The sequence below is a fragment of the Cryptomeria japonica genome, unplaced genomic scaffold (assembly GCF_030272615.1).
Source record: "Cryptomeria japonica unplaced genomic scaffold, Sugi_1.0 HiC_scaffold_44, whole genome shotgun sequence".
Lineage (NCBI taxonomy): Eukaryota > Viridiplantae > Streptophyta > Pinopsida > Cupressales > Cupressaceae > Cryptomeria > Cryptomeria japonica.
The window spans coordinates 655467-727555 of NW_026728866.1; the positions used below are offsets into that span (position 1 = coordinate 655467).

The 72089-nt window shown below is 33.6% G+C and overlaps 2 protein-coding genes across 2 annotated transcripts; both read right to left on the minus strand.

The window, feature by feature from the left end:
• Positions 1 to 3506: 3506 nt before the first annotated feature.
• On the minus strand, positions 3507 to 10545 carry LOC131033951 ((R)-mandelonitrile lyase-like). The gene is made up of 5 exons (XM_059215014.1): positions 10379 to 10545; positions 5343 to 5494; positions 4622 to 5254; positions 3647 to 4472; positions 3507 to 3549 (listed from the first exon to the last, which is right to left on the minus strand). The coding sequence occupies exons 1-5, from the start codon at positions 10543 to 10545 to the stop codon at positions 3507 to 3509; spliced, it is 1821 nt and encodes a 606-aa protein (XP_059070997.1).
• A 27662-nt stretch (positions 10546 to 38207) lies between these two features.
• Positions 38208 to 45246, minus strand: LOC131862540 (protein HOTHEAD-like). Its single transcript, XM_059215015.1, has 6 exons — positions 45080 to 45246; positions 42113 to 42132; positions 40044 to 40064; positions 39323 to 39955; positions 38348 to 39173; positions 38208 to 38250 (listed from the first exon to the last, which is right to left on the minus strand). The coding sequence occupies exons 1-6, from the start codon at positions 45244 to 45246 to the stop codon at positions 38208 to 38210; spliced, it is 1710 nt and encodes a 569-aa protein (XP_059070998.1).
• Between the last annotated feature and the right edge of the window lie 26843 nt (positions 45247 to 72089).

Genomic DNA, 72089 nt, shown 5'->3' on the forward strand with positions numbered 1-72089 from the left:
AGTCAAGGTGCCATACAATCATTCCCTGGTGAACTTGGAGGGATCATAAGTTTCTTCAATGGAAGAAATCTTATCATTGTAACACTCTAGTAAAGTCCTCATAATATTTTCCATCATATCCTTATCATCGAAGGTGTCGCTAAGATCTTTGATGTCATTCACTACACCGTCAACATTTTGAAAATAACTTGTTATGTCTTCACCTTCTTTCATCCTTAAGTTCTCATATCTGCCTTTAGCAGTATGCATGTTAGCTAGTTTATCTCTGTAATTTCCTTCATAGCCATGTTTTTCAATCATTTCCAAAATTCATAAGCACTATCGAATGGAACAACCTTCACCAATTTAGTTTAGATAGAGCATTAAAGATAGCATACATTTCTTGTTCATTTTCTTCAGAGGCTTCAATTTCACTTTCTAGGAACCAAAGTCTTGATACCAATTGTGATGCAACGATGCAGGATATGGGATACTCAATGATGATAAAAAATAAAATTTATAAATTCTTGAAACATAAAATATAAAGTTTAAGAACTCTTGAAACCACAACATAAGAAGAAAATGTTAAAAAATATTTAGCAGGCTTTCGAGTATGTTGACCCCTTGTATTTTCTTTTATTTTGTTGTTGGCTAGATATTAATTTGCATATAGTTCTCTCCTAGTGTTGGTTTCTTTTTTGTTAAGGATTTTGAGGTCCCTTCAAGACCCATTTTACTCTAATAAAAAATATAGGAATAAAATATAATTTTTTTCACTTAATTTTTGGGGTTTAGATATTTGGGATACCTCATGTCATTGGGAATGAGAATTGACAATGTCTAGTAGCTTGCCAAAAAATTGAAATGGTGAGAAAGGATGTAGAAAATGGGGAAACAATTCTTAGTGGTCAAAGAAATTGTAGAAGGTTAAATCTGAAATCCCATAGACAAGAATTGATTATGGATAATGAATTTAAAAGTAAGGATTCCAAAAAATAAAGAAAACAATTCTATTAAATTGAAAATTTGGCACAAAATATATGAAGACAAGAGAAACTCGCATCAGTTTTCATTCAATGGGTGAAAGGAAAGAATTTACTCTATATAAAACATAGTCTAAAAATTACAATACAAAGCAACCATATTTTACTAATAAGGGTTCAAGGATCAAGAGGGCTCGGGCAGTTTTGGAAAAAATAGTCTAAAGGTTCAAATTCTACAAAATTGAAGAATTAGGAAGTTGAAAGAAATGACTTGGAAAAGGAAAAATAACTTAGAAAATTTTAAAACTTTATGGATAACCAGATGTAGGTACTAGTAAAATAAAGAAACACATTCAAATCTAAAGACACACATAGAATCTCGTCCAAGGCTATAAATTGACTAAATCACTCATACTTTAAATATTATTTCTCTTCCCTATTTCTTTTGAAAATAAAACAATATAGAATTAAATATTTGAAGGAAAAGAAATTGTCAAGATTTTGCATGAGATATATTTAAGGGCAATGTTAATAAATCTTTGGCTTCTAATGGTATTTTTCATTTTATTTCATTTGTGTTTCCTCTTAGTACAAAGGACTATCATTCACATGTAGGGCTACCTTAAGTATATTTCCTTTTATCACAAAGTGTGTAATGGAATCATTTTATTTGACATGTACACTAGATTAAATGTCTGCTTATTTAAACATAATGTAATATTCAATGTTTGTTTTATTTTATAAGCATACATTCAATTTGGGATTCTGTTGAGGCACATATTTATCATATAAATATGCTCAGGTCTAGAACTTAGCAAATTTGAACATATTTTATCCCTATCCGTGGCATTAAGAAATGAAGAAACTATTGTAAACGACCTACCTCTATCAAAGACAAGTTGGATGAAAGAGTCAATCTCCATCAAACTAAATCCATCTATAATATAGTTTCTAGTGTATTTTTTTCTGGATTCGATTGTGTGTATATTTTTCCATCAACGTTTCGAATCACACTCCGTGATTCATCATCAGGATGAAAAGAATTCCCAAGATGTGAAAGATGATGAATCACGGAGTGTGATTCGAAACGTTGATGGAAAAATATACACACAACCGAATCCAGAAAAAAATACACTAGAAATGCGAAATGGATTGTGGAAATCTCATAGCTTTAATATAATATAGTTGCCAAAAAAATAATTTTTTTTGCATGGACTTGTAACCTTATAAACTATTCCCAAGAGGAAAATATTAAATTTACTATGTGGAACACCATTGCGATCCAATTATAAGTATAGGGATCCTCTTCCTTGAAAACGTGTTTCTCCTTTTTTTGTGACGTTCCATTGACCCATATATATATATCTGTGCGTGTGTGCGTGTGTGTAATTAAGCATTCAAATTTTATTCTAAAATTTCTTAAAAAATATATCATGTTAATATTTATAAAAATAAAAATTATAAACATAACTTACGTTAAAATTTCTTCATTATTTTAAGTTAATTTGAAATTTAAAATATAAATATCACTTTTAGCTTGTGAAGTTGGCAATTCCTTCATAAATGCATCTAGCGTAGATCTTTACTTTTACATGGACAAAGGAGGTTGATTTACCAAAAATATGAAATTTTAAATTCAAATTGGAAAGAGACAAGTTTACAATTATATACTTGCCTTGATATAGAATATAAGTTAGATCTAGGTAGAAAGAACCGAAATGGAGGTATATGTTTAGAGAAGTGAGATAACAATGTAGGTAAAATGAATTTAGTGGCGTGTCTATTGTTAATATATTATTTAATGCTAAGTTTATATAGATATTTGTGTTTACAAATAGGTCATGAGGCTAGTAAAATAAGCCCAAATTCACACACTATTGTGTCATTTGCGATTGGGTATTTGTATTAATAAATTTTTTCAAAATAGGCATAAAACTAAATGACAAATGGCATGGGTATGCAGAATTTGTGATCATACTATTGTACAATTCATTTTAGTTATGTTATGCACAAACATTTTGGCCAAGAAGTGATATTGTAATAATTTTATCCTTTTCACATGTTCATTTCTTAAATTTATTTAACATGATTTTCTTAAAAAATATACATCTCACCATAACGTATAATTAAACCAACAAAACAAAAAAAGAAGTACTATATAGTGTAAAAAATAAATACCAAATTAAACACTTCCACATTTACATCATCATATAACAATAAATTATAAGAAAAATTATGTATTCCTTTATTTATAAAACCTTGGAACATGTATTTTTGTTATAATATCAATTCAATTAAAAAAGAAAGTGCACTTTTGTATGAAAGTTAATCAAAGCTCAAATTAAATTTATTCTTGTAAATTTCATAACAATGTGCTATCTTGGAAAATATTTATGTTGATAGGAAATAAGAGGTAAAATTGAATTATTTACAATTTCACACTTTATCAAAAACATTACCATGTTTGGTATTATTTAGTTCTATGATAAATGAATGTGAGCACAACAAGCGTGCCAATTATTTCAGCATGGTCTTCTCATAGTTTTAAGAGATTGTGCGTTCTTGAAGGATATGAATTCCCATATACCTGCACATATTGCATGATCAAAATGTATTGTTAATGTTATATTTTGTGAGAATCGAAAAAGAAATAATGCAATAAAATTTTTAATAAAAATAAATACCTTCCAAGCATCATGGTTGTGGCTTGTGGGTTGGTACCAGGGGAATCCTTATAAATTGAGCCATCCACAACTCTGAGATTATCAACACCTTTCACCAGATATCTTTCATTAACCACTAAACCAGCTTGACAACCTCCATGATAATGGTTAAATGTCCCTAGTGCCTCTTTGCAAAGCTTCGCCAAGGCATCATCATTTGATTGATTCTTTGGTAATGCTCTTCCAAGGAATTGGAGTGTTTTGGAATTTCCACTATCAGTAAATGCAAACTCTTGGATAGAAGATGACATACTCAGATTAACCATTACTTTTATACCTTTCACACATCTTTGTAGATCAAGAGAGTGTGAATAGTAGTTGTAACGAACATAGGGGTTATCTCGAGGGTCTACGCTTTTAAGCCAAAGATCACCCCTTGATAAGGGAAATGCCAACTTAATATCAAGAACACCTAAATATTGTGTATTTGTACCATTATTCCGTTGGACAAGGCTACCACTTTCGATGTAATTTTGTGAATTGTCTAAAATGCCCGCTAATTGTGAATAAGAATCTTCAAGTGGTTTTGAGGATACTATAGTAAAGGCTGCACTAGGATTATCTTGAACTTGTTTACCTACAAAAGGTGAATCTAAAAGAGCAGGAATATTCATTTCTTTGAGTTGTCTTTTTGGACCAATTCCGCTTAAGAGGAGAAGTTGAGTGCTACCTATGCTTCCTGCTGACAAAATCACCTCACTATTGATTGACAATTGGTTAAGTGAAATTTGATAAATGAGACCATCATTATTGCTTCTGAACTCCACTCCGCTAGCCTTTGGCTTTCCTGCAATATAGATTGTTGATAATATTACATGCATACACATAGATAGATATATGAAATATATTTCTGAATATTTTGTAAAAGAATAAAAGGAATACTCATCAAAGTAAAGTAGGGTAGGGGAATTCTGAAAGCAAAATATGAATTGGTACCTGATCCGAAACTGAAGAGTATTCTGCTGGCAGTAGCATTGAGAAGAACTACAATATTTTCTGGATTTGCATACTGGAGTAGATCTGCGGCTGTATGTCTCTTTCCATTCTCGTCAAAGATTGAGCCACTGATCTTGGTGCCAACCAAATGATCGAAAGTGTGGCCGTTGTAAGGAAGAACTCCAGCTTGAAGAAGCCCATCCTTGGTAGCAGAATTCCAAGTAGAAAGCTTGTATTGTTGGAAGGCATTCAACCGTTCTACCCATTCATATGACTCATATACAAGTTTCTCATCCCACTTTATTTTCCGAATATATTCAGTGCTCGCCCTGCTGTAGACTCCACCGTTGATGGCTGATCCGCCTCCTAAAACTCTCGCCCGTACCAACTGCACTCCGTTTTCTGAGACAAACCCCTGCGCTACGTTGGGATTAGTTGTGGGAGACCCTCTGAAATCCTCCACATCGGGAATTCCGTAAGGAGAGTCTCCCCTCTCCAATACTAAAACAGAGTAGTGCTGTGAGAGAGTTGCTGCCAGGGGACATCCCGCTGTACCTCCTCCAACCACAATGTAATCATATGATCTTGAAGCTGCCTTTTGAGCATCTGCTGTCATAAACGAATATGGGTACTCTGCAGTTGCACACAGAATCGTCAATGTCAAAAACAATCCTATGCTAAGAAACAACTATATTGATTCCAAACAGAAGTTTTTACCCACCCGGATTAGATGTTGCTGCTTCTGAACAGAATTGATGTGTAAACATGAGCAGGCATGAAATCAGAAGAAATAATTTCTCCATACTGAATGTGATTAACCAGTCTAATTCTTCTTCGAATGAATGTTTTGTGATGTATTTGCAATCGTTGCACCTATTTATAGATATTGTCTTTGAAATAGAATAAGAACAGTTCACGCGTATCTATCCATATGGATAGTATCGAGAATTTACTATGCATATTTATCCAAATTTTATATTGTCCTTGGTGGTTTTGTCAAACAAATCCCGTGATTGAAAAGTTCAAATTAGAAAATGAAATAAATTTTGTCAACCAATTATTGTTGAATTATCATCCCTCCACTGTCTTCGGTTTAATTAAAACAATAAAATAATGGACCATCTTGCAAAAGAGTCTTTTACCAAGTCCAGTCAAGGGCAAGTGGAAATGTAACATGTCTGTCTTGCAGCCTTGACGGTTTCATTCGTAATTTTATACATATTAACATATGGTCAACGTCTATCTACGTTTATACATATTAACATACGGTCAGCCAGACTTGTTGCAACACATATTGAATGCTCCAATTGTGCAAGATTCTCTTTCTACAAGAATTGATAATGCAAAGAGTCACCCTCAATTAAGATGTTTGAAATTTGAAAGGATTTAGTCAACAAGAGACCTTGGAGAAGGGCATGTGCTTCTGCCATATTATTATAACCATCCAGGAATGGAAGTACTGAAGCTACAAGAATATTTCCTTTATGATCCCTAATTACACACCCACCACCTGCTTTGCGTGCATTGTGTTTGGTTGCCCCATTAAAGTTTAACTTTAACTTCCCTTTCAGAGGACGAATCCAATTGATTTTTAATCTATCTATTGTTCTTTTGGGGGGTTGGAAAGAGCTTCCCGTAAAAGGGAGATTAATGTGTTCCTAGGATTGAAGGATTTTTTAATCCCAATCTGAAAACGAAGAGTTGATTGATTTGGATTTTGCTACATATGCATTTACTACTTTTGAAATAGAAGTTTCAATTTTCTACAAGACCAGAGATAAGCTTGAAGGTTGCTATCTAAAGATCCTCTTGTTTCTTTCCCACTAGGTGATCATAGGAGGGATGAATTTCTAGATGCAAGAAAAAAATGATTGATGATAGAGTGAAGGCCAATTTGTGAATATATCCCAGAGATTCTCTGATAAGGGATAAATCCAATTCGTTTTATTAATGATGTGAGCCCAACGGGACTGTGCAAAGGAACATTGTAATAGAAGGTGATCCACATCCTCTTGAGCCTATCCACAAAGAACACACCAAAAAGGATCAACAATCCCAAGTTTGATTAATTTGTCTTTTGTTAGAATCCTCCAAGCAAAGCATCCATCTTTAGGAAGGTCAACTTCAATCCAGCAGAATGAAAATGACCTTTGAGGTTGTGCTTGCTGCTCTTGACTGATAAGGGAGTTGTAACCTATTTTTACAGCTTCAACTCAATCTCAATACTTGGAGAATATGAGTTACGATTTGCAATTCCAAAATGCTCCAAAAGATTGATGGCATATATAATTTGAATTGTAAAGATGCTAAAATCAAATTATCAAAACTCAACTCTGAGGAAATAATGTAGGAGGCCTAATTGGCTGGCAAACTAGATGTTCACACCTAATAACTTACAAAAATTGAGGCTACACCATATATAATTTTTCATTCAAGTTCTCATTCAAGAAGACAGTTTTCACATCAATTTGATACATATTCTAACTAGATTGAATAGTTATAGATGAGAATATTTTTTGGGACCTGTAATGTCCACACATAGGACAATTATGCGAGTTAATTTAACTTATTGATAATTTATAATTAAAATATAATCCTATTGTTGCTATATAAATAGTTATAAGGTGAGGTTGTCCGTATAACTGCGAGTGGTATCTTATCTTGTGAATGTTATAGATGGATTTTTTTTTATTGAGATAAACGGGTTTTACAGGGACCCGAAACCCAAAGTTAAAGAGCACAACAAACATAAGAAGTCGCTAACTAGTCTGTAACCAATGACATAACAACCACGGAAACAGTGGCCAAACCTACACAGCAAAAAAAAAAATAGAACAAGAAAAAACTTAAAGTTACTCACTCGACCAGAGATTACTTCATCTTCGAATTCTTTTGAGTCACTCTCTTATTGATGTCCTCGAGCTCATCCATGATGAACCTGGAGGTATTATTCTCCTGGTTCCTACTTCTAGTCCTTGTATAGGGACCTGTGTTGGTTTGAAGTCTCGTACCCGACAAGTTTGGTTCCTGGATTCTCTTCTTCTATTTGATGTCAGAGGATGGAATGCTTGTGTTGGACTAAGCTCTTTGATCCGCTATCATCGCATTTACCTTTTTAAGACCCCGAGCACTGTTATTCATGGCTTCCCTACTGATATCCACCAGGTTCTTCAGATTACCCTTAATTTCTTATAAGCTAATCTCCAACTGACCAATCCTTGATTCCTGATTTGTTTTCATGGTCTTTACATCTTCTGTGAGTTCTTGTGTCATTCAGAGAAGTTTATTCGTCTTGCTTTCCATTGGCATCTCAGTGAAATTGTTAATGATTTCTTTAATTCCATCCTTTAACAAATTAATGTCCTTACTGACCCAAAGAAAGCAATTCTCCCTTCTTTTGAGAGTGTTGTTAAGGAGAGTACCAAAATAAGAATCTTTTTGGGTATCCCCCTTTTCCCCCCGTTCAACGTTAATGGGGATTTCCAGCTTTATTTCCTTCTGCTTTCCCTTGGTTTCCCCAATTTTTCCAGTTTTAGACTTCTTCATATTTGGTGGCCCCGAATCTTGTATTTTGGGTTTTTATACTTACAGGTAGCCCTTCTGCGGTGTTTTTTTCTTCTGCTTCTTCCAGTGCTAGGTGTAATATTTCATTAGTGGCCCTCCTACTGAGAGGGATGACATATTAAATCATCTGAGACATTGAGTTCCCACCAGTCCATAGCCATACCAGACTCTTATTCGTCCATCTCCATATCTTACACATAATGAAAATCATTGTTTGACGAAGATTTGGGGGGTTTAATCGCTCGTGAGGGTTTAACCCCATGATCCTTTGCATATTCCATGATGAGCATGATTATCCCCTCATTGGTGCAGTAGCACCTAGGCCTTGAAAGGCCTCATTAAAGTTTTTATGTTTTGTTTTGTTTTCAATGTTGTGTTAAGGTTGTATAAGGTCCAAGGGACCATTTGAAGTCATTATAAATCATATTTTAAGGCACTAAGCCATTTTTGTTCAATGTAGGTCCCTATAAGGTCCTAAGAAGGTCAAATATGGTCAAAGAATAGAAAATGCTCAAGGAAAGGTTGAAAATGATGTAATAAGGCTTATTTATCCTATTCTACTGTGTCTACGCTGATACCAAGTAATTTAAAGTCCTTTGGTCAAGTTTTGTAAAGTTGTCAAAAAAAGTTGTTATGTTGACAAAAGTTGTCATTTCAAAAAATTGCAAAAGGTTTGTAAAGGGGAAGCCTAATGGTTATGATGGTTTGTGTTTTATTTATATCTATCAAAAGATGTTTTAAAAGGCTTATAAAACTAGGGATGGTCGAATCATGAGGGGTTGGTGTGTATTGAAAGAAGAAAATCAATAAAAGTTTGAGGTTTCCTGCAATTTTCTAAGTATTCTCAATGTGACAGTTTGATATCAGTTATTTTTTCTTCTTGGAAACTTATTAATTAGAATTTAAGATCACTTGAGAATGATATAGGGTTGAATCCACAGTATTTTTGTTTTGGTTTCATTTCTTTTCATTAAGTTTTGGAAGAGATATACAAATTTTTGTAAAAACTATTAAAAACTCTAGGTAGGGTAAACCATGACTTTGAAAATGTAATAAACCTCCTTTCCACATTGATCAAAGTATAATATTTGGTGGAATGGAGGAAAATAGAAATTATTTTCATTTTGTTTTGGTTTCAGGGTCTCAAGTTAAGGTTGGCATGTGCAAAATGATGTCAAAATCCTTATTTGACAATGGTACATACTGGTAAAACTCTAATTCCTGTGTGTTACAAATCTTTGTTATATTTTTTATGGAAGGATTATTTTTAAAATGTCACATTTATGGAAATAAAATTGATTCTACTTTCAGTTTTTTCAATTCTGATGGAATTTAATGTAAAAATGAGCAAGTTATGATCATTTTTGTGAAAGCAGCCTGTTCAGAAAATGGTTTACCAGATCTATAGTTAGAAAATGTGTTGGTATAGATATGTATCATCGAATAATGACCTGACACTTGGTGTATGGATATATTATGATGTTGTGAACAAAATTCCTTCTTACTAGAAAAATTCATCTCAAATGAGTCAATTTCTAAAAACCGCCATGTCTATGTGAGTTCTTGTCACTGCCACTACAAGAAGGTTGCGAAAAACTATTGTATGAATTTTTTATGTGATTGGTGACTATGTGTGGTCTCTTAATATCAAAATTATAATTCCAAAGTGTCCGAAGGTGTTGACGTGTAGAGTTTGGCATTGTGAGATGAGTTTATGGACAAGTTGCATCCTCATAGGGAAGTGGCTTGTGTGAGTAGGATATAAGGGTTTGGCAAAGTCTGAGTGTTTTTGAGTCTTAATTTGTCCTTAGACATGTGTAATTGGCCTAATGAAATGTATTCCGAGGATTGGATTGAGTTTGTGAAGTAGATGTTTACTTTTGGTGGTTTGTGTAGCCTATTGGTTTGAGAAAACCTATGTATTTGAGGTGTGTTTAGGTGAGTGTTGCTACAAAAGAAATTGATGTGTGTCTGAACCTGATATGGAGGGATGATTTTAGTCATGGACATGAGCCTTTGCATCACTCATGCAGAACAGGGATATCACCATTTTTGGCATGATTCACCAAGCTATTTTCAAGAGAAGATAACAGATAGAAAGACAAAGAAATTCTTTTGTTGTGCCCTAAATGGTTTAATATCATAAAGTGGTAAGAGATAATATTGGCATAGCGTCTATCAAGAGTAATGTACCTCATAATCACTGCGGCCATCTCCGCCCAAAGTAATTTCAGTTCCTTCCTATTATAGTCGCCGTCCTTCATATTTTTCACCCATTTCCTCTCGCTATCTTTGTCAAAGAAAGCCGCAATGGCTTCTTTCACTGCCTTCCTTTCTCTATAGAAATTGTTGCCTTCCATCTACAAAGAAGATATCTCCATGATGAAGGTTTCATCAATTCTAAACTCCACTCCAAACGTCGTGAGGATGCCTTTCTCTGAACCATTCACAAAATCCTCTGTCACTTTCGGATCATTGCCATGAAGCGTCTCAAGATATGAAACAAGGACCCCATCAGTAATCTCCATCCATAGCCCTCTGTTCTTTTCCCATTTCTCATAGGAGGTAGGTTCCATTATGTTCTTGTCACCTCCCATTAGAAAGTTATCTTTGCAACAATGGAAACCCAACCAAAGCCGAGCAATGAAAAACCAGATACAAAACAAGGATATAGAAAACTTGGTTTTGGAATTTGAACGAAAATCCCGTGAAAGATTTAATTCATTTGGCATTCTAAAATTATTAATGAGATATGATTGGCCAATGCATTCAGTGTCCTTTCTCGTCAGTTGGCACAATTGTATCAGGAAAGTTTCCTTTCCCATCCACCATCGCATGTCCACATAATCCACACCTATGTTAGCCAGGTGGTCCACTGGCCTATTACCTTCCCGATAAACATGGGAGATCATGAAATCATCAATTTTATTAATCATGATATGGCACTCTTGAATTAATTGATTTATGGTCGAGCTGGGCTCACTTTGCTCACTAACACACCTGATGATATTTAGAGAATCACTCTCGAGCCAGACTTTTTTGAACCCTTCTCTGATCACCATATGTAACCCAGTGTAAGAAGCTTTAGCTTCGATATAGTGGTTTGTCTAGGTGCCCAGTGGGATTGCCCCTACTGAAGCACCCCTACTGAAACAAGCCTACCATCATGGTCACAAGCAACTCCCCCTCAGCTAGCCGACCCAGGGTTACCTTTATCCACCCCATTGAATGTTATATATGTTGCAAGTAACTTCATAAAGACATTATTGTTAAGTCTATTCTTCACATATACGAGGTTAAAACCCAAACCTAGTAGTATGGAATCTATGAAGGAAAACATATAAGAAATACAGAACCTACAATACTTGCAAAATAATATCAAAAATAAGAAAATGAAAATAGACAAAATAATGATTTTTCATATGCAAAATTGTTACCCCGAATACTTATACATAAAATGAAGAGGGTAAGTGAAAAATGTTCCTTAGCCTAATCCTCTATGATATTTTGTGTATCTCAAAACAAAGATTCCATGCTCATTTTGGATACAATGTGTTTCTTTCTTGCTTCCCTCTCCGTCTCTCTTAGACATTTTCCATTTGCCTTCTTGATTAGGAATCTATCACCATTTTTTTGCCTCCTACGTTGAACACAAATTCTCCTTGTTGAATATCAATGATGTCTATTTCTTTAGCATTCGTTTTCCAATCTTTTCTCACCTTTTGTGCTGGTTTTTTCGTGTGTTCATAAGCTATTTCTTTCCTTTATTCTAAACCACTTTGATAACTCCATGAAAGGGTTTTCAACACAACTCTCCAATAAATCTCCACCTTCCTAAAAGCTTCATTAATCTTAACCACTATTCCATCTCCTTGGATTTTGTCTAAAAATATATTTTGATTTCAGACACATTTTGGGATTGAAGTCTACCTTACCATTCTCTTTTAATGGACTTAGGGTACATTTCTTTCCATTTTTTGCATTCTCTCATCATATATTTAACTTCCACATTGCGATACCCCTCACAAGATTTCCTTAAACACTACATACCTTCATTTAAGTGATACTTTTGGACATTGTATTTGAGTATCATACCTAAAGATTGGAATCTTGCCAGATTTGGATTCTAATTGTAATTGCAGGATAAGATAGCTAATTCATATGATCATATACACTTGAAACAACCTTTGATGAAATCTTACATAGTTAAAATGAGCTCTGCTACAATTCACTATTAGACAGATTATTCTTCTTAGAAAGTCCTTATACCCTCATCAAAAATTGATATGATGATGTGATTAGGAATGATACCTTATGATGGTGTTAAGAGAACAAGCATCGTGAAGGCCAAATGAAGGTTCAATTACCTAGATAATAATTTTGATGTTGAGTCTTGAACGCTTGAAGGAATGAGATAGTTAATTTTTATGATGATGATTGTAAATAGAATGAATCTATTATTATTTCACCTATGGACCTTACAAGACTTAGCAATCCTTGATGAGTAGGCTCATGTTTACACTGCAATGCGAATCATTAGGATGATTACAGTTAATTATGGAATTAGATTGTCATAATTATATACATGTTTCCAATACCATGAGGATTATTAAATTGTTATGCTTGTTTCACGAAATAATATTTAATCGATTTCGTGCATTTTCCGAATACGATGTAGAATATCAAGTACTTCTTTGATTGCTTTATAAAATTTTAGGCAACGATCTTGTGCATGATCAGTTATGATCACCACAGTTAATTTGGATGCTTGAATTTTGTACTTGGGGAAAGGATTGCACTATATTTATTGTTAATGTGAATGCAATGATTAAATTTGTGTTATTCTTATTTTGGATACATTAACAGTTTGTGTAGTGTGCAAAAATTTATTCCGTGGGCCATGGAATTCAAAGACTAACCGTAGACCCCATGTGAACATAGTAAGGAAAAGATGTTGTCGATTTGGAGGGGAAATACCTCATTTATGTTGTGGAAATATGTTCATAATGTGATACTTAAATGAATGTTATTAAGTTTCTCGTGAGATCAAGTGTGGTAAACTAGTGGGTCATGTCCTTGTAATGGTGAGATTTGCCTCTTTAAGATTGCCAAGGTGTAGATGTGTGAATCATCATGTGCCAAGTGTCTTAACAAGTGCAATTTTCTAGTCAACTAAAAATAACACCCCTTAATTTTGATGGATGTCCATACCTTGTTCTAAAGCTCCCATTTTGGCATAGGCTATGTTTCAAGTTTTACAAAGGAAATAAACGATGAAACAACAAACAAAGTAATAAGAGCCTAAAATTGTACACCATATACCAAAAAGAAGGAAGACTCAATATAAGAAATACTCAAGTTTCGTGTGCAAAAGAATAAGTCGAAAGAAAAGAAAGTTGTAGAGCATCAAATGGTGAAAATTCCACCATAACCACATGTTAATAAGTATGAATGGGTTATAAGGAAATGACAAAAACAAGAATAATATTAGGAACATGAATTGACGAAATAGATGATTTTGTTGGCCATATAAAGATGATCTATAAGATGAGACAACATATATTGTGTTAAAGGGGGCACCCAAATTGTTTTTTAATGGATTATAAGCATTATGAGCATCACTTAAGCTTATATCCATATATACCTATCACTTACATTTCCTTTCTACCTTTATATCTTTTTTATTTTTCCTATTTACTTTTTCATTTTAGACTTTTCTTACTTACCATAGGTTTATTGTGCTTTAATGCCCATGTCACTTTCTATATTTTTTCACACACTTGGTCTTCCCCAGTTGAGGTGTCTTAGGGGGATTGATTTTGGCTAAAAGGTTTCTTTGAATTTTTTCTTATTCACATATTTTTCCATATATTTAATTTGTAGACATTTCCCTCTTGCCTTTATCCACCAGCTAGGTTGGTCACACATTTTCACCTTAAAATTTTTATATCCACTCTTGGTTTTTACATATATTATCACTAAATTACCACTATATTTTATTATATTTCCTTATCATAGTTCATGTTTGCGTTGATTCACCTATATATTCTATGTATCCCATTTTACTACAAGGCCTACACCTTCCCATTATTGATTAGTTTGTAGGCTTTGACCCTATATTGTTAAATCATGTTTTTTAGAGCTTGAATACTAATCCCATGTTGATATCACTTATAAAGTCACTTAAATCGGTCCTACATCTCTATACCAAGATTATTTATAATTTACATTTTTATTCTAGATTGATACATTCAACTTGTAGAGTCACTTATTGACCCTACTTTATTATATCACTATTCTGTATAAGTGTATCCTTTATACCATTTGCATTCCACTTGACATATCTTTGGCATTAATCCATTCATTGGGGAAAAATCATACCTTCCCTCTAGTTTCATATTCAAGGTCACATCCTTACATTTAGGGGCATCATGTCTTCCTCTTTATTCCATTCTTGGATTTATATTCATACATTTTTCACATTGGAGACATCATGCATCTCACATGACATCTTTTACCATGGGTTCCTTACACATTAGGGGTATCACTCGGTCCCTTGCACATTACTTTGTTCCTACCTACATTAAATGTGTTAAGTACAAAAGGTTGTCAACCAGCTGCTGATACAATGTAGCGTCAATTGATGGACTAGTACAACTGGTAGACAACACAATACCTAACTGAAAATGGAGTAGGGATTGGCTTGCAATAAACCATCCAAAATCTTTGAAGAAAATCAAGAGCATACTTCTATTGAAAGGTAGAAATAGTTGCAGAAGATTGATGAACTTGGAGACCAAGGAAGTAATGCAATAGACAAAGGTCAGACATGTCAAAAAACTCCATCAAAGCTTGTTAAGTATCTTCAATCATGATAAGAGAACTCTATGTGAGAATCAAGTCATCCACATAGAGAACAAGAATGAGAAGTTTTACCCATGCCTTTGAATGTAAATTGTGGGATTAGAGTGACACCTAGTAAATCTGGAAGCAAGGAAGAAACTGTCTATCTTCACATACCAAGCTCTATTAGATTGTTTGAGACCATATAATGAATAATGTATTCTAGAAACAAGATAAGAATCCCTCACAAAGCCCAAAGACTCCTTTATACATGTCTCCCCCTGAAGATCACCATGTAGGAAAGTACTCTTCACCTCCAATTGATACACTAACCAACCCTAATATGCAACAATGAAAAGTTCATGATGAGTGGAATCCATCTTGGCTATAGGAGCAAAGGTCTCAAAATAATCAAAACCCTCAACCCGAGAAAATATAAGCTTACTTTTGAGATTAGAGTGACTGAAAAAGTTAAATTTATCCTTTATTTTATCTTATTAGACACCAAAGGGAAAACTTATAAGGGTTTGAAGATTAATTTTTTTAAATCTAACATACTAATAATTTCTAGCATATTTTGAGGCCAAATGAAGTATGTCATTAAAACGAAAAGGGCCAAAAATCCTTGTTATTATTAAATTTGTCTAATTTAGATAAAATTTTCTTGAAAGAAAAATATCTACTCCTAAGTTGCATCACTTCCTTTGTGAATTGTGCTTTATAGTCTGAGCAAAAAATATTTCGGGTTTACTTATGGTTTTTTTGAAGGCATGTTGTTTTCATTTCTCATTTGTTTTTACCTCTAAGATAACCACCTTAGTCAAGTATAATGCCAAAAGTGCAAGGTAGAAACTCGTTCCTATTTGTTGGCCTCTAACTCTTTATTGTCTAATGATGATTCTTACCCATATATTCTAGCTCAACATATATATCCCTAGGTCTAGGTCTTGTGTGCATTATTTAAAGTTGCAAGGTATACAATTTTGAGAGCCAATATATTTAAAATGGTCAACTTAGAAGAACTTAGCGCTTATACTCCAATAATTTCTCCAATTTATTTTTAAATAACACGTCCTAATGATAAACAAAAATTAAACTCAAGATAAATTAGTTCTCCAATGCACAGACTCAACTAATCTAAATTTGCCAATTATAAAAAAGATCAGATAACATACAAAATTGGTGTGCAAGGAATTATAAATTTATAAAAGAATCCTTAATTAACTTGTAAAATCTTGAATTATTTACACATAATAATTTTAAATTTAGTTACATAAAAAATTCTCTTCATCATTATATCTAAAAATAAAAATTATTATCCCTCCATTCAATTTAAAAGAAAAAAAAAACATTAATTGTTTTATACATTTTTATGATTATTTGATCATATAGATTTATTTACTTAGCCTAAATTAACTTAATGAAAGGGAAAGAGACAAAATATGGGAAGAAAATCTGGCGGCATGTTTACTACCTTCCTTTAATCCATATAATCTGCCATTTCATTGTGACTTCACTGCAAACCGTTATACTCTTTTGTTACTCAAATGATTTGTTTTGAGTTGCATTTTTTGACACAAATTATTCATCATCTGCATGAAGTGCAAATATTGTAAAAAGATGTCCAAAGGAAAGACATCAATAGCAATAGGGAAAAGGTGTCAAAACAAAGTTAAAACATGTGGATAAATGGTTGAGGGGATGGCTCTGACATGTGGATAATGTAGAATTTTGCAGCTATCCCTGCAAAATAAAATAGATCTAGCAGAAAAGAGAGAAGCAAAACTTGCAAGCAAAATAGAGAAGAAAATCAAAACTGAATGAATGCAATCATCTTCATTTACATTATTTGTATGAATTACAAATGATATATAGATCACGGGAGCAGAAATTATGCATGAGATGCATGAAATTTATGAAGATGTGAAAGACTTTAACTAAAATTACGAGGTAGATGCTAAGTTAGAACTCTTTAGTTAGCTTACATGCACAACTCGTATGTAACGTTTGTTCTCCGTAAATCACAGCTAGAACATAAAGTTTACTGTGCGCTAACCCCACGCCCACCCCCACCCCCTTAAGTCTAATTATAGATATTGTGTTTGAAATAAAAATAGAAAAGTTCACGCGTATCTATCCATATGGATAGTATCAAGAATTGACTATGCATATTTATCCAAATTTTATATTGTCCTTGGTGGTTTTGTCAACAAAATCCTGTATTCGAAAACTTCAAATAAATTTGTCGACCAATTATTGTTTAATTGTCATCGCTCCGCTATTTTCCGGTGAAGGCAAATTAAAATTTGGAAGGAAATAATATACTATAGCAAATTCAAGTGGTTTTCGGGATTCTATAGCAAATCTTGTATTTGTATTATCTTGAACATGTTTTTCTATTGAAGGTAAATTTAAAAGAATTGTAATATTCAATTTTTTAAGTCGTTTTTTTGGATTTAATTTACGTTAGAGGATAAATTATGGGCTACCTATACTTCTTGTCGGCAAAATCACCTCGCTATTGGTCTTCAATTGATTAAGTGACACTTGATAAGCTAGGGCATCATTAATTCTCGTGCACTCCATGCTAGTAGCCTTAATCTTTCTTGCAATATAGATTCTACATAGTATTATTTTTTACAAAGATAAATTTATGAAGATAAAAGATTCCACTGTGAAAATCGTCTGTAAAGTATAATGGATTTGACTTCTTACCTACCAATATTTATAAAAGATGGAATGAAATACTAACCTAAGTATTAACAAAAAAGAAGATGTTGAAAAAAATAATATAACAATTATTTTATTTAAATATCAAGAAAATTTAAACACCTAATTATCACTTTTGTTCACAAAAAACTAAATATTATCAATGATTTTTCAAATATTAAATTATTTGTAATTTAAATGAAATAAAGGACTTCTCCAAGGTGTGATACATTGCACTCAACTATCGATTAATCAAACAAAGAACCTTGATCATAATTTCTTTTTTATATATCATAATTTTAATAGCCAATTTTGTTTTATTTTTCACTATCTCCCAAAGTAATGATATGATTTCCTTTTTCAAATGTGACATACTTGAACAAGAAGAATAAGAAATCTCAATTACTATGTGTACACATTCCAAATCCACTTACAAATTTCCTAAAATTAATTATTCTCATTTTGGGAGCTAACTTCCTTTATTGGGTGGAAGAGTTAGTGCAAATGCCACCCTAGCTCCATAGACATCCGTAGGGAAAACAATCTATTTATTACACCCAAACTATATTATGTGTCAGAAATTAATTCCTTGCATGGGAAAATAATAGTTTGGAATGCATTCACATTATACAATAAGACTAGAGGTTTACTCACATAACATATAGCAATAGCTTTATCAATTTCATACAAAATATACAAAATAATCATTCAGCAGCAAAGCTTACATGCTACATTATATTCTGTTATTTTAAACAAAATTTTTATTTGGACAATTCATGGACTAAAATCACCATTTTACTTTTCTCTCTATATCTCTATGATATGAAAATACCTTTACAGTTAGAAAACAAATAACTTTTGCCCTTTTTTTTTCAGCATTTTTTAATGGTTTTTCAAATCATTTTTTTTCATATTTAATTCCCTTATTTTTTGATAAAATCTTATACTTTTAATTTGTCAACTCTTTCCCCAAAAATTCTTTTGGGCTATGGATCATGAAACAATGCTTTCCTATTCTTCCACGCAGCATCCATTTGTGTCCTCGATGACATGCCAACAAAGATCACAGTTATTCAATACGAATGGAGCCATATGAATAATTCATGCCAGTTATTTGAATTCGGTAAGTATTTTCGAGCATATGATATAGTTCACAATACCATTCATATTAATTTTACTAGCATTCCAAAAATCGTCTCTATTCAAACAGCCCATGACGATCTAATAAAAAAGTAATGAAATATAGCCAACTTAGTGACAGTACATTTAGCTGCTGCTTGCACAGTACCTGATATACTTCACAGTACCATTCATATTAATTTTACTAGCATTCCAAAAAATTTCTCTATTCAAACGGCCCATGACGATCTAATAAAAAAGTAATGAAATCTAGCCATCTTAGTGCCAGGACATTTAGCTGCTGCTTGCACAGTACCTGGGCGATGAATATGGGAGGAAAACTGCCTTGTTCTGATACTTCCCTTTGCAGTTACAATATGCTTTGGCAATTTCTCGGCTATAATGATTTCACTACAACCTTTTAAAGGAAATCTACTTAACTACATTATTTCATAAAATATAAACATATTTTAGTACCCTTAATGAATAAATAAAAAACAAGCTTGATTTGAAATTCAAGAAAGTGACCAGGACCAAGTGGTTTAGCCATTAAATTGGTGCTTTGCTTCTTAGAACAAAAAATAGAGAAATGTCTTCATAGTCCATTAGTTGTCCAATATAGTGACGGTGAATCTTAATATGTTTGGTTGAAGTAGAGGATTACTCAAAAATGTTAGTAATCTTTGATTATCATAGAGAATCAAAGTATGTCGAGGCAATTGTAAATCTATCACAGTTTTGTGTAATCAATGTTTTTTACAATTGGCACTTACAATTGTTTTGTTCAACTTTAATAGAGGATAAAGCTACTACTTGTCAGAGCTTACTTATCCAAGAAATCCCTCTTGAACCAAATGAAAAGGTTCAGCCAGTTGTTGACCATTGACCATACATCTTGCCTATTTACAGTTTGCCTACCCAGTCAAAACATTTTTTTATTCTTTGATAGAGTATGCCAAAGTCAAGAGTACTTTGGACATATTGCAAAACATCTTTTGAAAATATCCAATGAGAGTTTTATTTTTGACAAAGAATGGGAGAGATAGATAACAAGAAAGTAAAGATGTAGTCTAAATATACTCATCAGTTGTCTATAGTGCGATTCATTGATTGACAATGATTAATTAGAAGTTGACAACTTCAACTCAATCTCAATACTTGGAGAATATGAGTTACAATTTGCAATTCTAAAATGCTCCAAAAGATTGATGGCGTATATAATTTGAATTGTAAAGATGCTAAAATCAAATTGTCAAAACTCAACTCTTAGGAAATAATGTAGGAGGCCAAATTGACTGGTAAACTAGATGTTCACATCTAATAACTTAAAAAAATTGAGGCTACACTATATATAATTTTTCATCCAAGTTCTCATTCAAGAAGACATTGAGGCTACATCAATTTGATACATATTCTAACTAGATTGAATAGTTGTAGATGAGAAAATTTGTTGGCACTTGTAATGTCCACACATAGGACAATTATGCGAGTTAATTTAAATTATTGATAATTTATAATTAAAATATACTAATATTGTTGCTATATAAATAGTTATAAGGTGAGGTTGTCCCTATAACTATGAGTGGCATCTTATCTTGTGAATGTTATAGATGTATTTTTTTTGATTGAGATAAATGGGTTTTACAAGGACCCGAAACCCAAAGTTAAAGAGTACAACAAAAACAAGAAGTCTCTAACCAGTCTGTAACAAACGACATAACAACCATGAAAACAGTGGCCAAGCCCACACAACAGAAAACAAAACAGAACAAGAAAAAACCTAAAACTCACTAGACTAGAGATTACTTCATCTCCGAATTCTTTTGAATCACCCTCTTATTGATGTCCTCGAGCTCATCCATGATAAACCTGGATGTATTATTCTCCTGGTTCCTACTTCTAGTCCTTGTGTAGGGACCTCTGGTGGTTTGAAGTCTCGTACCCTGCAAGTTTGGTTCCTGGATTTTCTTCTTCTGTTTGATGACAGAGGAGGGAATGCTTGTGGTGGACTGAGCTCTTTGATCCGCTATCATCACATTTACCTTTTTAAGACCTCGAGCACTATTATTTATGACTTCCCTACTAATATCCACCAGGTTCTTCAGATTACCCTTAATTTCTTTCAAGATAATCTCCAATTGACCAATCTTTGATTCCTGATTTATTTTCATGGTCTTTACATCTTCTGTGAGTTCCTGTGTCATTCAGAGAAGTTTATCCGTCTTCCTTTCCATGGGTATCTCGGTGAAAGTATTAATGATATCTTTAATTCCATCCCTTAACAAATTAATCTCCTTACTGACCCAAAGAAAGCAATTCTCCTGGCTTTTGACAGCACTGCTAAGGAGAGTACAAAAATTAGAATCTTTTTGGGTACCCCCCATTCCCCTTGTTCAACGTCAATGGGGATTTCCAACTTTATTTCCTTCTACTTTCCCTTGGTTTCCCCAATTTTTCTAGTTTTAGACTTCTTCGTATTCGGCAGCCCCAAATCTTGTAATTTGGGGTTTGGGTTTTTATACTTACTGGCAGCCCATCTGGGGTGTTTTTTTCTTCTGTTTCTTCTAGTGCCAGGTGTAATATTTCATTGGGGGCCTTCCTCCTGAGAGGAACGGTATATCAAATCATCCGAGACATTGAGTTATCACCAGTCCATAGCCATACCAGAATCTTCTTCGTCCATCTTCGTATCTGACACATAATGAACAACATTATTGGAGGGAGATTTGGGGGGTTTAACTGGTCATGAGGGTTTAACCACAAGATCCTTATCATATTCCATGATGAGCATGATTAGCCCCTCATTGGTGCAGCAACACCTAGGCCTTGAAAGGCCTCATGAATTTTTTTATGTTTTTTTTTGTTTTCAATGTTGTGTTAAGGTTGTATAAGGTCCAAGGGACAATTTGAGGTCATTATAAATCATATTTTAAGGCATTAAGCCATTTCGTAAAAGGGAGATTACTGTGTTCCTAGGATTGAAGGATTTTTTAATCCCAATCTGAAAATGAAGAGTTGATTGATTTGGATTTTGCTACATATGCATTTACTACTTCTAAAATAGAAGTCTTAATTTTCTGCAAGACCCGAGATAAGCTTGAAGGTTCCTTTCTAAAGATCCTCTTGTTTGTTTCCCACTAAGTGATCATAGGAGGGATGAATTTCCAAATGAAAGAAAAAAATGATTGATGATAGAGTGAAGGCCAATTTGTGAATATATCCTAGAGATTCCCTGATAAGGGAGAAAACCAATTCAATTTATTAATGATGTGAGCCCGACAGGACTGTGCAAAGGAACATTGTAATAGAAGGTGATCCACACCCTCTTGAGCCTACCCACAAAGAACACACCAAAAAGGATCAACAATCCCAAGTTTGACTAATTTGTCATTTGTTAGAATCCTCCAAGCAAAGCATCCATCTTTAGGAAGGACAACTTCATTCCAGCAAAATGAAAATGACCTTTGAGGTTGTGCTTGCTGCTCTTGACTGATAAGGGAGTTGTAACCTATTTTTACAGGTTCAACTCAATCTCAATACTTGGAGAATATGAGTTACAATTTGCAATTCCAAAATGCTCCAAAAGATTGATGGTGTATATAATTTGAATTCTAAAGATGCTCAAATCAAATTATCAAAACTCAACTCTTAGGAAATAATGTAGGAGGCCTAATTGACTGGCAAACTAGATGTTCACATCTAATAACTTTAAAAAATTGAGGCTACACCATATATAATTTTTCATCCACATTCTCATTCAAGAAGACACTTTTCACATCAATTTGATACATATTCTAACTAGCTTGAATAGTTATAGATGAGAAATTTTTTTGGGACTTGTAATGTCCACACATAGGACAATTATGTGAGTTAATTTAACTTATTGACAATTTATAATTAAAATATAATCCTATTGTTGCTATATAAATAGTTATAAGGTGAGGTTGTCCCTATAACTACAAGTGGCATCTTATCTTGTGAATGTTATAGATGGATTTTTTTGATTGAGTAAATGGGTTTTATAGGAACCCAAAATACAAATTTAAAGAGCACAAAAAAATAAGAAGTCGCTAACCAGTTTTTAACCAATGACATAACAACCACAGAAATAGCGGCCAAGCCCACATAACAACACAAAAAAAATAGAACAAGAAAAAACCTAAAACTCACTCGACCAGAGATTACTTCATCTCTGATATCTTTTGATTCACCCTCTTATTGATGTCCTCGAGCTCATCCATGATGAACCTTGGAGGTATTATTCTCCTGGTTCCTGCTTCTAGTCCTTGTATAGGGACCTGTGGAGGTTTGACATCTCGTACCCTGCAAGTTTGGTTCCTGGATTCTCTTCTTCTGTTTGATGTAAAAGGATGGAATGCTTGTGTTGGACTAAGCTCTTTGATCCGCTATCATCTCATTTACCTTTTTAAGACCCCGAACACTGTTATTCATGGCTTCCCTGCTGATATCCACTAGGTTCTTCAGATTACCCTTAATTTCTTATAAGCTAATCTCCAACTGACTAGTCCTCAATTCCTGATCTGTTTTCATGGTCTTTACATCTTCTTTGTGTTCCTGTGTCATTCAGAGAAGTTTATCCATCTTTCTTTCCATGGGCGTCTCAGTGAAATTATTAATGATATCTTTAATTCCATCCTTTAACAAATTAATCTCCTTACTGACCAAAAGAACGAAATTCTCCTAGCCTTTGACAGCGATGCTAAGGAGAGTACCAAAATAAGAATATTTTGGGTATCCCCCTGTTCCCCCTGTTCAATGTTAATGGGGATTTCTAGCTTGATTTCCTTCTACTTTCCCTTGGTTTCCCAATTTTTCCAGTTTTAGACTTCTTCCTATTTGGTGGCACCGAATCTTGTAACTTGGGGTTTGGGTTTTTATACTTACTGGCAGCTCATCTAGGATGTTTTTTTGTTCTGCTTCTTCTAGTGCCAGGTGTAATATTTCATTGGGGGCCCTCATACTGAGAGGGACGGTATATTGAATCATCCGAGACATTGAGTTCCCACCAGTCCATAGCCATACCAGACTCTTCTTCATCCATCTCTGTATCCGACACATAATGAACATCATTGTTGGATGAAGATTTGGGGGGTTTAACTGCTCGTGAGGGTTTAACCCCATGATCCTTAGAATATTCCATGATGAGCATGATTAGCCCCTCATTGTTGCAGGAGCACCTAGGCCTTGAAAGGCCTCATGAAACTTTTTATGTTTTCTTTTGTTTTCAATGTTGTGCTAAGGTTGTATAAGGTCCAAGGGACCATTTGAAGTCATTATAAATCATATTGCAAGGCATTAAGCCATTTTTGTTCAATGTAGGTCCCTATAAGGTCCTAAGAAGGTCAAATGTGGTCAAAGAATAGAAAATGCTTAAGGAAAGGGTTGAAATGATGTAATAAGGCTTATTTATCTTATTCTAGTGTGTCTAAGATGATACCAAGTAATTTTAAGTCATTTGGTCAAGTTTTGCAAAGTTGTCAAAAAAAGTTGCTATGTCGACAAAAGTTGTCATTTCAAAAAATTACAAAAAGGTTGTAAAGGGGAAGCCTAATGGTTATGATGGTTTGTGTTTTATTTATAGCTATAAAAAGAGGTTTTAAAAGGCTTATAAAACAAGGGATGGTCAAATCATGAGGGGTTGGTGTGTATTGAAAGAAGAAAATCAATAAAACTTTGAGGTTTCCTGCAATTTTCTAAGTATTCTCAATGTGACAGTCTGATATCAGTTGTTTTTTCTTCTTGGAAACTTATTAATTAGCATTTGAGATCACTTGAGAATGATATAGGGGTGAATCCACAGTATTTTGGTTTTGGTTTCATTTCTTTTCATTAAGTTTTGGAAGAGATATACCAAATTTTGTAAAAACTGTTAAAAACCCTAGGTAGGGTAAACCATGACTTTGAAAATGTAATAAACCTCCATTTCACGTTGATCAAAGGATAATATTTGGTGGAATGGAGGAAAATAGCAATTATTTTCATTTTTTTTTGGTTTCAGGGTCTCAGGTTAAGGTTGGCACGTGCAAAATGATGTCAAAATGCTTAATTGACAATGGTACAGTTTGCTAAAAATCTGATTCCTGTGTGTTACAGAGATTTGTAATATTTTTTATGGAAGGATTATTTTTAAAATGTCACATGTATGGAAATAAAATTGAGTCTACTTTCAGTTTTTTCAATTCTGATGGAATTTAATATAAAAAAGAGCAAGTTATGATCATTTTTGTGAAGGCAGCCTGTTCAGAAAATGGTTTATCAGATCTGTAGTTAGAAAATGTGTTGGTACAACTATGTATGGTAGAATAAGGACTTGAAACTTTGTGTATGGATATATTATGATGTTGTGAACAAAATTCCTTCGTATCAGAAAAATTCATCTTATGATTTTAGGGGTCAAATGAGTCAATTTCTAAAAACTGCCATGTCTATGTGAGTTCCGGTCACTACTGCTATGAGAATGTTGCAAAAAACTATTATATGATTTTTTTATGTTCTTGGTGGCCATGTGTCATCTTTTAATGTGAAAATTATAATTCCAAAGTGTCTAAAGGTATTGACTTGTAGAGTTTGGCATTGTGAGATGAGTTTATGGACAAGCTGCATCCTCATAGGGAAGTGGTTTGTGTGAGTAGGATATAAGGGGTTGGCGAGGTCTGGGTGTTTTTGAGTCTCAATTTGTCCTTAGACATATGTAATTAGCCTAATGAAATGTATTCCGAGGATTGGATTGAGTTTGTGAAGTTGATGTTTACTTTTGGTGGTTTGTGTAGCCTAGTGGTTTGAGAAAACCTATGTGTTTGAGGTGTGTTTAGGTGAGTGTTGCTACAAAAGAAATTTATATGTGTTTGAACCTGATATGAAGGGATGATTCTAGTCATGGACACGAGCCTTTGCATCACTCATGCAGAACAGGGTTATCACCATTTTTGGCATGATTCGCCAAGCTATTTTCAAGAGAAGATAATAGATAGAAAGACAAAGAAATTCCTTTGTTGTGCCCTAAATGGTTTAATATAATAAAGTGGTAAGAGAAAATGATGGCATAACATCCATCAAGTGTAATGCACCTCATAATCACTGCGACCATCTCCGCCCAAAGTAATTTCAGGTCCTTCCTTTTATAGTCGCCGTCCTTCATATTTTTCATCCATTTCCTCTCGCTATCTTTGTCAAAGAAAGCCACAATGGCTTCTTTTGCCGCCTTCATTTCTCTATAGAAATTGTTGCCTTCCATCTGCAAAGAAGATATCTCTGCAACAAAGGTTTCATCATTTCTAAACTCCACTCCAAACATCGTGAGGATGCCTTTCTCCAAACCATTCACAAAATCCTCTGTCACTTTCAGATCATTGCCATGAAGCCTCTCAAGATATGAAACAAGGACCGCATCAGTAATCTCCATCAATAGCCCTCTATTCTTTTCCCATTTCTCATAGGAGGTAGGTTCCATTATGTTCTTGTCACCTCCCATTAGAAAGTTATCTTTGCAAGAATGGAATCATTATGAGATTTGCCTCTTTAAGATTACCAAGGTGTAGATGTCTGAATCATCATGTGTCAAGTGTCTTAGCAAGTGCAATTTATTTGAGTGTGTAATGTGTAATTGATTGTATAACTACCTTTTCCAAAGAATTAAGCCATCTCTTTAATCTCAACAAGCAAAGTGTGCCTTGGATAGTGGAGCTTATGCCAACTCTTTGTAATGTGAACTCGTAGGTTATTTTTGGGGAGAATTTTGAAGGGGAAAATGGAATATGGGATGTATAGTTTTTCTACTTTTAATGGGTTGGGGACCTAACCAAGGATAGAAACTACCTTCTTAGACATGATAGCTCCTTTCAAAACTAACTTTTTGCATAGTGGCAAAAGTTGCATCTTTGTATGGGTAGCACCACATCTATTGCAAGAAGTTGTGCGGTAGAGTAACCGATCAAATATCTCCCTTCACTTTCATAAGTAATAGACCCTAAGAACAACCTTATTTCTCCTAAAAAATCCTAGTTTAGGAAAGTTATAGCTCTTGGGGAAAGGAAATGTAAAAAAAATGAGCAGGTGACATTTGTCACCTTCCACTACTAATGTGGAATTCAAAGAAAGGGGAAAAGGGAGTTAAGAAGAGGTTGGAGGGAGAGAGGAGGCTTATGATTTTGGTTTTTAATTTTGAAAGTATACTTGCTTGGGGGGTGCTGGAGAAAGAGGAGGAGATTGTAACATGATTATTTTTAAAATGTCACATGTATGGAAATAAAATTGAGTCTACTTTCAGTTTTTTCAATTCTGATGGAATTTATTATAAAAAAGAGCAAGTTATGATCATTTTTGTGAAGGCAGCCTGTTCAGAAAATGGTTTATCAGATCTGTAGTTAGAAAATGTGTTGGTACAACTATGTATGGTAGAATAAGGAATTGAAACTTTGTGTATGGATATATTATGATGTTGTGAACAAAATTCCTTCGTATCAGAAAAATTCATCTTATGATTTTAGGGGTCAAATGAGTCAATTTCTAAAAACTGCCATGTCTATGTGAGTTCCGGTCACTACTGCTATGAGAATGTTGCAAAAAACTATTATATGATTTTTTTATGTTCTTTGTGGCCATGTGTCATCTTTTAATGTCAAAATTATAATTCCAAAGTGTCTAAAGGTATTGACTTGTAGAGTTTGGCATTGTGAGATGAGTTTATGGACAAGCTGCATCCTCATAGGGAAGTGGTTTGTGTGAGTAGGATATAAGGGGTTGGCGAGGTCTATGTGTTTTTGAGTCTCAATTTGTCCTTAGACATATGTAATTAGCCTAATGAAATGTATTCCGAGGATTGGATTGAGTTTGTGGAGTTGATGTTTACTTTTGGTGGTTTGTGTAGCCTAGTGGTTTGAGAAAACCTATGTGTTTGAGGTGTGTTTAGGTGAGTGTTGCTACAAAAGAAATTTATATGTGTTTGAACCTGATATGAAGGGATGATTCTAGTCATGGACACGAGCCTTTGCATCACTCATGCAGAACAGGGTTATCACCATTTTTGGCATGATTCGCCAAGCTATTTTCAAGAGAAGATAATAGATAGAAAGACAAAGAAATTCCTTTGTTGAGCCCTAAATGGTTTAATATAATAAAGTGGTAAGAGAAAATGCTGGCATAACATCCATCAAGTGTAATGCACCTCATAATCACTGCGGCCATCTCCGCCCAAAGTAATTTCAGGTCCTTCCTTTTATAGTCGCCGTCCTTCATATTTTTCATCCATTTCCTCTCGCTATGTTTGTCAAAGAAAGCCACAATGGCTTCTTTTGCCGCCTTCATTTCTCTATAGAAATTGTTTCCTTCCATCTGCAAAGAAGATATCTCCGCAACAAAGGTTTCATCATTTCTAAACTCCACTCCAAACATCGTGAGGATGCCTTTCTCCAAACCATTCACAAAATCCTCTGTCACTTTCAGATCATTGCCATGAAGCCTCTCAAGATATGAAACAAGGACCACATCAGTAATCTCCATCCATAGCCCTCTATTCTTTTCCCATTTCTCATAGGAGGTAGGTTCCATTATGTTCTTGTCACCTCCCATTAGAAAGTTATCTTTGCAACAATGGAATCATTATGAGATTTGCCTCTTTAAGATTACCAAGGTGTAGATGTCTGAATCATCATGTGCCAAGTGTCTTAACAAGTGCAATTTCTTTGAGTGTGTAATGTGTAATTGATTGTATAACTACCTTTTCCAAAGAATTAAGCCATCTCTTTAATCTCAACAAGCAAAGTGTGCCTTGGATAGTGGAGCTTATGCCAACTCTTTGTAATGTGAACTCGTAGGTTATTTTTGGGGAGAATTTTGAAGGGGAAAATGGAATATGGGATGTATAGTTTTTCTACTTTTAATGGGTTGGGGACCTAACCAAGGATAGAAACTACCTTCTTAGAAATGATAGCTCCTTTCAAAACTAACTTTTTGCATAGTGGCAAAAGTTGCATCTTTGTATGGGTAGCACCACATCTATTGCAAGAAGTTGTGGGGTAGAGTGACCGATCAAATATCTCCCTTCACTTTCATAAGCAATAGACCCTAAGAACAACCTTATTTCTCCAAAAAAATCCCAGTTTAGGAAAGTTACAGCTCTTGGGGAAAGGAAATGTAAAAAGAATGAGCAGGTGACATTTGTCACCTTCCACTACTAATGTGGAATTCAAAGAAAGGGGAAAAGGGAGTTAAGAAGAGGTTGGAGGGAGAGAGGAGGCTTATGATTTTGGTTTTTAATTTTGAAGGTATACTTACTTGGGGGGTGTTGGAGAAAGAGGAGGAGATTGTAAAAAGTTAGAGGGCCTTATTTTTGCACATTGAATACTAATAGTTGGAGGTAGGTGGCCATAACTCCTTGTTAATTTAATGTTGTAGATATATGACAATGTGTAAATCCCTGTTAATTTAATGTTGTAGATATACAACAATGCACAATTTTTTAGTGAGAATACATCAAATGTGTTCTTGTGTTATCTCATGCATTGTGAATGTGTTAATGTTTAATGAGCATGTGTATGTGTGTTTTTACATTATCCCATGCATTGCAAATGTTGGTGTTGTGTTTTCGAGGGTGTGAAGGAAATGGTCACCCTTGGGAGGGAAGAGCAACCTTGAGGCTTAGAGAGGAGCGACCAATATAGCTGGTTGAGAACTCCTCTCATGAAGAGCAAGCAATAGAAAGTGTATGAGTACCCTAAGTGCATGTTTTGTAGGATTGGGTATTAAATTTCTAGGGGTATGAGTACCCCTTGTTCATATGAAAGGAAATGTGTTGGTAGTATATGTGCATAGACATTATGGAAGGAAGGGGCATGAGTACCCTTGGTATTATTAGAAGAATGGGCTAAATTGGATGGAAGCTATCGGTCTTGGAAGGGTGTATTCATGATGTTTCCCTTTCTTTTGCATGTTGGATCAGCACGCTTGAGTGTAACCTAGTTTTTCTCTAGTCTTCCAACTTAGGGGTGGCCTATCTTTAGTCCTATGGCTTGGAGGTCATCTCCCATGATTTGATGGAAAATATGGCATATTTTGTGTAGATAAAGAAATCTGGAACCTTCAAGATGGAGTGGGATTCGTGTAAGCAAATTAGTTGGTTTTTCGATTGGGATTCACCTTAGTAAATTTTTAGGGTATTAAACACATCAATGTGTTACAACATTCCCAACAAGAGATGAGATGCATCCATAGGTGTACCATCACATATGATCTCATTTTTATATAAACCCATTTGCAAACCCATTAAGCAATATTTATTTACCAGTAATTGATGTTTCTTTTGTAACCACTATCAACATTTACTTTACAAAACATTCCTTCAAATTTGCATATAATTTAAAAAAGGCTCCTTTATACCGGCTTGTTCTCATGCATGGCTAGTTTCATTAATATTATTTTAAAAATAAGAGCTTATAGCCCCTTTAGCTCCTTTGCATGTTTGGTTGATGTGCCATTTTGTTCATTTGCTTGAGCTAGGTTGTTTCTAGCCATGACAACTTGTACCTTTTATCTCATTTCTTGTGATAACATGATTTCTATGTAGGTTTTTTTTGAAGGTTTTATCCTAAGCTGTTCCTTTTTAATTTCTAGTTTTTCCTTGTTCGATGGTTTTTGCTTCATTATTGTTTTATTGTCATTTGTTAGGTATTTTGTTAGTGTTTCTTGTTTTTATTTATTTATCATTTGGCTTCATCACTATTTTTCTAATGCTCTCCTTCTTGTGTGTTATATTAGGACATTACCTAATGCATGTTTTCTTTCATTGTAAGATTTAATATTTGGCTTACATAGTCAGGGGTTAGTTTGAAGACAAAAACACAACTATGACACATGTGAATTTCCTTGGAACTTGTGCATAATTTATAATGCATGTTTCCTAGTCTATGATATTTCTACAACTTCCATATTGTATGTGCTAATTTTGTGATACAGGTGCCTATTTTACCATATATGCCCTATATGTTGGTAAATATGTCACTTCTTTATCTTTCTAGACTTAGTTTTAGGTAATTGCACGACTAAATTTTTTGGTGTTATGAAATAGATTATATTGAAGATATCTCAAAATATAACTTGTAGGTTCATATGCCATAGATATTTACTAAAAAATACTAACTTATGGTTTATACAACATTAGAAGAATATTACTTTTATCAAACCCCCCCTTTTTTTTAATGTGTATCATATATTTTCTTACTTTATTAGAGTTGAATTTGAGGAGCTAAATTAACCATACACTTTGATTTTGGTTTTATAATTACCAAGCGTCTAAGTTCAATTCCAAACTATTACTTGTGTGTGTTTTCCCCTCACATTCTAGGGTGATCTTGGGGGTAAACAATAAGTGTTAATTTATTTTATTTTAATGAGGTATAATTAGGAATTTCATCACCCTAAGGGATAACCTAAACTATACACTCTTGTAGGGTATAAAAATAGGGAGAATAAAAGTTATACCCTGAAGGATCCATTGTCCTAAGTAGAGCACATTTCTGTCTATCCAAATCTATTAGATCTTGATAGTGTTGGTCACAATTTTTTTTTAGTTTTGAATCCCAAAATATATACCTCTTACTAAGCACCATGGATATCAAATTCAAGGGAAGCTTTTAACCAGTATATAATCATATAAGGAACATTTTAATCAATTATTGAGGTAGATAAAATGGCCTTCACTTCTATCTCTAATAAATCAATGGAGAATTCCCTAAATAGTTAGAAGAAATATAACCACAAATGTTAAACACATAATCTAACCCAAAACACACCCATTGCATAGTGGATCCCTATTTTGATTATATACATTTCTTTATTTGCATCATGTCTCATTGGGTTGCGTGACAACCAACATTAGAAAGGCTCCAAGGAAATGCAATTTCATGTGCAACTTTAAAAGGGTTATAGGGATGTGCTACAATGATGATTAAAGTACCAACTGTAAACCGATCATATTCAAATTTCCTTCTTGTGCAACTACACCTTTGAGGAGATCAATTGTCTTGTATAGTATATAAATGATGTAAAAGTCCACCATATTTACATTCAAGTATCAATGTGACATCTTGGAAATTATAAGGATTATAACTAGAGTTTGGTATTCAAAAATTGGAAATCTAGGGTTTTACATGAAAAATAATGTAGTATAAGTGTCACCAAACATAACCTACATTGAAATTTCATTTATAGAAGTGTCTAGCATAGATCTTTACTTTTACATAGATTAAGGAGATTGTTTTGCCAAAAATGTGAAATTTGAAATTCAAATTAGAAAGTGACAAGCGTACAATTTTGTACTTGGTTTGATATAGAATACAAGTTAGATCAAGGTAGAAACAACTAAATGGAGGTATATGATTAGAGAAGTGTGATAGTTAGGTAGTTAAAATGAATTTAGTGTTGTGTCTATTGTGAATAGACTATTCAATGATAAATGTATAGAGATATTTGTGCTTAGAAATAGATAATGAGGCTAGTACAATGAGCCCAAATTCACACAACATTGTGTCATTTGTGTTAATATATTAGCTCAAAATAGGGATAAAATTAAATGAGAAATGACATGGGTATGCAAATTTTTCCATTATGCTATTGTACAATTAACTTTACGTATGCTATGCACACACATTTTGGCCAAGAAGTGATATTTTAAGAATTTTATCTTTTTCACATGTTGATTTTGCAAATTTATTTAATATGATAAATAATTTATCTTTTAAAAAATATACATATCACCCTAACATTTAAATAAACCAGCAAAACAATAAAAGTAAGTACTATATAGTGTAAAACATAATTACCAAATCAAACACTTGTACATTTACGTCCTCATAATATGCATCTCTTTTTTTATAAAACCTTACAACATGCATTTTTGTTATAATATGAATTTAATTTATAAAGGAAGTGCACTTTTGTATGAAAGCTAATTGAAACTCAAATTTAATTATTCTTGTAAATTTTATTACAATGTGCTATCTTGGAAAGTATTTATATTCATAAGATGTAAGAGGTAAAATTGAAATTACAATTTCACACTTTATCAAATACATTAGCATGTTTGGTATTATTTAGTTCTAGATGATAAATGAATGAAAGTACAACTAGTGTTCCAATTATTTCAGCATGGTCTTGTCAAAATTTTTAGAGATTGTACGTTCTTGAAGGATATGAATTCCCATATACCTGCACATATTGCATGATCAATATGTACCGTTAATGTTATATAATGAGAGAATTAAAAAATAAATAATCTAATTAAATTATTAAGCTAAATAAATACCTTTCAAGCATCATGGTTTTGGCTTGTGGGCTGGTACCAAAGGGAATCCTTATAGATCGAGCCATCCACAACCCTGAGATTATCAACACCTTTCACCATATATCTTTTATTAACCACTAAACCAGCTTGACAACTTCCATCATAATGGTAAAATGTCCCCAGTGCTTCTTTTCAGAGCTTGGCCAAGGCATCATCATTTGATTGATTCTTTGGTAATGCTATTCTGAGGAATTGAAGTGTTTCCAGAAATTTCCACTATCAATAAATGCAAACTCTTGAATAGAAGATGACATACTTAGATTAACCATTACTTTTATACCTTTCACACATTTTTGTAGATCAAGAGAGTGCGAATAGTAGCTGTAACGAACATAGGGATTATCTTGAGGATCTACACTTTTCAGCCAAAGGTCACCCCTTGATAAGGGAAATGCCAACTTAATATCAAGAACAACTAAATATTGTGTATTTGTGCCATTATTCCATTGGATAAGGCTACCACTTTCGATGTAATTTTATGAATTGTCTAAAATCCCCACTACTTGTGTATAAGAATATTCAAGTGGGTTTGAGGATACTATAGTGAAGCCATCACTAGGATTATCTAGAACTTTTTTGAGATTTAAAGAATTTTACGTCGGCCTCCGCTTAAAATGATTTCAAGCTCACGGACAAATAAATATAAATAGACTATTCCCTTGTATAATGAGCACAACTCTTGATGTAGAGTTGTGAATTGTCTACAATGCCCATTGCCGATGTATAAGCAAATTCAAGTGGTTTTCGAGATTCTATAGTGAATCTTGTACTTGTATTATCTTGAACATGTTTTCTTATTGAAGGCAAATCTAAAAGAATTGTAATATTGAATTTTTAAAGTTGTTTTCTTGGACTGATTTTACTTAAGATTTGAATTTATGGGCTACCTATGCTTCTTGTTGGCAAAATCACCTCACTATTGGTCTACGATTGATTAGGTGACCTCTTAAGGGCATGTTTGGCCCACCATGAACCTGCACATACCCAACTACCTTTGGTCAATGCAGAGTTTTGACCACAAAACAATGATAGTGATAACATGATGTATTATACTATCCTGTAACATTGTGTCACTAACACGATGTATTATGTATTACTGCAACTACACTTTTTCTGAGCCAGGCCAGTTTGTCCAATGCCTTCACCACTTTATGACCCATGTCTTCTTTGTCTAATTCCACGACCAAGAAAAATCCCAATTGTCTTCTTTGTGTCCTTAGACTAAATGCCTTTACTAGCTACATGCTTGTACAACTTGCACACATACAATCAAATCTACTCAACTAATTGCTAGTATGATACAACACCATCTCAATGAATCTAATCTTCCTCTGGGGCACTTATCCTCCTACATCTCCACCCACTACTATATCTGTTCACATCAATGACAATTCAATGCCAACACTTCTAACTCATCATCGGAAATAGCAACATCATCTTTAACATAATAGGATTTCTTATTGAATTTTCTTTATTTTCTTTAAACTTTTGTGTTGCTCCTCTATTTGGACATCTAGATGCATAATGACCAATCTTTCCACACTTAAAAAATTTAAGAGGTAACACACCTTTATACTTGTTGGTTCCTCTCTTTAGCTTTCTTACAAATTTTTGCTTCCATTTCATCCAGGATCTCATCACCTGAATTTTCATCCATATCTTTCGGGGTTTAAAAGGCTATCTCAGTTATTGCTTTGTCTTTGCCAAACTTCCTCATCTCGAATGTAGTCAAGGTGCCATACAATCATTCCCTGGTGAACTTGGAGGGATCATAAGTTTCTTCAATGGAAGAAATCTTATCATTGTAACACTCTAGTAAAGTCCTCATAATATTTTCCATCATATCCTTATCATCGAAGGTGTCGCTAAGATCTTTGATGTCATTCACTACACCGTCAACATTTTGAAAATAACTTGTTATGTCTTCACCTTCTTTCATCCTTAAGTTCTCATATCTGCCTTTAGCAGTATGCATGTTAGCTAGTTTATCTCTGTAATTTCCTTCATAGCCATGTTTTTCAATCATTTCCAAAATTCATAAGCACTATCGAATGGAACAACCTTCACCAATTTAGTTTAGATAGAGCATTAAAGATAGCATACATTTCTTGTTCATTTTCTTCAGAGGCTTCAATATCACTTTCTAGGAACCAAAGTCTTGATACGAATTGTGATGCAACGATGCAGGATATGGGATACTCAATGATGATAAAAAATAAAATTTATAAATTCTTGAAACATAAAATATAAAGTTTAAGAACTCTTGAAACCACAACATAAGAAGAAAATGTTAAAAAATATTTAGCAGGCTTTCGAGTATGTGGACCCCTTGTATTTTCCTTTATTTTGTTGTTGGCTAGATATTAATTTGCATATAATTCTCTCCTAGTGTTGGTTTCTTTTTTGTTAAGGATTTTGAGGTCCCTTCAAGACCCATTTTACTCTAATAAAAAATATAGGAATAAAATATAATTTTTTTCACTTAATTTTTGGGGTTTAGATATTTGGGATACCTCATGTCATTGGGAATGAGAATTGACAATGTCTAGTAGCTTGCCAAAAAATTGAAATGGTGAGAAAGGATGTAGAAAATGGGGAAACAATTCTTAGTGGTCAAAGAAATTGTAGAAGGTTAAATCTGAAATCCCATAGACAAGAATTGATTATGGATAATGAATTTAAAAGTAAGGATTCCAAAAAATAAAGAAAACAATTCTATTAAATTGAAAATTTGGCACAAAATATATGAAGACAAGAGAAACTCGCATAAGTTTTCATTCAATGGGTGAAAGGAAAGAATTTACTCTATATAAAACATAGTCTAAAAATTACAATACAAAGCAACCATATTTTACTAATAAGGGTTCAAGGATCAAGAGGGCTCGGGCAGTTTAGGAAAAAATAGTCTAAAGGTTCAAATTCTACAAAATTGAAGAATTAGGAAGTTGAAAGAAATGACTTGGAAAAGGAAAAATAACTTAGAAAATTTTAAAACTTTATGGATAACCAGATGTAGGTACTAGTAAAATAAAGAAACACATTCAAATCTAAAGACACACATAGAATCTCGTCCAAGGCTATAAATTGACTAAATCACTCATACTTTAAATATTATTTCTCTTCCCTATTTCTTTTGAAAATAAAACAATGTAGAATTAAATATTTGAAGGAAAAGAAATTGTCAAGATTTTGCATGAGATATATTTAAGGGCAATGTTAATAAATCTTTGGCTTCTAATGGTATTTTTCATTTTATTTCATTTGTGTTTCCTCTTAGTACAAAGGACTATCATTCACATGTAGGGCTACCTTAAGTATATTTCCTTTTATCACAAAGTGTGTAATGGAATCATTTTATTTGACATGTACACTAGATTAAATGTTTGCTTATTTAAACATAATGTAATATTCAATGTTTGTTTTATTTTATAAGCATACATTCAATTTGGGATTCTGTTGAGGCACATATTTATCATATAAATATGCTCAGGTCTAGAACTTAGCAAATTTGAACATATTTTATCCCTATCCGTGGCATTAAGAAATGAAGAAATTATTGTAAACGACCTACCTCTATCAAAGACAAGTTGGATGAAAGAGTCAATCTCCATCAAACTAAATCCATCTATAATATAGTTGCCAAAAAAATAATTTTTTTTGCATGGACTTGTAACCTTATAAACTATTCCCAAGAGGAAAATATTAAATTTACTATGTGGAACACCATTGCGATCCAATTATAAGTATAGGGATCCTCTTCCTTGAAAACGTGTTTCTCGTTTTTTTGTGACGTTCCATTGACCCATATATATATATCTGTGCGTGTGTGCGTGTGTGTAATTAAGCATTCAAATTTTATTCTAAAATTTCTTAAAAAATATATCATGTTAATATTTATAAAAATAAAAATTATAAACATAACTTACGTTAAAATTTCTTCATTATTTTAAGTTAATTTGAAATTTAAAATATAAATATCACTTTTAGCTTGTGAAGTTGGCAATTCCTTCATAAATGCATCTAGCGTAGATCTTTACTTTTACATGGACAAAGGAGGTTGATTTACCAAAAATATGAAATTTTAAATTCAAATTGGAAAGAGACAAGTTTACAATTATATACTTGCCTTGATATAGAATATAAGTTAGATCTAGGTAGAAAGAACCAAAATGGAGGTATATGTTTAGAGAAGTGAGATAACAATGTAGGTAAAATGAATTTAGTGGCGTGTCTATTGTTAATATATTATTTAATGCTAAGTTTATATAGATATTTGTGTTTACAAATAGGTCATGAGGCTAGTAAAATAAGCCCAAATTCACACACTATTGTGTCATTTGCGATTGGGTATTTGTATTAATAAATTTTTTCAAAATAGGCATAAAACTAAATGACAAATGGCATGGGTATGCAGAATTTGTGATCATACTATTGTACAATTCATTTTAGTTATGTTATGCACAAACATTTTGGCCAAGAAGTGATATTGTAATAATTTTATCCTTTTCACATGTTCATTTCTTAAATTTATTTAACATGATTTTCTTAAAAAATATACATCTCACCATAACGTATAATTAAACCAACAAAACAAAAAAAGAAGTACTATATAGTGTAAAAAATAAATACCAAATTAAACACTTCCACATTTACATCATCATATAACAATAAATTATAAGAAAAATTATGTATTCCTTTATTTATAAAACCTTGGAACATGTATTTTTGTTATAATATCAATTCAATTAAAAAAGAAAGTGCACTTTTGTATGAAAGTTAATCAAAGCTCAAATTAAATTTATTCTTGTAAATTTCATAACAATGTGCTATCTTGGAAAATATTTATGTTGATAGGAAATAAGAGGTAAAATTGAATTATTTACAATTTCACACTTTATCAAAAACATTACCATGTTTGGTATTATTTAGTTCTATGATAAATGAATGTGAGCACAACAAGCGTGCCAATTATTTCAGCATGGTCTTCTCATAGTTTTAAGAGATTGTGCGTTCTTGAAGGATATGAATTCCCATATACCTGCACATATTGCATGATCAAAATGTATTGTTAATGTTATATTTTGTGAGAATCGAAAAAGAAATAATGCAATAAAATTTTTAATAAAAATAAATACCTTCCAAGCATCATGGTTGTGGCTTGTGGGTTGGTACCAGGGGAATCCTTATAAATTGAGCCATCCACAACTCTGAGATTATCAACACCTTTCACCAGATATCTTTCATTAACCACTAAACCAGCTTGACAACCTCCATGATAATGGTTAAATGTCCCTAGTGCCTCTTTGCAAAGCTTCGCCAAGGCATCATCATTTGATTGATTCTTTGGTAATGCTCTTCCAAGGAATTGGAGTGTTTTGGAATTTCCACTATCAGTAAATGCAAACTCTTGGATAGAAGATGACATACTCAGATTAACCATTACTTTTATACCTTTCACACATCTTTGTAGATCAAGAGAGTGTGAATAGTAGTTGTAACGAACATAGGGGTTATCTTGAGGGTCTACGCTTTTAAGCCAAAGATCACCCCTTGATAAGGGAAATGCCAACTTAATATCAAGAACACCTAAATATTGTGTATTTGTACCATTATTCCGTTGGACAAGGCTACCACTTTCGATGTAATTTTGTGAATTGTCTAAAATGCCCGCTAATTGTGAATAAGAATCTTCAAGTGGTTTTGAGGATACCATAGTAAAGGCTGCACTAGGATTATCTTGAACTTGTTTACCTACAAAAGGTGAATCTAAAAGAGCAGGAATATTCATTTCTTTGAGTTGTCTTTTTGGACCAATTCCGCTTAAGAGGAGAAGTTGAGTGCTACCTATGCTTCCTGCTGACAAAATCACCTCACTATTGATTGACAATTGGTTAAGTGAAATTTGATAAATGAGACCATCATTATTGCTTCTGAACTCCACTCCGCTAGCCTTTGGCTTTCCTGCAATATAGATTGTTGATAATATCACATGCATACACATAGATAGATATATGAAATATATTTCTGAATATTTTGTAAAAGAATAAAAGGAATACTCATCAAAGTAAAGTAGGGTAGGGGAATTCTGAAAGGAAAATATGAATTGGTACCTGATCCGAAACTGAAGAGTATTCTGCTGGCAGTAGCATTGAGAAGAACTACAATATTTTCTGGATTTGCATACTGGAGTAGATCTGCGGCTGTATGTCTCTTTCCATTCTCGTCAAAGATTGAGCCACTGATCTTGGTGCCAACCAAATGATCGAAAGTGTGGCCGTTGTAAGGAAGAACTCCAGCTTGAAGAAGCCCATCCTTGGTAGCAGAATTCCAAGTAGAAAGCTTGTATTGTTGGAAGGCATTCAACCGTTCTACCCATTCATATGACTCATATACAAGTTTCTCATCCCACTTTATTTTCCGAATATATTCAGTGCTCGCCCTGCTGTAGACTCCACCGTTGATGGCTGATCCGCCTCCTAAAACTCTCGCCCGTACCAACTGCACTCCATCTTCTGAGACAAACCCCTGCGCTACGTTGGGATTAGTTGTGGGAGACCCTCTGAAATCCTCCACATCGGGAATTCCGTAAGGAGAGTCTCCCCTCTCCAATACTAAAACAGAGTAGTGCTGTGAGAGAGTTGCTGCCAGGGGACATCCCGCTGTACCTCCTCCAACCACAATGTAATCATATGATCTTGAAGCTGCCTTTTGAGCATCTGCTGTCATAAACGAATATGGGTACTCTGCAGTTGCACACAGAATCGTCAATGTCAAAAACAATCCTATGCTAAGAAACAACTATATTGATTCCAAACAGAAGTTTTTACCCACCCGGATTAGATGTTGCTGCTTCTGAACAGAATTGATGTGTAAACATCAGCAGGCATGAAATCAGAAGAAATAATTTCTCCATACTGAATGTGATTAACCAGTCTAATTCTTCTTCGAATGAATGTTTTGTGATGTATTTGCAATCGTTGCACCTATTTATAGATATTGTCTTTGAAATGGAATAAGAACAGTTCACGCGTATCTATCCATATGGATAGTATCGAGAATTTACTATGCATATTTATCCAAATTTTATATTGTCCTTGGTGGTTTTGTCAAACAAATCCCGTGATTGAAAAGTTCAAATTAGAAAATGAAATAAATTTTGTCAACCAATTATTGTTGAATTATCATCCCTCCACTGTCTTCGGTTTAATTAAAACAATAAAATAATGGACCATCTTGCAAAAGAGTCTTTTACCAAGTCCAGTCAAGGGCAAGTGGAAATGTAACATGTCTGTCTTGCAGCCTTGACGGTTTCATTCGTAATTTTATACATATTAACATATGGTCAACGTCTATCTACGTTTATACATATTAACATACGGTCAGCCAGACTTGTTGCAACACATATTGAATGCTCCAATTGTGCAAGATTCTCTTTCTACAAGAATTGATAATGCAAAGAGTCACCCTCAATTAAGATGTTTGAAATTTGAAAGGATTTAGTCAACAAGAGACCTTGGAGAAGGGCATGTGCTTCTGCCATATTATTATAACCATCCAGGAATGGAAGTACTGAAGCTACAAGAATATTTCCTTTATGATCCCTAATTACACACCCACCACCTGCTTTGCGTGCATTGTGTTTGGTTGCCCCATTAAAGTTTAACTTTAACTTCCCTTTCAGAGGACGAATCCAATTGATTTTTAATCTATCTATTGTTCTTTTGGGGGGTTGGAAAGAGCTTCCCGTAAAAGGGAGATTAATGTGTTCCTAGGATTGAAGGATTTTTTAATCCCAATCTGAAAACGAAGAGTTGATTGATTTGGATTTTGCTACATATGCATTTACTACTTTTGAAATAGAAGTTTCGATTTTCTACAAGACCAGAGATAAGCTTGAAGGTTGCTATCTAAAGATCCTCTTGTTTCTTTCCCACTAGGTGATCATAGGAGGGATGAATTTCCAGATGCAAGAAAAAAATGATTGATGATAGAGTGAAGGCCAATTTGTGAATATATCCCAGAGATTCTCTGATAAGGGATAAATCCAATTCGTTTTATTAATGATGTGAGCCCAACAGGACTGTGCAAAGGAACATTGTAATAGAAGGTGATCCACATCCTCTTGAGCCTATCCACAAAGAACACACCAAAAAGGATCAACAATCCCAAGTTTGATTAATTTGTCTTTTGTTAGAATCCTCCAAGCAAAGCATCCATCTTTAGGAAGGTCAACTTCAATCCAGCAGAATGAAAATGACCTTTGAGGTTGTGCTTGCTGCTCTTGACTGATAAGGGAGTTGTAACCTATTTTTACAGCTTCAACTCAATCTCAATACTTGGAGAATATGAGTTACGATTTGCGATTCCAAAATGCTCCAAAAGATTGATGGCATATATAATTTGAATTGTAAAGATGCTAAAATCAAATTATCAAAACTGAACTCTGAGGAAATAATGTAGGAGGCCTAATTGGCTGGCAAACTAGATGTTCACAACTAATAACTTACAAAAATTGAGGCTACACCATATATAATTTTTCATCCAAGTTCTCATTCAAGAAGACAGTTTTCACATCAATTTGATACATATTCTAACTAGATTGAATAGTTATAGATGAGAATATTTTTTGGGAACTGTAATGTCCACACATAGGACAATTATGCGAGTTAATTTAACTTATTGATAATTTATAATTAAAATATAATCCTATTGTTGCTATATAAATAGTTATAAGGTGAGGTTGTCCGTATAACTACGAGTGGTATCTTATCTTGTGAATGTTATAGATGGATTTTTTTTGATTGAGATAAACGGGTTTTACAGGGACCCGAAACCCAAAGTTAAAGAGCACAACAAACATAAGAAGTCGCTAACTAGTCTGTAACCAATGACATAACAACCACGGAAACAGTGGCCAAACCTACACAGCAAAAAAAAAAATAGAACAAGAAAAAACTTAAAGTTACTCACTCGACCAGAGATTACTTCATCTTTGAATTCTTCTGAGTCACCCTCTTATTGATGTCCTCGAGCTCATCCATGATGAAACTGGAGGTATTATTCTCCTGGTTCCTACTTCTAGTCCTTGTATAGGGACCTGTGTTGGTTTGAAGTCTCGTACCCGACAAGTTTGGTTCCTGGATTCTCTTCTTCTGTTTGATGTCAGAGGATGGAATGCTTGTGTTGGACTAAGCTCTTTGATCCGCTATCATCGCATTTACCTTTTTAAGACCCCGAGCACTGTTATTCATGGCTTCCCTACTGATATCCACCAGGTTCTTCAGATTACGCTTAATTTCTTATAAGCTAATCTCCAACTGACCAATCCTTGATTCCTGATTTGTTTTCATGGTCTTTACATCTTCTGTGAGTTCTTGTGTCATTCAGAGAAGTTTATTCGTCTTGCTTTCCATTGGCATCTCAGTGAAATTGTTAATGATTTCTTTAATTCCATCCTTTAACAAATTAATGTCCTTACTGACCCAAAGAAAGAAATTCTCCCTTCTTTTGAGAGTGCTGTTAAGGAGAGTACCAAAATAAGAATCTTTTTGGGTATCCCCCTTTTCCCCCCGTTCAACGTTAATGGGGATTTCCAGCTTTATTTCCTTTTGCTTTCCCTTGGTTTCCCAAGTTTTTCCAGTTTTAGACTTCTTCATATTTGGTGGCCCCGAATCTTGTATTTTGGGTTTTTATACTTACAGGTAGCCCTTCTGGGGTGTTTTTTTCTTCTGCTTCTTCCAGTGCTAGGTGTAATATTTCATTAGTGGCCCTCCTACTGAGAGGGATGACATATTAAATCATCTGAGACATTGAGTTCCCACCCGTCCATAGCCATACCAGACTCTTATTCGTCCATCTCCATATCTTACATATAATGAAAATCATTGTTTGACGAAGATTTGGGGGGTTTAATCGCTCGTGAGGGTTTAACCCCATGATCCTTTGCATATTCCATGATGAGCATGATTAGCCCCTCATTGGTGCAGTAGCACCTAGGCCTTGAAAGGCCTCATTAAAGTTTTTATGTTTTGTTTTGTTTTCAATGTTGTGTTAAGGTTGTATAAGGTCCAAGGGACCATTTGAAGTCATTATAAATCATATTTTAAGGCACTAAGCCATTTTTGTTCAATGTAGGTCCCTATAAGGTCCTAAGAAGGTCAAATATGGTCAAAGAATAGAAAATGCTCAAGGAAAGGTTGAAAATGATGTAATAAGGCTTATTTATCCTATTCTACTGTGTCTAAGCTGATACCAAGTAATTTAAAGTCCTTTGGTCAAGTTTTGTAAAGTTGTCAAAAAAAGTTGTTATGTTGACAAAAGTTGTCATTTCAAAAAATTGCAAAAAGGTTGTAAAGGGGAAGCCTAATGGTTATGATGGTTTGTGTTTTATTTATATCTATCAAAAGATGTTTTAAAAGGCTTATAAAACCAGGGATGGTCGAATCATGAGGGGTTGGTGTGTATTGAAAGAAGAAAATCAATAAAAGTTTGAGGTTTCCTGCAATTTTCTAAGTATTCTCAATGTGACAGTTTGATATCAGTTATTTTTTCTTCTTGGAAACTTATTAATTAGAATTTAAGATCACTTGAGAATGATATAGGGTTGAATCCACAGTATTTTTGTTTCGGTTTCATTTCTTTTCATTAAGTTTTGGAAGAGATATACAAATTTTTTTAAAAACTATTAAAAACTCTAGGTAGGGTAAACCATGACTTTGAAAATGTAATAAACCTCCTTTCCACATTGATCAAAGTATAATATTTGGTGGAATGGAGGAAAATAGAAATTATTTTCATTTTCTTTTGGTTTCAGGGTCTCAAGTTAAGGTTGGCACGTGCAAAATGATGTCAAAATGCTTATTTGACAATGGTACATACTGGTAAAACTCTAATTCCTGTGTGTTACAAATCTTTGTTATATTTTTTATGGAAGGATTATTTTTAAAATGTCACATTTATGGAAATAAAATTGAGTCTACTTTCAGTTTTTTCAATTCTGATGGAATTTAATGTAAAAATGAGCAAGTTATGATCATTTTTGTGAAAGCAGCCTGTTCAGAAAATGGTTTACCAGATCTATAGTTAGAAAATGTGTTGGTATAGATATGTATCGTCGAATAATGACCTGACACTTGGTGTATGGATATATTATGATGTTGTGAACAAAATTCCTTCTTACTAGAAAAATTCATCTCAAATGAGTCAATTTCTAAAAACCGCCATGTCTATGTGAGTTCTTGTCACTGCCACTACAAGAAGGTTGCGAAAAACTATTGTATGAATTTTTTATGTGATTGGTGACTATGTGTGGTCTCTTAATATCAAAATTATAATTCCAAAGTGTTCGAAGGTGTTGACGTGTAGAGTTTGGCATTGTGAGATGAGTTTATGGACAAGTTGCATCCTCATAGGGAAGTGGCTTGTGTGAGTAGGATATAAGGGTTTGGCAAAGTCTGAGTGTTTTTGAGTCTTAATTTGTCCTTAGACATGTGTAATTGGCCTAATGAAATGTATTCCGAGGATTGGATTGAGTTTGTGAAGTAGATGTTTACTTTTGGTGGTTTGTGTAGCCTATTGGTTTGAGAAAACCTATGTATTTGAGGTGTGTTTAGGTGAGTGTTGCTACAAAAGAAATTGATGTGTGTCTGAACCTGATATGGAGGGATGATTTTAGTCATGGACATGAGCCTTTGCATCACTCATGCAGAACAGGGTTATCACCATTTTTGGCATGATTCACCAAGCTATTTTCAAGAGAAGATAACAGATAGAAAGACAAAGAAATTCTTTTGTTGTGCCCTAAATGGTTTAATATCATAAAGTGGTAAGAGATAATATTGGCATAGCGTCTATCAAGAGTAATGTACCTCATAATCACTGCGGCCATCTCCGCCCAAAGTAATTTCAGTTCCTTCCTATTATAGTCGCCGTCCTTCATATTTTTCACCCATTTCCTCTCGCTATCTTTGTCAAAGAAAGCCGCAATGGCTTCTTTCACTGCCTTCCTTTCTCTATAGAAATTGTTGCCTTCCATCTACAAAGAAGATATCTCCATGATGAAGGTTTCATCAATTCTAAACTCCACTCCAAACGTCGTGAGGATGCCTTTCTCCGAACCATTCACAAAATCCTCTGTCACTTTCGGATCATTGCCATGAAGCGTCTCAAGATATGAAACAAGGACCCCATCAGTAATCTCCATCCATAGCCCTTTGTTCTTTTCCCATTTCTCATAGGAGGTAGGTTCCATTATGTTCTTGTCACCTCCCATTAGAAAGTTATCTTTGCAACAATGGAAACCCAACCAAAGCCGAGCAATGAAAAACCAGATACAAAACAAGGATATAGAAAACATGGTTTTGGAATTTGAACGAAAATCCCGTGAAAGATTTAATTCATTTGGCATTCTAAAATTATTAATGAGATATGATTGGCCAATGCATTCAGTGTCCTTTCTCATCAGTTGGCACAATTGTATCAGGAAAGTTTCCTTTCCCATCCACCATCACATGTCCACATAATCCACACCTATGTTAGCCAGGTGGTCCACTGGCCTATTACCTTCCCGATAAACATGGGAGATCATGAAATCATCAATTTTATTAATCATGATATGGCACTCTTGAATTAATTGATTTATGGTCCAGCTGGGCTCACTTTGCTCACTAACACACCTGATGATATTTAGAGAATCACTCTCGAGCCAGACTTTTTTGAACCCTTCTCTGATCACCATATGTAACCCAGTGTAAGAAGCTTTAGCTTCGATATAGTGGTTTGTCTAGGTGCCCAGTGGGATTGCCCCTACTGAAGCACCCCTACTGAAACAAGCCTACCATCATGGTCACAAGCTACTCCCCCTCAGCTAGCCGACCCAGGGTTACCTTTATCCACCCCATTGAATGTTATATATGTTGCAAGTAACTTCATAAAGACATTATTGTTAAGTCTATTCTTCACATATACGAGGTTAAAACCCAAACCTAGTAGTATGGAATCTATGAAGGAAAACATATAAGAAATACACAACCTACAATACTTGCAAAATAATATCAAAAATAAGAAAATGAAAATAGACAAAATAATGATTTTTCATATGCAAAATTGTTACCCCGAATACTTATACATAAAATGAAGAGGGTAAGTGGAAAATGTTCCTTAGCCTAATCCTCTATGATATTTTGAGTATCTCAAAACAAAGATTCCATGCTCATTTTGGATACAATGTGTTTCTTTCTTGCTTCCCTCTCCGTCTCTCTTAGACATTTTCCATTTGCCTTCTTGATTAGGAATCTATCACCATTTTTTTGCCTCCTACGTTGAACACAAATTCTCCTTGTTGAATATCAATGATGTCTATTTCTTTAGCATTCGTTTTCCAATCTTTTCTCACCTTTTGTGCTGGTTTTTTTGTGTGTTCATAAGCTATTTCTTTCCTTTATTCTAAACCACTTTGATAACTCCATGAAAGGGTTTTCAACACAACTCTCCAATAAATCTCCACCTTCCTAAAAGCTTCATTAATCTTAACCACTATTCCATCTCCTTGGATTTTGTCTAAAAATATATTTTGATTTCAGACACATTTTGGGATTGAAGTCTACCTTACCATTCTCTTTTAATGGACTTAGGGTACATTTCTTTCCATTTTTTGCATTCTCTCATCATATATTTAACTTCCACATTGCGATACCCCTCACAAGATTTCCTTAAACACTACATACCTTCATTTAAGTGATACTTTTGGACATTGTATTTGAGTATCATACCTAAAGATTGGAATCTTGCCAGATTTGGATTCTAATTGTAATTGCAGGATAATATAGCTAATTCATATGATCATATACACTTGAAACAACCTTTGATGAAATCTTACATAGTTAAAATGAGCTCTGCTACAATTCACTATTAGACAGATTATTCTTCTTAGAAAGTCCTTATACCCTCATCAAAAATTGATATGATGATGTGATTAGGAAGGATACCTTATGATGGTGTTAAGAGAACAAGCATCGTGAAGGCCAAATGAAGGTTCAATTACCTAGATAATAATTTTGATGTTGAGTCTTGAACGCTTGAAGAAATGAGATAGTTAATTTTTATGATGATGATTGTAAATAGAATGAATCTATTATTATTTCACCTATGGACCTTACAAGACTTAGCAATCCTTGATGAGTAGGCTCATGTTTACACTGCAATGCGAATCATTAGGATGATTACAGTTAATTATGGAATTAGATTGTCATAATTATATACATGTTTCCAATACCATGAGGATTATTAAATTGTTATGCTTGTTTCACGAAATAATATTTAATCGATTTCGTGCATTTTCCGAATACGATGTAGAATATCAAGTACTTCTTTGATTGCTTTATAAAATTTTAGGCAACGATCTTGTGCATGATCAGTTATGATCACCACAGTTAATTTGGATGCTTGAATTTTGTACTTGGGGAAAGGATTGCACTATATTTATTGTTAATGTGAATGCAATGATTAAATTTGTGTTATTCTTATTTTGGATACATTAACAGTTTGTGTAGTGTGCAGAAATTTATTCTGTGGGCCATGGAATTCAAAGACTAACCATAGACCCCATGTGAACATAGTAAGGAAAAGATGTTGTCGATTTGGAGGGGAAATACCTCATTTATGTTGTGGAAATATGTTCATAATGTGATACTTAAATGAATGTTATTAAGTTTCTCGTGAGATCAAGTGTGGTAAACTAGTGGGTCATGTCCTTGTAATGGTGAGATTTGCCTCTTTAAGATTGCCAAGGTGTAGATGTGTGAATCATCATGTGCCAAGTGTCTTAACAAGTGCAATTTTCTAGTCAACTAAAAATAACACCCCTTAATTTTGATGGATGTCCATACCTTGTTCTAAAGCTCCCATTTTGGCATAGGCTATGTTTCAAGTTTTACAAAGGAAATAAATGATGAAACAAAAAACAAAGTAATAAGAGCCTAAAATTGTACACCATATACCAAAAAGAAGGAAGACTCAATATAAGAAATACTCAAGTTTCGTGTGCAAAAGAATAAGTCGAAAGAAAAGAAAGTTGTAGAGCATCAAATGGTGAAAATTCCACCATAACCACATGTTAATAAGTATGAATGGGTTATAAGGAAATGACAAAAACAAGAATAATATTAGGAACATGAATTGACTAAATAGATGATTTTGTTGGCCATATAAAGATGATCTATAAGATGAGACAACATATATTGTGTTAAAGGGGGCACCCAAATTGTTTTTTAATGGATTATAAGCATTATGAGCATCACTTAAGCTTATATCCATATATACCTATCACTTACATTTCCTTTCTACCTTTATATCTTTTTTATTTTTCCTATTTACTTTTTCATTTTAGACTTTTCTTACTTACCATAGGTTTATTGTGCTTTAATGCCCATGTCACTTTCTATATTTTTTCACACACTTGGTCTTCCCCAGTTGAGGTGTCTTAGGGGGATTGATTTTGGCTAAAAGGTTTCTTTGAATTTTTTCTTATTCACATATTTTTCCATATATTTAATTTGTAGACATTTCCCTCTTGCCTTTATCCACCAGCTAGGTTGGTCACACATTTTCACCTTAAAATTTTTATATCCACTCTTGGTTTTTACATATATTATCACTAAATTACCACTATATTTTATTATATTTCCTTATCATAGTTCATGTTTGCGTTGATTCACCTATATATTCTATGTATCCCATTTTACTACAAGGCCTACACCTTCCCATTATTGATTAGTTTGTAGGCTTTGACCCTATATTGTTAAATCATGTTTTTTAGAGCTTGAATACTAATCCCATGTTGATATCACTTATAAAGTCACTTAAATCGGTCCTACATCTCTATACCAAGATTATTTATAATTTACATTTTTATTCTAGATTGATACATTCAACTTGTAGAGTCACTTATTGACCCTACTTTATTATATCACTATTCTGTATAAGTGTATCCTTTATACCATTTGCATTCCACTTGACATATCTTTGGCATTAATCCATTCATTGGGGAAAAATCATACCTTCCCTCTAGTTTCATATTCAAGGTCACATCCTTACATTTAGGGGCATCATGTCTTCCTCTTTATTCCATTCTTGGATTTATATTCATACATTTTTCACATTGGAGACATCATGCATCTCACATGACATCTTTTACCATGGGTTCCTTACACATTAGGGGTATCACTCGATCCCTTGCACATTACTTTGTTCCTACCTACATTAAATGTGTTAAGTACAAAAGGTTGTCAACCAACTGCTGATACAATGTAGCGTCAATTGATGGACTAGTACAACTGGTAGACAACACAATACCTAACTGAAAATGGAGTAGGGATTGGCTTGCAATAAACCATCCAAAATCTTTGAAGAAAATCAAGAGCATACTTCTATTGAAAGGTAGAAATAGTTGCAGAAGATTGATGAACTTGGAGACCAAGGAAGTAATGCAATAGACAAAGGTCAGACATGTCAAAAAACTCCATCAAAGCTTGTTAAGTATCTTCAATCATGATAAGAGAACTCTATGTGAGAATCAAGTCATCCACATAGAGAACAAGAATGAGAAGTTTTACCCATGCCTTTGAATGTAAATTGTGGGATTAGAGTGACACCTAGTAAATCTGGAAGCAAGCAAGAAACTGTCTATCTTCACATACCAAGCTCTATTAGATTGTTTGAGACCATATAATGAATAATGTATTCTAAAAACAAGATAAGAATCCCTCACAAAGCCCAAAGACTCCTTTATACATGTCTCCCCCTGAAGATCACCATGTAGGAAAGTACTCTTCACCTCCAATTGATACACTAACCAACCCTAATATGCAACAATGAAAAGTTCATGATGAGTGGAATCCATCTTGGCTATAGGAGCAAAGGTCTCAAAATAATCAAAACCCTCAACCCGAGAAAATATAAGCTTACTTTTGAGATTAGAGTGACTGAAAAAGTTAAATTTATCCTTTATTTTATCTTATTAGACACCAAAGGGAAAACTTATAAGGGTTTGAAGATTAATTTTTTTAAATCTAACATACTAATAATTTCTAGCATATTTTGAGGCCAAATGAAGTATGTCATTAAAACGAAAAGGGCCAAAAATCCTTGTTATTATTAAATTTGTCTAATTTAGATAAAATTTTCTTGAAAGAAAAATATCTACTCCTAAGTTGCATCACTTCCTTTGTGAATTGTGCTTTATAGTCTGAGCAAAAAATATTTCGGGTTTACTTATGGTTTTTTTGAAGGCATGTTGTTTTCATTTCTCATTTGTTTTTACCTCTAAGATAACCACCTTAGTCAAGTATAATGCCAAAAGTGCAAGGTAGAAACTCGTTCCTATTTGTTGGCCTCTAACTCTTTATTGTCTAATGATGATTCTTACCCATATATTCTAGCTCAACATATATATCCCTAGGTCTAGGTCTTGTGTGCATTATTTAAAGTTGCAAGGTATACAATTTTGAGAGCCAATATATTTAAAATGGTCAACTTAGAAGAACTTAGCGCTTATACTCCAATAATTTCTCCAATTTATTTTTAAATAACACGTCCTAATGATAAACAAAAATTAAACTCAAGATAAATTAGTTCTCCAATGCACAGACTCAACTAATCTAAATTTGCCAATTATAAAAAAGATCAGATAACATACAAAATTGGTGTGCAAGGAATTATAAATTTATAAAAGAATCCTTAATTAACTTGTAAAATCTTGAATTATTTACACATAATAATTTTAAATTTAGTTACATAAAAAATTCTCTTCATCATTATATCTAAAAATAAAAATTATTATCCCTCCATTCAATTTAAAAGAAAAAAAAAACATTAATTGTTTTATACATTTTTATGATTATTTGATCATATAGATTTATTTACTTAGCCTAAATTAACTTAATGAAAGGGAAAGAGACAAAATATGGGAAGAAAATCTGGCGGCATGTTTACTACCTTCCTTTAATCCATATAATCTGCCATTTCATTGTGACTTCACTGCAAACCGTTATACTCTTTTGTTACTCAAATGATTTGTTTTGAGTTGCATTTTTTGACACAAATTATTCATCATCTGCATGAAGTGCAAATATTGTAAAAAGATGTCCAAAGGAAAGACATCAATAGCAATAGGGAAAAGGTGTCAAAACAAAGTTAAAACATGTGGATAAATGGTTGAGGGGATGGCTCTGACATGTGGATAATGTAGAATTTTGCAGCTATCCCTGCAAAATAAAATAGATCTAGCAGAAAAGAGAGAAGCAAAACTTGCAAGCAAAATAGAGAAGAAAATCAAAACTGAATGAATGCAATCATCTTCATTTACATTATTTGTATGAATTACAAATGATATATAAATCACGGGAGCAGAAATTATGCATGAGATGCATGAAATTTATGAAGATGTGAAAGACTTTAACTAAAATTACGAGGTAGATGCTAAGTTAGAACTCTTTAGTTAGCTTACATGCACAACTCGTATGTAACGTTTGTTCTCCGTAAATCACAGCTAGAACATAAAGTTTACTGTGCGCTAACCCCACGCCCACCCCCACCCCCTTAAGTCTAATTATAGATATTGTGTTTGAAATAAAAATAGAAAAGTTCACGCGTATCTATCCATATGGATAGTATCAAGAATTGACTATGCATATTTATCCAAATTTTATATTGTCCTTGGTGGTTTTGTCAACAAAATCCTGTATTCGAAAACTTCAAATAAATTTGTCGACCAATTATTGTTTAATTGTCATCGCTCCGCTATTTTCCGGTGAAGGCAAATTAAAATTTGGAAGGAAATAATATACTATAATGGACCGTTTCCATAAGAGTCTTTGAACAAGTCCTGTCAAAAACAGTGGAAATCCAACATGGCTGGACCGTTTCATTCGTAATAATTATATGGTTTGACTGCGCAATTTTGTCAATGACAATCCTTCTACATCTTCATACTCACCAACTCACAAAAGCATTTAATTTGTTTGAAAAATATTCTGGTGGAAGACATTTTTATCATATGCCCGCAAGTCAAATACAAAGTAATTTTAATTGACATTGATTGTTATCATGAGATGATAGTCACGTAGTGTAGAATGATAAATGGGAAGATCTAGTACGATTTGAAGCATTCTACGTCAGCCTCTGCTTAAAACGATCTCAAGCTCACGGGCAAATAAATATAAATAGTCTATTCCCTTGTATAATGAGCTACGTTACCTTACGTCAGCGGAATGTTTTATATTTGTGGCATCACTTTGTTAGATAAAGCTACCACTCCTGATTTAGAGTTGTGAATTGTCTACAATGTCCGCTATCCATGTAAAAGCAAATTCAAGTGGTTTTCGGGATTCTATAGCAAATCTTGTATTTGTATTATCTTGAACATGTTTTTCTATTGAAGGTAAATCTAAAAGAATTGTAATATTCAATTTTTTAAGTCGTTTTTTTGGATTTAATTTACGTTAGAGGATAAATTATGGGCTACCTATACTTCTTGTCGGCAAAATCACCTCACTATTGGTCTTCAATTGATTAAGTGACACTTGATAAGCTAGGGCATCATTAATTCTCGTGCACTCCATGCTAGTAGCCTTAATCTTTCTTGCAATATAGATTCTACATAGTATTATTTTTTACAAAGATAAATTTATGAAGATAAAAGATTCCACTGTGAAAATCGTCTGTAAAGTATAATGGATTTGACTTCTTACCTACCAATATTTATAAAAGATGGAATGAAATACTAACCTAAGTATTAACAAAAAAGAAGATGTTGAAAAAAATAATATAACAATTATTTTATTTAAATATCAAGAAAATTTAAACACCTAATTATCACTTTTGTTCACAAAAAACTAAATATTATCAATGATTTTTCAAATATTAAATTATTTGTAATTTAAATGAAATAAAGGACTTCTCCAAGGTGTGATACATTGCACTCAACTATCGATTAATCAAACAAAGAACCTTGATCATAATTTCTTTTTTATATATCATAATTTTAATAGCCAATTTTGTTTTATTTTTCACTATCTCCCAAAGTAATGATATGATTTCCTTTTTCAAATGTGACATACTTGAACAAGAAGAATAAGAAATCTCAATTACTATGTGTACACATTCCAAATCCACTTACAAATTTCCTAAAATTAATTATTCTCATTTTGGGAGCTAACTTCCTTTATTGGGTGGAAGAGTTAGTGCAAATGCCACCCTAGCTCCATAGACATCCGTAGGGAAAACAATCTATTTATTACACCCAAACTATATTATGTGTCAGAAATTAATTCCTTGCATGGGAAAATAATAGTTTGGAATGCATTCACATTATACAATAAGACTAGAGGTTTACTCACATAACATATAGCAATAGCTTTATCAATTTCATACAAAATATACAAAATAATCATTCAGCAGCAAAGCTTACATGCTACATTATATTCTGTTATTTTAAACAAAATTTTTATTTGGACAATTCATGGACTAAACTCACCATTTTACTTTTCTCTCTATATCTCTATGATATGAAAATACCTTTACAGTTAGAAAACAAATAACTTTTGCCCTTTTTTTTTCAGCATTTTTTAATGGTTTTTCAAATCATTTTTTTTCATATTTAATTCCCTTATTTTTTGATAAAATCTTATACTTTTAATTTGTCAACTCTTTCACCAAAAATTCTTTTGGGCTATGGATCATGAAACAATGCTTTCCTATTCTTCCACGCAGCATCCATTTGTGTCCTCGATGACATGCCAACAAAGATCACAGTTATTCAATACGAATGGAGCCATATGAATAATTCATGCCAGTTATTTGAATTCGGTAAGTATTTTCGAGCATATGATATAGTTCACAATACCATTCATATTAATTTTACTAGCATTCCAAAAATCGTCTCTATTCAAACAGCCCATGACGATCTAATAAAAAAGTAATGAAATATAGCCAACTTAGTGACAGTACATTTAGCTGCTGCTTGCACAGTACCTGATATACTTCACAGTACCATTCATATTAATTTTACTAGCATTCCAAAAAATTTCTCTATTCAAACGGCCCATGACGATCTAATAAAAAAGTAATGAAATCTAGCCATCTTAGTGCCAGGACATTTAGCTGCTGCTTGCACAGTACCTGGGCGATGAATATGGGAGGAAAACTGCCTTGTTCTGATACTTCCCTTTGCAGTTACAATATGCTTTGGCAATTTCTCGGCTATAATGATTTCACTACAACCTTTTAAAGGAAATCTACTTAACTACATTATTTCATAAAATATAAACATATTTTAGTACCCTTAATGAATAAATAAAAAACAAGCTTGATTTGAAATTTAAGAAAGTGACCAGGACCAAGTGGTTTAGCCATTAAATTGGTGCTTTGCTTCTTAGAACAAAAAATAGAGAAATGTCTTCATAGTCCATTAGTTGTCCAATATAGTGACGGTGAATCTTAATATGTTTGGTTGAAGTAGAGGATTACTCAAAAATGTTAGTAATCTTTGATTATCATAGAGAATCAAAGTATGTCGAGGCAATTGTAAATCTATCACAGTTTTGTGTAATCAATGTTTTTTACAATTGGCACTTACAATTGTTTTGTTCAACTTTAATAGAGGATAAAGCTACTACTTGTCAGAGCTTACTTATCCAAGAAATCCCTCTTGAACCAAATGAAAAGGTTCAGCCAGTTGTTGACCATTGACCATACATCTTGCCTATTTACAGTTTGCCTACCCAGTCAAAACATTTTTTTATTCTTTGATAGAGTATGCCAAAGTCAAGAGTACTTTGGACATATTGCAAAACATCTTTTGAAAATATCCAATGAGAGTTTTATTTTTGACAAAGAATGGGAGAGATAGATAACAAGAAAGTAAAGATGTAGTCTAAATATACTCATCAGTTGTCTATAGTGCGATTCATTGATTGACAATGATTAATTAGAAGTTGACAACTTCAACTCAATCTCAATACTTGGAGAATATGAGTTACAATTTGCAATTCTAAAATGCTCCAAAAGATTGATGGCGTATATAATTTGAATTGTAAAGATGCTAAAATCAAATTGTCAAAACTCAACTCTTAGGAAATAATGTAGGAGGCCAAATTGACTGGTAAACTAGATGTTCACATCTAATAACTTAAAAAAATTGAGGCTACACTATATATAATTTTTCATCCAAGTTCTCATTCAAGAAGACATTGAGGCTACATCAATTTGATACATATTCTAACTAGATTGAATAGTTGTAGATGAGAAAATTTGTTGGCACTTGTAATGTCCACACATAGGACAATTATGCGAGTTAATTTAAATTATTGATAATTTATAATTAAAATATACTAATATTGTTGCTATATAAATAGTTATAAGGTGAGGTTGTCCCTATAACTATGAGTGGCATCTTATCTTGTGAATGTTATAGATGTATTTTTTTTGATTGAGATAAATGGGTTTTACAAGGACCCGAAACCCAAAGTTAAAGAGTACAACAAAAACAAGAAGTCGCTAACCAGTCTGTAACAAACGACATAACAACCATGAAAACAGTGGCCAAGCCCACACAACAGAAAACAAAACAGAACAAGAAAAAACCTAAAACTCACTAGACTAGAGATTACTTCATCTCCGAATTCTTTTGAATCACCCTCTTATTGATGTCCTCGAGCTCATCCATGATAAACCTGGATGTATTATTCTCCTGGTTCCTACTTCTAGTCCTTGTATAGGGACCTCTGGTGGTTTGAAGTCTCGTACCCTGCAAGTTTGGTTCCTGGATTTTCTTCTTCTGTTTGATGACAGAGGAGGGAATGCTTGTGGTGGACTGAGCTCTTTGATCCGCTATCATCACATTTACCTTTTTAAGACCTCGAGCACTATTATTTATGACTTCCCTGCTAATATCCACCAGGTTCTTCAGATTACCCTTAATTTCTTTCAAGATAATCTCCAATTGACCAATCTTTGATTCCTGATTTATTTTCATGGTCTTTACATCTTCTGTGAGTTCCTGTGTCATTCAGAGAAGTTTATCCGTCTTGCTTTCCATGGGTATCTCGGTGAAAGTATTAATGATATCTTTAATTCCATCCCTTAAAAAATTAATCTCCTTACTGACCCAAAGAAAGCAATTCTCCTGGCTTTTGACAGCACTGCTAAGGAGAGTACAAAAATTAGAATCTTTTTGGGTACCCCCCATTCCCCTTGTTCAACGTCAATGGGGATTTCCAACTTTATTTCCTTCTACTTTCCCTTGGTTTCCCCAATTTTTCTAGTTTTAGACTTCTTCGTATTCGGCAGCCCCAAATCTTGTAATTTGGGGTTTGGGTTTGTATACTTACTGGCAGCCCATCTGGGGTGTTTTTTTCTTCTGTTTCTTCTAGTGCCAGGTGTAATATTTCATTGGGGGCCTTCCTCCTGAGAGGAACGGTATATCAAATCATCCGAGACATTGAGTTATCACCAGTCCATAGCCATACCAGAATCTTCTTCGTCCATCTTCGTATCTGACACATAATGAACAACATTATTGGAGGGAGATTTGGGGGGTTTAACTGGTCCTGAGGGTTTAACCACAATATCCTTATCATATTCCATGATGAGCATGATTAGCCCCTCATTGGTGCAGCAACACCTAGGCCTTGAAAGGCCTCATGAATTTTTTTATGTTTTTTTTTGTTTTCATTGTTGTGTTAAGGTTGTATAAGGTCCAAGGGACAATTTGAGGTCATTATAAATCATATTTTAAGGCATTAAGCCATTTCGTAAAAGGGAGATTACTGTGTTCCTAGGATTGAAGGATTTTTTAATCCCAATCTGAAAATGAAGAGTTGATTGATTTGGATTTTTCTACATATGCATTTACTACTTCTAAAATAGAAGTTTTAATTTTCTGCAAGACCCGAGATAAGCTTGAAGGTTCCTTTCTAAAGATCCTCTTGTTTGTTTCCCACTAAGTGACCATAGGAGTGATGAATTTCCAAATGAAAGAAAAAAATGATTGATGATAGAGTGATCCACACCCTCTTGAGCCTACCCACAGAGAACACACCAAAAAGGATCAACAATCCCAAGTTTGACTAATTTGTCATTTGTTAGAATCCTCCAAGAAAAGCATCCATCTTTAGGAAGGACAACTTCATTCCAGCAAATGAAAATGACCTTTGAGGTTGTGCTTGCTGCTCTTGACTGATAAGGGAGTTGTAACCTATTTTTATAGGTTCAACTCAATCTCAATACTTGGAGAATATGAGTTACAATTTGCAATTCCAAAATGCTCCAAAAGATTGATGGTGTATATAATTTGAATTGTAAAGATGCTCAAATCAAATTATCAAAACTCAACTCTTAGGAAATAATGTAGGAGGCCTAATTGACTGGCAAACTAGATGTTCACATCTAATAACTTTAAAAAATTGAGGCTACACCATATATAATTTTTCATCCACATTCTCATTCAAGAAGACACTTTTCACATCAATTTGATACATATTCTAACTAGCTTGAATAGTTATAGATGAGAAATTTTTTTGGGACTTGTAATGTCCACACATAGGACAATTATGTGAGTTAATTTAACTTATTGACAATTTATAATTAAAATATAATCCTATTGTTGCTATATAAATAGTTATAAGGTGAGGTTGTCCCTATAACTACAAGTGGCATCTTATCTTGTGAATGTTATAGATGGATTTTTTTGATTGAGTAAACTGGTTTTATAGGAACCCAAAATACAAATTTAAAGAGCACAAAAAAATAAGAAGTCGCTAACCAGTTTTTAACCAATGACATAACAACCACAGAAATAGCGGCCAAGCCCACACAACAACACAAAAAAAATAGAACAAGAAAAAACCTAAAACTCACTCGACCAGAGATTACTTCATCTCTGATATCTTTTGATTCACCCTCTTATTGATGTCCTCGAGCTCATCCATGATGAACCTTGGAGGTATTATTGTCCTGGTTCCTGCTTCTAGTCCTTGTATAGGGACCTGTGGAGGTTTGACATCTCGTACCCTGCAAGTTTGGTTCCTGGATTCTCTTCTTCTGTTTGATGTAAAAGGATGGAATGCTTGTGTTGGACTAAGCTCTTTGATCAGCTATCATCTCATTTACCTTTTTAAGACCCCGAACACTGTTATTCATGGCTTCCCTGCTGATATCCACTAGGTTCTTCAGATTACCCTTAATTTCTTATAAGCTAATCTCCAACTGACTAGTCCTCAATTCCTGATTTGTTTTCATGGTCTTTACATCTTCTTTGTGTTCCTGTGTCATTCAGAGAAGTTTATCCATCTTTCTTTCCATGGGCGTCTCAGTGAAATTCTTAATGATATCTTTAATTCCATCCTTTAACAATTTAATCTCCTTACTGACCAAAAGAAAGAAATTCTCCTAGCCTTTGATAGCGATGCTAAGGAGAGTACCAAAATAAGAATATTTTGGGTATCCCCCTGTTCCCCTTGTTCAACGTTAATGGGGATTTCTAGCTTGATTTCCTTCTACTTTCCCTTGGTTTCCCAATTTTTCCAGTTTTAGACTTCTTCCTATTTGGTGGCACCGAATCTTGTAATTTGGGGTTTGGGTTTTTATACTTACTGGCAGCTCATCTAGGATGTTTTTTTGTTCTGCTTCTTCTAGTGCCAGGTGTAATATTTCATTGGGGGCCCTCATACTGAGAGGGACGATATATCGAATCATCCGAGACATTGAGTTCCCACCAGTCCATAGCCATACCAGACTCTTCTTCATCCATCTATGTATCCGACACATAATGAACATCATTGTTGGATGAAGATTTGGGGGGTTTAACTACTCGTGAGGGTTTAACCCCATGATCCTTAGAATATTCCATGATGAGCATGATTAGCCCCTCATTGTTGCAGGAGCACCTAGGCCTTGAAAGGCCTCATGAAACTTTTTATATTTTCTTTTGTTTTCAATGTTGTGCTAAGGTTTTATAAGGTCCAAGGGACCATTTGAAGTCATTATAAATCATATTGCAAGGCATTAAGCCATTTTTGTTCAATGTAGGTCCCTATAAGGTCCTAAGAAGGTCAAATGTGGTCAAAGAATAGAAAATGCTTAAGGAAAGGGTTGAAATGATGTAATAAGGCTTATTTATCTTATTCTAGTGTGTCTAAGATGATACCAAGTAATTTTAAGTCATTTGGTCAAGTTTTGCAAACTTGTCAAAAAAAGTTGCTATGTCGACAAAAGTTGTCATTTCAAAAAATTACAAAAAGGTTGTAAAGGGGAAGCCTAATGGTTATGATGGTTTGTGTTTTATTTATAGCTATAAAAAGAGGTTTTAAAAGGCTTATAAAACAAGGGATGGTCAAATCATGAGGGGTTGGTGTGTATTGAAAGAAGAAAATCAATAAAACTTTGAGGTTTCCTGCAATTTTCTAAGTATTCTCAATGTGACAGTCTGATATCAGTTGTTTTTTCTTCTTGGAAACTTATTAATTATCATTTGAGATCACTTGAGAATGATATAGGGGTGAATCCACAATATTTTGGTTTTGGTTTCATTTCTTTTCATTAAGTTTTGGAAGAGATATACCAAATTTTGTAAAAACTGTTAAAAACACTAGGTAGGGTAAACCATGACTTTGAAAATGTAATAAACCTCCATTTCACATTGATCAAAGGATAATATTTGTTGGAATGGAGGAAAATAGCAATTATTTTCTTTTTTTTTTGGTTTCAGGGTCTCAAGTTAAGGTTGGCACGTGCAAAATGATGTCAAAATGCTTAATTGACAATGGTACAGTTTGCTAAAAATCTGATTCCTCTGTGTTATAGAGATTTGTAATATTTTTTATGGAAGGATTATTTTTAAAATGTCACATGTATGGAAATAAAATTGAGTGTACTTTCAGTTTTTTCAATTCTGATGGAATTTAATATAAAAAAGAGCAAGTTATGATCATTTTTGTGAAGGCAGCCTGTTCAGAAAATGGTTTATGAGATCTGTAGTTAGGAAATGTGTTGGTACAATTATGTATGGTAGAATAAGGACTTGAAACTTGGTGTATGGATATATTATGATGTTGTGAACAAAATTCCTTCGTATCAGAAAAATTCATCTTATGATTTTAGGGGTCAAATGAGTCAATTTCTAAAAACTACCGTGTCTATGTGAGTTCCGGTCACTACTGCTATGAGAATGTTGCAAAAAACTATTATATGATTTTTTTATGTTCTTGGTGGCCATGTGTCATCTTTTAATGTGAAAATTATAATTCCAAAGTGTCTAAAGGTATTGACTTGTAGAGTTTGGCATTGTGAGATGAGTTTATGGACAAGCTGCATCTTCATAGGGAAGTGGTTTGTGTGAGTAGGATATAAGGGGTTGGCGAGGTCTGTGTGTTTTTGAGTCTCAATTTGTCCTTAGACATATGTAATTAGCCTAATGAAATGTATTCCGAGGATTGGATTGAGTTTGTGAAGTTGATGTTTACTTTTAGTGGTTTGTGTAGCCTAGTGGTTTGAGAAAACCTATGTGTTTGAGGTGTGTTTAGGTGAGTGTTGCTACAAAAGAAATTTATATGTGTTTGAACCTGATATGAAGGGATGATTCTAGTCATGGACACAAGCCTTTGCGTCACTCATGCAGAACAGGGTTATCACCATTTTTCGCATGATTCGCCAAGCTATTTTCAAGAGAAGATAATAGATAGAAAGACAAAGAAATTCCTTTGTTGTGCCCTAAATGGTTTAATATAATAAAGTGGTAAGAGAAAATGATGGCATAACATCCATCAAGTGTAATGCACCTCATAATCACTGCGGCCATCTCCGCCTAAAGTAATTTTAGGTCCTTCCTTTTATAGTCGCCGTCCTTCATATTTTTCATCCATTTCCTCTCGCTATCTTTGTCAAAGAAAGCCACAATGGCTTCTTTTGCCACCTTCATTTCTCTATAGAAATTGTTGCCTTCCATCTGCAAAGAAGATATCTCCGCAATAAAGGTTTCATCATTTCTAAACTCCACTCCAAACATCGTGAGGATGCCTTTCTCCAAACCATTCACAAAATCCTCTGTCACTTTCAGATCATTGCCATGAAGCCTCTCAAGATATGAAACAAGGACCGCATCAGTAATCTCCATCCATAGCCCTCTATTCTTTTCCCATTTCTCATAGGAGGTAGGTTCCATTATGTTCTTGTCACCTCCCATTAGAAAGTTATCTTTGCAACAATGGAATCTCAACAAGCAAAGTGTGCCTTGGATAGTGGAGCTTATGCCAACTCTTTGTAATGTGAACTCGTAGGTTATTTTTGGGGAGAATTTTGAAGGGGAAAATGGAATATGTGATGTATAGTTTTTCTACTTTTAATGGGTTGGGGACCTAACCAAGGATAGAAACTACCTTCTTAGACATGATAGCTCCTTTCAAAAATAACTTTTTGCATAGTGGCAAAAGTTGCATCTTTGTATGGGTAGCACCACATCTATTGCAAGAAGTTGTGCGGTAGAGTAACCGATCAAATATCTCCCTTCACTTTCATAAGTAATAGACCCTAAGAACAACCTTATTTCTCCTAAAAAATCCTAGTTTAGGAAAGTTATAGCTCTTGGGGAAAGGAAATGTAAAAAGAATGAGCAGGTGACATTTGTCACCTTCCACTACTAATGTGGAATTCAAAGAAAGGGGAAAAGGGAGTTAAGAAGAGGTTGGAGGGAGAGAGGAGGCTTATGATTTTGGTTTTTAATTTTGAAAGTATACTTGCTTGGGGGGTGCTGGAGAAAGAGGAGGAGATTGTAACATGATTATTTTTAAAATGTCACATGTATGGAAATAAAATTGAGTGTACTTTCAGTTTTTTCAATTCTGATGGAATTTAATATAAAAAAGAGCAAGTTATGATCATTTTTGTGAAGGCAGCCTGTTCAGAAAATGGTTTATCAGATCTGTAGTTAGGAAATGTGTTGGTACAACTATGTATGGTAGAATAAGGACTTGAAACTTTGTGTATGGATATATTATGATGTTGTGAAAAAAATTCCTTCGTATCAGAAAAATTCATCTTATGATTTTAGGGGTCAAATGAGTCAATTTCTAAAAACTGCCATGTCTATGTGAGTTCCGGTCACTACTGCTATGAGAATGTTGCAAAAAACTATTATATGATTTTTTTATGTTCTTTGTGGCCATGTGTCATCTTTTAATGTCAAAATTATAATTCCAAAGTGTCTAAAGGTATTGACTTGTAGAGTTTGGCATTGTGAGATGAGTTTATGGACAAGCTGCATCCTCATAGGGAAATGGTTTGTGTGAGTAGGATATAAGGGGTTGGCGAGGTCTATGTGTTTTTGAGTCTCAATTTGTCCTTAGACATATGTAATTAGCGTAATGAAATGTATTTCGAGGATTGGATTGAGTTTGTGAAGTTGATGTTTACTTTTGGTTGTTTGTGTAGCCTAGTGGTTTGAGAAAACCTATGTGTTTGAGGTGTGTTTAGGTGAGTGTTGCTACAAAAGAAATTTATATGTGTTTGAACCTGATATGAAGGGATGATTCTAGTCATGGACACGAGCCTTTGCATCACTCATGCAGAACAGGGTTATCACCATTTTTGGCATGATTCGCCAAGCTATTTTCAAGAGAAGATAATAGATAGAAAGACAAAGAAATTCGTTTGTTGAGCCCTAAATGGTTTAATATAATAAAGTGGTAAGAGAAAATGATGGCATAACATCCATCAAGTGTAATGCACCTCATAATCACTGCGGCCATCTCCACCCAAAGTAATTTTAGGTCCTTCCTTTTATAGTCGCCGTCCTTCATATTTTTCATCCATTTCCTCTCGCTATGTTTGTCAAAGAAAGCCACAATGGCTTCTTTTGCCGCCTTCATTTCTCTATAGAAATTGTTTCCTTCCATCTGCAAAGAGATATCTCCGCAACAAAGGTTTCATCATTTCTAAACTCCACTCCAAACATTGTGAGGATGCCTTTCTCCAAACCATTCACAAAATCCTCTGTCACTTTCAAATCATTGCCATGAAGCCTCTCAAGATATGAAACAAGGACCGCATCAGTAATCTCCATCCATAGCCCTCTATTCTTTTCCCATTTCTCATAGGAGGTAGGTTCCATTATGTTCTTGTCACCTCCCATTAGAAAGTTATCTTTGCAACAATGGAATCATTATGAGATTTGCCTCTTTAAGATTACCAAGGTGTAGATGTCTGAATCATCATGTGCCAAGTGTCTTAACAAGTGCAATTTCTTTGAGTGTGTAATGTGTAATTGATTGTATAACTACCTTTTCCAAAGAATTAAGACATCTCTTTAATCTCAACAAGCAAAGTGTGCCTTGGATAGTGGAGCTTATGCCAACTCTTTGTAATGTGAACTCGTAGGTTATTTTTGGGGAGAATTTTGAAGGGGAAAATGGAATATGGGATGTATAGTTTTTCTACTTTTAATGGGTTGGGGACCTAACCAAGGATAGAAACTACCTTCTTAGAAATGATAGCTCCTTTCAAAACTAACTTTTTGCATAGTGGCAAAAGTTGCATCTTTGTATGGGTAGCACCACATCTATTGCAAGAAGTTGTGGGGTAGAGTGACCGATCAAATATCTCCCTTCACTTTCATAAGCAATAGACCCTAAGAACAACCTTATTTCTCCAAAAAAATCCCAGTTTAGGAAAGTTACAGCTCTTGGGGAAAGGAAATGTAAAAAGAATGAGCAGGTGACATTTGTCACCTTCCACTACTAATGTGGAATTCAAAGAAAGGGGAAAAGGGAGTTAAGAAGAGGTTGGAGGGAGAGAGGAGGCTTATGATTTTGGTTTTTAATTTTGAAAGTATACTTACTTGGGGGGTGTTAGAGAAAGAGGAGGAGATTGTAAAAAGTTAGAGGGCCTTATTTTTGCACATTGAATACTAATAGTTGGAGGTAGGTGGCCATAACTCCTTGTTAATTTAATGTTGTAGATATATGACAATGTGTAAATCCCTGTTAATTTAATGTTGTAGATATACAACAATGCACAAATTTTAGTGAGCATACATCAAATGTGTTCTTGTGTTATCTCATGCATTGTGAATGTGTTAATGTTTAATGAGCATGTGTATGTGTGTTTTTACATTATCCCATGCATTGCAAATGTTGGTGTTGTGTTTTCGAGGGTGTGAAGGAAATGGTCACCCTTGGGAGGGAAGAGCAACCTTGAGGCTTAGAGAGGAGCGACCAATATAGCTGGTTGAGAACTCCTCTCATGAAGAGCAAGCAATAGAAAGTGTATGAGTACCCTAAGTGCATGTTTTGTAGGATTGGGTATTAAATTTCTAGGGGTATGAGTACCCCTTGTTCATATGAAAGGAAATGTGTTGGTAGTATATGTGCATAGACATTATGGAAGGAAGGGGCATGAGTACCCTTGGTATTATTAGAAGAATGGGCTAAATTGGATGGAAGCTATCGGTCTTGGAAGGGTGTATTCATGATGTTTCCCTTTCTTTTGCATGTTGGATCAGCACGCTTGAGTGTAACCTAGTTTATCTCTAGTCTTCCAACTTAGGGGTGGCCTATCTTTAGTCCTATGGCTTGGAGGTCATCTCCCATGATTTGATGGAAAATATGGCATATTTTGTGTAGATAAAGAAATCTGGAACCTTCAAGATGGAGTGGGATTTGCGTAAGCAAATTAGTTGGTTTTTCGATTGGGATTCACCTTAGTAAATTTTTAGGGTATTAAACACATCAAAGTGTTACAACATTCCCAACAAGAGATGAGATGCATCCATAGGTGTACCATCACATATGATCTCATTTTTATATAAACCCATTTGCAAACCCATTAAGCAATATTTATTTACCAGTAATTGATGTTTCTTTTGTAACCACTATCAACATTTACTTTACAAAACATTCCTTCAAATTTGCATATAATTTAAAAAAGGCTCCTTTATACCGGCTTGTTCTCATGCATGGCTAGTTTCATTAATATTATTTTAAAAATAAGAGCTTATAGCCCCTTTAGCTCCTTTGCATGTTTGGTTGATGTGCCATTTTGTTCATTTGCTTGAGCTATGTTGTTTCTAGCCATGACAACTTGTACCTTTTATCTCATTTCTTGTGATAACATGATTTCTATGTAGGTTTTTTTTGAAGGTTTTATCCTAAGCTGTTCCTTTTTAATTTCTAGTTTTTCCTTGTTCGATGGTTTTTGCTTCATTATTGTTTTATTGTCATTTGTTAGGTATTTTGTTAGTGTTTCTTGTTTTTATTTATTTATCATTTGGCTTCATCACTATTTTTCTAATGCTCTCCTTCTTGTGTGTTATATTAGGACATTACGTAATGCATGTTTTCTTTCATTGTAAGATTTAATATTTGGCTTACATAGTCAGGGGTTAGTTTGAAGACAAAAACACAACTATGACACATGTGAATTTCCTTTAAACTTGTGCATAATTTATAATGCATGTTTCCTAGTCTATGATATTTCTACAACTTCCATATTGTATGTGCTAATTTTGTGATACAGGTGCCTATTTTACCATATATGCCCTATATGTTGGTAAATATGTCACTTCTTTATCTTTCTAGACTTAGTTTTAGGTAATTGCACGACTAAATTTTTTGGTGTTATGAAATAGATTATATTGAAGATATCTCAAAATATAACTTGTAGGTTCATATGACATAGATATTTACTAAAAAATACTAACTTATGGTTTATACAACATTAGAAGAATATTACTTTTATCAAACCCCCCCTTTTTTTTAATGTGTATCATATATTTTCTTACTTTATTAGAGTTGAATTTGAGGAGTTAAATTAACCATACACTTTGATTTTGGTTTTATAATTACCAAGCGTCTAAGTTCAATTCCAAACTATTACTTGTGTGTGTTCTCCCCTCACATTCTAGGGTGATCTTGGGGGTAAACAATAAGTGTTAATTTATTTTATTTTAATGAGGTATAATTAGGGATTTCATCACCCTAAGGGATAACCTAAACTATACACTCTTGTAGGGTATAAAAATAGGGAGAATAAAAGTTATACCCTGAAGGATCCATTGTCCTAAGTAGAGCACATTTCTGTCTATCCAAATCTATTAGATCTTGATAGTGTTGGTCACAATTTTTTTTTAGTTTTGAATCCCAAAATATATACCTCTTACTAAGCACCATGGATATCAAATTCAAGGGAAGCTTTTAACCAGTATATAATCATATACGGAACATTTTAATCAATTATTGAGGTAGATAAAATGGCCTTCACTTCTATCTCTAATAAATCAATGGAGAATTCCCTAAATAGTTAGAAGAAATATAACCACAAATGTTAAACACATAATCTAACCCAAAACACACCCATTGCATAGTGGATCCCTATTTTGATTATATACATTTCTTTATTTGCATCATGTCTCATTGGGTTGCGCGACAACCAACATTAGAAAGGCTCCAAGGAAATGCAATTTCATGTGCAACTTTAAAAGGGTTATAGGGATGTGCTACAATGATGATTAAAGTACCAACTGTAAACCGATCATATTCAAATTTCCTTCTTGTGCAACTACACCTTTGAGGAGATCAATTGTCTTGTATAGTATATAAATGATGTAAAAGTCCACCATATTTACATTCAAGTATCAATGTGACATCTTGGAAATTATAAGGATTATAACTAGAGTTTGGTATTCAAAAATTGGAAATCTAGGGTTTTACATGAAAAATAATGCAGTATAAGTGTCACCAAACATAACCTACATTGAAATTTCATTTATAGAAGTGTCTAGCATAGATCTTTACTTTTACATAGATTAAGGAGGTTGTTTTGCCAAAAATGTGAAATTTGAAATTCAAATTAGAAAGTGACAAGCGTACAATTTTGTACTTGGTTTGATATAGAATACAAGTTAGATCAAGGTAGAAACAACTAAATGGAGGTATATGATTAGAGAAGTGTGATAGTTAGGTAGTTAAAATGAATTTAGTGTTGTGTCTATTGTGAATAGACTGTTCAATGATAAATGTATAGAGATATTTGTGCTTAGAAATAGATAATGAGGCTAGTACAATGAGCCCAAATTCACACAACATTGTGTCATTTGTGTTAATATATTAGCTCAAAATAGGGATAAAATTAAATGAGAAATGACATGGGTATGCAAATTTTTCCATTATGCTATTGTACAATTAACTTTACGTATGCTATGCACACACATTTTGGCCAAGAAGTGATATTTTAAGAATTTTATCTTTTTCACATGTTGATTTTGCAAATTTATTTAATATGATAAATAATTTATCTTTTAAAAAATATACATATCACCCTAACATTTAAATAAACCAGCAAAATAATAAAAGTAAGTACTATATAGTGTAAAACATAATTACCAAATCAAACACTTGTACATTTACGTCCTCATAATATGCATCTCTTTTTTTATAAAACCTTACAACATGCATTTTTGTTATAATATGAATTTAATTTATAAAGGAAGTGCACTTTTGTATGAAAGCTAATTGAAACTCAAATTTAATTATTCTTGTAAATTTTATTACAATGTGCTATCTTGGAAAGTATTTATATTCATAAGATGTAAGAGGTAAAATTGAAATTACAATTTCACACTTTATCAAATACATTAGCATGTTTGGTATTATTTAGTTCTAGATGATAAATGAATGAAAGTACAACTAGTGTTCCAATTATTTCAGCATGGTCTTGTCAAAATTTTTAGAGATTGTACGTTCTTGAAGGATATGAATTCCCATATACCTGCACATATTGCATGATCAACATGTACCGTTAATGTTATATAATGAGAGAATTAAAAAATAAATAATCTAATTAAATTATTAAGCTAAATAAATACCTTTCAAGCATCATGGTTTTGGCTTGTGGGCTGGTACCAAAGGGAATCCTTATAGATCGAGCCATCCACAACCCTGAGATTATCAACACCTTTCACCATATATCTTTTATTAACCACTAAACCAGCTTGACAACTTCCATCATAATGGTAAAATGTCCCCAGTGCTTCTTTTCAGAGCTTGGCCAAGGCATCATCATTTGATTGATTCTTTGGTAATGCTATTCTGAGGAATTGAAGTGTTTCCAGAAATTTCCACTATCAATAAATGCAAACTCTTGAATAGAAGATGACATACTTAGATTAACCATTACTTTTATACCTTTCACACATTTTTGTAGATCAAGAGAGTGCGAATAGTAGCTGTAACGAACATAGGGATTATCTTGAGGATCTACACTTTTCAGCCAAAGGTCACCCCATGATAAGGGAGATGCCAACTTAATATCAAGAACAACTAAATATTGTGTATTTGTGCCATTATTCCATTGGATAAGGCTACCACTTTCGATGTAATTTTATGAATTGTCTAAAATCCCCACTACTTGTGTATAAGAATATTCAAGTGGGTTTGAGGATACTATAGTGAAGCCATCACTAGGATTATCTAGAACTTTTTTGAGATTTAAAGAATTTTACGTCGGCCTCCGCTTAAAATGATTTCAAGCTCACCGACAAATAAATATAAATAGACTATTCCCTTGTATAATGAGCACAACTCTTGATGTAGAGTTGTGAATTGTCTACAATGCCCATTGCCGATGTATAAGCAAATTCAAGTGGTTTTCGAGATTCTGTAGTGAATCTTGTACTTGTATTATCTTGAACATGTTTTCTTATTGAAGGCAAATCTAAAAGAATTGTAATATTGAATTTTTTAAGTTGTTTTCTTGGACTGATTTTACTTAAGATTTGAATTTATGGGCTACCTATGCTTCTTGTTGGCAAAATCACCTCACTATTGGTCTACGATTGATTAGGTGACCTCTTAAGGGCATGTTTGGCCCACCATGAACCTGCACATACCCAACTACCTTTGGTCAATGCAGAGTTTTGACCACAAAACAATGATAGTGATAACATGATGTATTATACTATCCTGTAACATTGTGTCACTAACACGATGTATTATGTATTACTGCAACTACACTTTTTCTGAGCCAGGCCAGTTTGTCCAATGCCTTCACCACTTTATGACCCATGTCTTCTTTGTCTAATTCCACGACCAAGAAAAATCCCAATTGTCTTCTTTGTGGCCTTAGACTAAATGCCTTTACTAGCTACATGCTTGTACAACTTGCACACATACAATCAAATCTACTCAACTAATTGCTAGTATGATACAACACCATCTCAATGAATCTAATCTTCCTCTGGGGCACTTATCCTCCTACATCTCCACCCACTACTATATCTGTTCACATCAATGACAATTCAATGCCAACACTTCTAACTCATCATCGGAAATAGCAACATCATCTTTAACATAATAGGATTTCTTATTGAATTTTCTTTATTTTCTTTAAACTTTTGTGTTGCTCCTCTGTTTGGACATCTAGATGCATAATGACCAATCTTTCCACACTTAAAAAATTTAAGAGGTAACACACCTTTATACTTGTTGGTTCCTCTCTTTAGCTTTCTTACAAATTTTTGCTTCCATTTCATCCAGGATCTCATCACCTGAATTTTCATCCATATCTTTTGGGGTTTAAAAGGCTATCTCCGTTATTGCTTTGTCTTTGCCAAACTTCCTCATCTCGAATGTAGTCAAGGTGCCATACAATCATTCCCTGGTGAACTTGGAGGGATCATAAGTTTCTTCAATGGAAGAAATCTTATCATTGTAACACTCTAGTAAAGTCCTCATAATATTTTCCGTCATATCCTTATCATCCAAGGTGTCGCTAAGATCTTTGATGTCATTCACTACACCGTCAACATTTTGAAAATAACTTGTTATGTCTTCACCTTCTTTCATCCTTAAGTTCTCATATCTGCCTTTAGCAGTATGCATGTTAGCTAGTTTATCTCTGTAATTTCCTTCATAGCCATGTTTTTCAATCATTTCCAAAATTCATAAGCACTATCGAATGGAACAACCTTCACCAATTTAGTTTAGCTAGAGCATTAAAGATAGCATACATTTCTTGTTCATTTTCTTCAGAGGCTTCAATCTCACTTTCTAGGAACCAAAGTCTTGATACCAATTGTGATGCAATGATGCAGGATATGGGATACTCAATGATGATAAAAAATAAAATTTATAAATTCTTGAAACATAAAATATAAAGTTTAAGAACTCTTGAAACCACAACATAAGAAGAAAATGTTAAAAAATATTTAGCAGGCTTTCGAGTATGTTGACCCCTTGTATTTTCTTTTATTTTGTTGTTGGCTAGATATTAATTTGCATATAGTTCTCTCCTAGTGTTGGTTTCTTTTTTGTTAAGGATTTTGAGGTCCCTTCAAGACCCATTTTACTCTAATAAAAAATATAGGAATAAAATATCATTTTTTTGACTTAATTTTTGGGGTTTAGATATTTGGGATACCTCATGTCATTGGGAATGAGAATTGACAATGTCTAGTAGCTTGCCAAAAAATTGAAATGGTGAGAAAGGATGTAGAAAATGGGGAAACAATTCTTAGTGGTCAAAGAAATTGTAGAAGGTTAAATCTGAAATCCCATAGACAAGAATTGATTATGGATAATGAATTTAAAAGTAAGGATTCCAAAAAATAAAGAAAACAATTCTATTAAATTGAAAATTTGGCACAAAATATATGAAGACAAGAGAAACTCGCATAAGTTTTCATTCAATGGGTGAAAGGAAAGAATTTACTCTATATAAAACATAGTCTAAAAATTACAATACAAAGCAACCATATTTTACTAATAAGGGTTCAAGGATCAAGAGGGCTCGGGCAGTTTAGGAAAAAATAGTCTAAAGGTTCAAATTCTACAAAATTGAAGAATTAGGAAGTTGAAAGAAATGACTTGGAAAAGGAAAAATAACTTAGAAAATTTTAAAACTTTATGGATAACCAGATGTAGGTACTAGTAAAATAAAGAAACACATTCAAATCTAAAGACACACATAGAATCTCGTCCAAGGCTATAAATTGACTAAATCACTCATACTTTAAATATTATTTCTCTTCCCTATTTCTTTTGAAAATAAAACAATATAGAATTAAATATTTGAAGGAAAAGAAATTGTCAAGATTTTGCATGAGATATATTTAAGGGCAATGTTAATAAATCTTTGGCTTCTAATGGTATTTTTTATTTTATTTCATTTGTGTTTCCTCTTAGTACAAAGGACTATCATTCACATGTAGGGCTACCTTAAGTATATTTCCTTTTATCACAAAGTGTGTAATGGAATCATTTTATTTGACATGTACACTAGATTAAATGTCTGCTTATTTAAACATAATGTAATATTCAATGTTTGTTTTATTTTATAAGCATACATTCAATTTGGGATTCTGTTGAGGCACATATTTATCATATAAATATGCTCAGGTCTAGAACTTAGCAAATTTGAACATATTTTATCCCTATCCGTGGCATTAAGAAATGAAGAAACTATTGTAAACGACCTACCTCTATCAAAGACAAGTTGGATGAAAGAGTCAATCTCCATCAAACTAAATCCATCTATAATATAGTTGCCAAAAAAATAATTTTTTTTGCATGGACTTGTAACCTTATAAACTATTCCCAAGAGGAAAATATTAAATTTACTATGTGGAACACCATTGCGATCCAATTATAAGTATAGGGATCCTCTTCCTTGAAAACGTGTTTCTCGTTTTTTTGTGACGTTCCATTGACCCATATATATATATCTGTGCGTGTGTGCGTGTGTGTAATTAAGCATTCAAATTTTATTCTAAAATTTCTTAAAAAATATATCATGTTAATATTTATAAAAATAAAAATTATAAACATAACTTACATTAAA

Bases quoted from the DNA above. Each gene is read 5' to 3' on its own strand.
- LOC131033951 (XM_059215014.1), bottom strand. From the start codon at position 10,545: ATGGAAGGCAACAATTTCTATAGAGAAAGGAAGGCAGTGAAAGAAGCC. The intron at 5,495-10,378 runs GTACATTACTCT...ATCTATAAATAG, and splicing joins ATGGCCGCAGTGATTATGAG to GTGCAACGATTGCAAATACA. The intron at 5,255-5,342 runs GTGGGTAAAAAC...GTGCAACTGCAG, and splicing joins AGCAGCAACATCTAATCCGG to AGTACCCATATTCGTTTATG.
- LOC131862540 (XM_059215015.1), bottom strand. From the start codon at position 45,246: ATGGAAGGCAACAATTTCTATAGAGAAAGGAAGGCAGTGAAAGAAGCC. The intron at 40,065-42,112 runs GTTGTTATGTCA...AATTCTGTTCAG, and splicing joins GTTTGGCCACTGTTTCCGTG to AAGCAGCAACATCTAATCCG. The intron at 39,956-40,043 runs GTGGGTAAAAAC...GTGCAACTGCAG, and splicing joins AGCAGCAACATCTAATCCGG to AGTACCCATATTCGTTTATG.